Source organism: Pelobates fuscus, chromosome 7, assembly GCF_036172605.1.
Source record: "Pelobates fuscus isolate aPelFus1 chromosome 7, aPelFus1.pri, whole genome shotgun sequence".
In the NCBI taxonomy this organism is placed as follows: Eukaryota; Metazoa; Chordata; class Amphibia; order Anura; family Pelobatidae; genus Pelobates; species Pelobates fuscus.
The window spans coordinates 192,547,603-192,610,405 of NC_086323.1; the positions used below are offsets into that span (position 1 = coordinate 192,547,603).

A 62,803-nucleotide genomic window follows, 5' to 3' on the forward strand; every position below is an offset into this window, starting at 1 on the left:
TGCTCTTGTAATTATAAATGCTATATAAATAAAGCTCCATAAATGGTATCATAGTTCTTTTTCCTTTTCAATTAATACAGTCTCATTCACAGGGTATACTGATCCTATATTAGTATGAAAGTCGATATTATTATTTATGCATTTGACTGACATAAATAGATCCTCAATATAGAAAAAATAGACGACTAAAAACATTAATGGAGCCCCTAAAAATCTTATCTTCATGTGTGTCTATGACATTATCAGTCCTGCTTATTTAAAATTATTTAAGCCTAAGTGCAATAAAGAGAGTTATATACAAATACTCGCCTCATGATGACAATATAGCGTGTCCAGAAAAAGTATTCATATACATCATAGGAATAGGAGTATCCGCATTTAAATAAAACAGATGAACATTGGGTAGGAGGCATATATATCAACTAAGGCACGAATGGCAGATAGGTAGATATAGAAAGTGGACTACGTTATGAGTAGATTCACAAAGGAAAACAAGATAAACAGTAAAAATAAACAATTAATAAAAATCAAAAAGATGTGTAGAACTACTTATATGTTATAAATATAGTAGAAGTATGGAATCCAGAAAAGATTTTAGTTCATTGTTCTGAGATAAATGGCGTGAACAAGAAACCCTCATTCAGACCCATTGGGGAAAGGGTTTTTAACCTATAAATCCAGAGGCTTTCCCTCTGTAACAATTTTTTTCATCCAGGTCACCTCCCCTTGGGCCAAGTGTGACTCTTTCAATTCCGCAGAAACATATGTTTTCTGCGGAGCCGCCATGATGGAGTTTAAGATGTATCGAAATAGGAGTATCGACCAATCTCCTTGGGTTGACTGATGTAACATGCTCACGGATTCTATATTTAAAGATACGGATGGTCTTGCCCACGTACATTTTTTTGCACGAGCAGGTCAATAAATAAATTAATCCTATAGTTTGACAATTGAAAAACATTTTAATGTCAAATTCGTGTGTATTTGTTGAGTCCGAGATCTTCTTAGATGGGCGAAGTATGAATTTGCATGCCTTGCATCTGCCGCATTGGTACGTTCCAGAAAGTGGAGACTTCAACCATGTCGGCTTGGTGGGTATAGATCGTAAGTGACTTAGGACTAGCATATCTTTGATGTTTCTTCCCCGTCTTGCTGTCACTGATGCAGACGGTGTAATCACTTTCTGTAAATGATGGTCTTGTAACAGAAGTGGCCAAAATCTATTTAGAATTCTAAGTGTAGGATGCCAACCGGCATCGAAATTCCCAATACATCTTACTAATTGGGTATTATCATTTTTTGGTGTATCTATCAGATGAGGAATATATCGGGATGAGGAATATATCGTTTGGAGACTGAGGATTTCCATCTGCCCAATCTTTTAATAATATGCACTGGAGTCTCAGTGTTGAAGGAGACCGAAGCTGCCCCTATTCGCGTGGCTGGATCACTCCTGCCTCCACACAAGCCGCATGCGGCTTGATCTCCTCTTCTGACTTAGCCACGTGCACTGACCACAGTGATCGGTCACGTGGCCCGCCTGGCACTAGGAGCACGGCTCGAGTCACGAGCTCGCTTTTAAAGGGGCAGTGGGAGCCAAAAGTTGATTCAGGCTCCCACTGGCCCACGTCATTCCAGCACCCCCACACACGAACGTTTTGGGGGCGTAGGCATGACGTGGGCCAATCAAATGTTAAAGGATATTTAAACTTCCCTAGCCCTATCCACTTTGTCCTATCGTGGTTTCTGTGTCAGTACCCTTTAGTGCGTTCCTTGATCTATTTTGTTTATTTTGGTATTGACCATGGCTTTGTTCTTGACTCTGAATTTATCTTTAACCCTTTCCTGTCTTGTTTGCCCGTGTGACTGATTACCATCTACCTGACTCTGGCTTGTTCTCGTTTTCATAGTCTCTCTGTTACCATGACCCGTCTCGTTTCTGATTACGCTTTATCTCTGTCTGATGTTTAGTCTGGCCATTCTAAGTCCAGGTAATAAGTTATATCCTAGTCTTGTCCCTTGCTATCCTAAACTCTGCGTGCTGGGGTATTACATCATGACATTATGATAGGACCATGGGCCCTGCAGGTTTAGGACAGCTAATGGCCTCTTATGAGGCAAGATTTTAAGAACAGGATCACAGATTAAAAATAAGAAAAGGGCATTTAAAGCATTTAAATCAGACAAATCAGATGCATCTTATAAAAGATATAAGAAAGCAAATAATGCGTGCAAAAAGGCAATTAAACTTGCTAAACTTCAAAATGAAAAAATGATAGCTAAAGAGAGCAAAACCAACCCCAAAGCATTTTTTAAGTACATAAATTCCAAAAAACCCAAAAATGAAAGTATAGGTACACTTAAAACTGAAACGGGGGTGTTAGTTAATGAAGACCAAGAAAAGGCAGGAATTCTAAATAACTATTTCTCCTCCGTATATATTAAAGAAGAACCCATGGCAATAGATGTGCAAATGATTGCTACTAAAAACTTGCAGAATAATTGTAATTGGTTAACTCAAGACAATGTGCTGCAGCAACTAAAGAAAGTTTATATATATATATATATATATATATACAAAGCTCCAGGGCCTGACGGTATCCATCCACGTGTACTTAAGGAACTAAGTGTAGAAATAAGTGAACCTCTGTTTTTAATCTTTCAAGATTCTTTTCTTTCAGGAAGTGTTCCGGAGGATTGGAGGAAGGCAGATGTGGTTCCTATATTCAAAAAGGGTTCAAAATCCTTGCCTGGAAATTATAGACCTGTGAGCTTAACTTCTGTGGCTGGTAAAATATTTGAAAGGTTATTAAGGGATAATATTCAAGAATTCCTTGAGAAGAATATGGTTATCAGCAAAAATCAGCACGGTTTTATGAAGCACAGGTCATGTCAAACTAACTTGATTGCGTTCTACGAAGAAGTAAGTAGAAGTATAGATCAGGGTGTTGCAGTGGATGTGATCTATTTGGATTTTGCCAAGGCATTTGATACAGTTCCACACAAAAGATTAGTGTTCAAACTCAAGGAAATCGGTCTCGATGAAAATGCTTGTTCTTGGGTAGAACATTGGCTTAAAAACAGAATACAAAGAGTTGTCGTTAATGGTAAATTTTCAAGCTGGACAGAGGTGGCAAGTGGTGTCCCTCAGGGGTCTGTTCTGGGACCCCTTCTATTTAACATTTTTATAAATGATCTTGAAGACAGCATTGAAAGTCATGTTTCAGTGTTTGCAGATGACACAAAACTTTGTAAAATAATACAATGTGAGCAAGATATTACTTTGCTGCAGAAGGATTTAGATAGACTGGAGGACTGGGCACTCAAATGGCAGATGAAATTTAATGTTGAAAATGCAAAGTTATGCACTTCGGCGTAAAGAATACACAAGCAACGTATACCCTTAATGGAAGCGAATTAGGGATAACAACACACGAAAAGGACTTGGGAATTGTTATAGACAACAAACTATGCAACAATGTGCAATGTCAATCAGCAGTGGCCAAGGCCAGTAACGTATTGTCATGCATGAAAAAGGGCATTCATTCTCGGGACGAGAATATCATTTTGCCTCTCTATAAATCACTGGTAAGACCACATATTGAATATGCTGTGCAATTTTGGGCACCTGTTCTAAAGAAGGATATCATGGCACTAGAAAAAGTGCAGAGGCGGGCTACAAAATTAATAAAAGGAATGGAACATATCAACTATGAAGAAAGGTTAACAAATTTAAACCTATTTAGTTTAGAAAAACGCCGCCTGAGAGGGGATATGATAACATTATACAAATATATTCGGGGCCAATACAAACCATTGTGTGTAAATCTATTCACAAACTGGACTTTACATAGGACACGAGGCCATGCGTTTAGACTGGAAGAAAGAAGATTTCGTCTAAGGCAAAGGAAAGGTTTTTTTACTGTAAGAACAATCAGGATGTGGAATTCTCTGCCTGAAGAAGTGGTTTTATCAGAGTCCATACAGATGTTCAAACAGCTACTAGATGCATACTTGCAAAGACAGAATATTCAAGGATATAATCTTTCAATGTAGGGTAATAACTGCTTGATTCAAGGATAAATCTGACTGCCATTCTGGGGTCAATAAGGAATTTTTTGTCCTAGCTTGTTGCAAAATTGTGCTTCAAACTGGGTTTTTTTTTTTTCTCTTTTGGATCAACAGCAAAAAACAGGTGTGAGGAAGGCTGAACTTGATGGACGCAAGTCTCTTTTAAGCTATCTAACTATGTAACTATGTAACTATGTAACCGTATGGACCAGATTGCCCAGGCCCATCAGACACTTTTGTCCAGAAATGCTTATTTGGCCCCTGAGACACTGGTATGCGTACCATCTCAACCCGTACCTCCCATTCCAGAGGCATCTATCCTGACTAGAGATGTCCCGAATAGTTCGCTGGCGAATAGTTCCTGGCGAACATAGCTTGTTCGCGTTCGCCACGGACGGCAAACATATGCGATGTTCGGTTCGCCCCCTATTCGTCATCATTGAGTAAACTTTGACCCTGTACCTCACAGTCAGCAGACACATTCCAGCCAATCAGCAGCAGACCCTCCCTCTCAGACTCTCCCACCTCCTGGACAGCATCCATTTTAGATTCATTCGGAAGCTGCATTCTTTTTTTTTTGTATTATTTTTTTTAGACAGAAGTGTGTTATATTTGAGCATGCTAGGCTGAACGTGCGTATATCATGGCTAGTTGCACTGAGGGTATGAGTATATAGCAGTACATTGTTGTGAAAGATGGCTGTCATGTTTAGGGTGTAGCTTGCACGTTATCAACTGTGTATTTATATCAGCAGCTCCACCACTAGTTATAAATCAAGTGTGAGTCACCCCATGAGATGAGACTAGTGAATAACATAATACATGAACGGTTAAGGTAAAGGCATGTAAGGAACTACGACAATAAACTCTTTAGGAGGTGAAATAATTACATGTTTAAACGCTTGCTACTTTACGATTAGTTAATGTGCAGAGAGCAGTTCATGTGATCAAAGGCATGGTGTGGAGGATCGGCTATAGTGGGACATGCTTGGCAGGCTGCTGTTTACTGCTTGTGCTCATCCGATCCCTTCTGGGCGCCAGGTGCAGACCCTGGGAGTCCCTGATACCTGGAACAACAAAGGCAAGTCTCTGGCTGAGTGCCGGGTTCGCGGCTTGAGGTGGTGGAAGCTTGTTTTGTTGGGTGGTCGGACCTGTCCCGGTGGTGCTTCACGTCCGGTGCGGAATTGTGGTGGCTTAAGGTGGAGGCGAGTGCTTGACGTGGGGCAGGCTCTGCATTTCTGTTTGTGCCTCCGGTCCCGTCTTCGACGCCTTTTGCGGGTGGATTTTAATGGGGACTGCTTCGCTTAGCTGTGGTGGAGCTTGCTGGGCCTGTGGTGGAGCTTGTTGGGGCTTCCTGCTTGTTATTTGCTTCCAAAATTGATTAAAGAGTCTGTCCAGCTTAGACTCAATATCCTGCCATGCTTTGCTGGTACCAGGAGGACACGCGGCTGCCGCCATATTGAGAGAGTCGCAGATGAGTATGTCAGCCTGGGCAGCTGTGCTCTGTGCGTCCATTAGCTCCAGACAGCCTCTCAGGGGTGGACCGGGATAACCCCCACCGGTCCGAGGGGTGGGTAACGGAGCTCCTGCCGGGAAGTAGCTGCTCATGGGCATCCCAGGATCGGGAGATCGGCTGCCTCTCCCGCCCGGTGAGCACCAGGCCACACTTGCCACGCGGAGGTAAGTAAGACTCTGTCGAGTTGCTGACCGCTATTAAGCATGTTGGGTCAGTCAGGTAGGAGCAACATTGCTGGGTCATCCCCTTCTGGGGTGAAATTCGCTTGTTGATAGCTGCTTAAAGTGAGATATTGAGGGAGCTCACACGAAGTGCGTCTTTCCTCCATGACAGCTAGGCCCTGCCCCCCGGAAGCTGCATTCTTAGTGAGAGGAGGGACAGTGTAGCTGCTGCTGATTTAATAGGGAAATCGATAGCTAGGCTAGTGTATTCAGTGTCCACAACAGTCCTGAAGGACTCATCTGATCTCTGCTGTAAGGACAGCACCCCAAAAAGTCTGCTTTTTTCTGTGTAATCTAATTGCAGTTGCCTGCCTGCCAGCGTGTGTGTCAGGCTCACAGCGTATACTGTGCCCACTTGCCCAGTGCCACCACTCATATCTGGTGTCACAATAGCTTGCATTTAAAAAAAAAATTAAAAAAATTTGACTGTAATATAATAGCAGTCAGTTTCCTTCACACGTGTGCATTTCAGGGCCTGCCAGGGCACAGTGTCACACCAGTGCAACTCATATCTGGTGTAACAGTAGTGTACATTTAAAAAAAAAATACAGGGGGCTTGTTGTCACCTTTCGGGGACCCTTGGTGTTGTACGTGGCTGGGTGGAGGAATAGACCTTCAATGACATCAGTGAGGACAAAGAACGGGACATGGCTAGCTTGGTATCCAACCTTGTGCAAATGGGGAGTTTGCGGTTGTGCAAATGGACAGTTTGCGGTTGTTTGCGGTGCGTTAAACGGGGAGTTTGGTCTGTCACTGTGAAGCGGGCGTAACCCTTACACTACCTGATCGATACAACATCATACCTGATGTTTTAAAGCACGTTATTCCAAACAATTTAGGAATGTCAGGTGATTTATGCCCTTTATGGATTAAAACCAGACTCTGCATCAACTATGTAATTTTCCATGGGAGTTTTGCCATGGATCCCCCTCCGGCATGCCACAGTCCAGGTGTTAGTCCCCTTGAAACAACTTTTCCATCACTATTGTGGCCAGAAAGAGTCCCTGTGGGTTTTAAAATTTGCCTGCCTATTGAAGTCTATGGCGGTTCACCCAGTTGCGAACATTTGCAGAAGTTTACGTTCGCCATTCGCGAACGGAAAATTTTATGTTCGCGACATCACTACTTCCTGAATAGACCTGCATCCACCTCTTTGTACTTAGCTTGTGTTACCCTGTAACATATCTGGTGCATTGGTTCGGAAAAGCCAAGGGCAGAGACCGCAAGACGGTGACATTTTACCCAGTCCTCCACGGCAGCACCCCTGGACTTCTACTGTGTGGACCTCCCTTCATCTCGGCGGCACTGGCTTTTTCTCCAGGAGATCATCGGCTTCTGCGCAGTGAGTACCGGGGTGTCCCGTCGATAAAGTGTGAACCCAGGTCCAGGAACTTAAAGGTAAACCCACTAGGGGTAACATGTGGTATGCGGTAACTGACTGACCTCTCCGATCGGGGAGACGAGACGAAGGGCCACCGTCTGAAGTTAAACGGTCTGTAGCTAGCCTGTTTAACATAGGGACTGGATGTCAGGCTGAATTCTGGTGTATATATGTTCAGCCGGACACCGTTATCTTGACTAAGTGAATCCTGGAGTAAATTCCGCTCACTAGATCATAGGTATTGGGGAGCTAGCTGAAATTTAGTGTATATTCCTGTGGCAAATCCAGCCACTGTACATTGTATTTTATGTATATATAATGTTATGCATACGTGTATACACCTTTAAGAACCAAGCGTATGTATTCTGTGTAACATGGTTCAAGGAAATCCTAGCGTTCATATGCTGCCGGCATACGAAAACCGCCAGCATTCATGTAATCGTTTCACAAACGGTGAATTTCAACACCATTCGTGAAACAACCAAACTACCGAATGGAGACCACACACAGGAGGTTGTGTGGCACCCATTAAGGATTGCAACATTGTTGCAATCAGGCAATTAAGAGGATTCAGGGTGGCCGTCGTTCGGCTACCGACCACGCGGCAGTCGGCCATCTTGGATCCTTTGTTAAGCCCAGCGGTATTTGGTCGTCGAGCGCCTGGAACTAAAATCGGCTACTCGACTGCACGAATACCGCTGGACTCCCAAGCCGTTCGGGAGCCCCGGTCCTTCGGTAATGTGGTTCTATAGAGTAATTCGGTAGTTTGGAAGTAACTTAGAAATAATGTGTATTTCGTACGGCGTTCGGTTATTTAAGCTGTTATCTGAGCAGCACTTTCACGAAGCGTGCGCTCAGACCCCAGTTATCTACCGAACGTCCATTCGTTTTAATCAGACGAATATTGTTTGAGTTATGGATTTTTGTGTGAAATATTGGTTCTGCTGCACGAGGGGATAATCCACTTAACTGTATATTCTGGTGGGAGTGTCCCTCTTGTGCAGCAGTGTATTATGGGAGAAATGTCCAGGTTGTTAAGTTCCCCACTGTACAACCCCTGCAATGTCAGTAGGGAAACCCCTTGCATGGGGAATTGCATAAATACTGTGACCTGTGAATAAAGCACTCAGTTGACTCCCAGCCTATGTTTCATCTAGTTCTTGGGAGGGAAGGATTCTTATTACACTACCTGGAATATTGTATGCTGTACCTGCCTATGCTGATTATTACCTGTGTTCCTGTCTACCAGCGGAGATCTGTGGATTATACTGCCTCTCCGCTACAATTCCTTTCGCTAGCTCTCAAAAGCTTGGACTAGTTGGAATCTGGTGTATATTTCTTCTGCTAGCTCTTAAAGCTCGGACTAAGCTGGACTCTGGTGTATATTCCATCCGCTAGATCCTATAGTATTGACTAAGCTGGACTCTGGTGTATATTTTGTCCGCTAGATCTTGTAGTATCGACAAACTGCCAAACCCATAGTGCGCATGCGCCGTACTGCGCACGCGCAACATGCAAAATAACAAATAGGTGAGAGCACACACAATAAGGGAATACTACCCGCTCTGTAGTCAATTGATCTGGAAAAAAACAAATAAACAAGACATAGAGTAGTATAGCCTGATACAATATATAAACAGTAGGTGCCAATCACACTCACATAGACAGAGCCACTTAAATAGCTGGCTCAGACTTGATGCCTTGAATATGTAGAACAGGACTTTCACTGGGAACTTCTTTCTCCTTGGGATGTAAAACCTCCAGGACGCAGAATTTTCAGGAGTAAAAAACCTGAGGTGGGAGTCTGTAGCTCAGATATGTTTGCTCACCCTTGCAGTCCAAGGTGACCAGGTAAGACGCCACCTGGACTGTGAATCTGGTATTCCAAAGCAGTACCAACAAGGTCACAAACAGCAGGATAGTCGAAGGATAGCCGAAGTCAAAGGATGGCAGAGGTCAGGATAACTGAAGTGTAGCCAAAGTCAAGGGATGCCAGAGGTCAGGATAAACGAAGTGTAGCCGAAGTCAGAAGCCAGGGTCAATATAGAATACAAGTTCAGGAGACTAGAAAACAGGAACTGAACACATACACCAGGAGGTCAGTTCAGACCTGCCAGAGGTCAGTTCTTTGATCCTGGTGTATGTGTTCAGTTCCTGTTGTTTATATATTGTATCAGGCTATACTACTCTGTCTTGTTTATTTGTTTTTTTCCAGATCAATTGACTACAGAGCGGGTAGTATTCCCTTATTGTGTGTGCTCTCACCTATTTGTTATTTTGTATTATTCACTTTGTTGTGGTTAGTGTGGCCCACAAAGGTGATAGTAGCACCTATTTATTTAGGGATCTATTCACCACATTTGTTATTGTTTATTTGCACGCGCAACATGGCATATGTCCAAAATTGGAACAAACCGAACAAGTAGATAATGCGCATGCACGATAAATCGCGAGCGAAAGACAAACTTAATATTAATATAGCATTTTTTAAAAAGTCTCATAAAGAGACACAAAAGTGCTTTTCAAAATACAATTACAATATTAAATTCTGAAAAAGACATGGGGCTGATTTGAATCCTGTTAAAATGTGACAAACCCAATCTTGTATTGAATAATGATAAATCTATAACTTAACATTTAGTACTTGCCTATCCCTTATCTAACCATAACTGACATAATTGACATATTTAAACATTCTCCATATTTTTCATTATCTTATTTCATAATAAAGTGAAAATAAAGTTAAAGTAATTGCAAATTTCAAGTAAATAATAAACAGTGCAATATATACAAACGAGTGATAACATAAAACTTTTTTTAATAAAAAATGTATTAAAGTTTTTATCTGCTATGAAGTATTTAATCGTGTCTGTTACGGTCGCCTCCAGGCTGGCTGGAAGTTGGACCGTAGAAAAGGATGCTCCTAGCGCTCACCAAAGGACCCTCAGCACCGTAGCCACCATAAGCACTGCGGACTCCACGAATCACCGCTGCTGGGCTGGTATCTCGCCGTCTGCTCTGCGCCCTGGACCTACGACCAGGCTCCAGGTTCCAATAGGCGAACCTCTTCCTTCTGTAGAGCGAAGCATGATCAGGAACAAGAGCTCTTACAAGAGCTCAGTAGCTAAGGGAGTATGAAGAGCATAGCAATCCCTGTAGTGATTATAGCTGTCCCCTACAAACATGAGTCAAGGCTGCAAGTTAGAGGGTCAGCAGAGGTCTGAGGTGCTGGAACACCCAGCCTGGTTTTTATTGAGGTTACATGCAAACAGGACACTCCCAGGGGGAGGCATAAAATCACCAATCACACATCTGGTGCAACCCACACACCCCCTCCCCTCAGATAAGCAGTTAAACCAATTATTACATACAGTAAAAATACAGTTTTCACACACACATACTGTAACTTTAAAACCATACATTCAATTTCCATAAAAGTTACATATTCAGACTCGGCATACATCAAACATAAACACTTCCAAAAATCAGGCAAATCCCCCCAGTGGATCAAAAGTTAGCTGGAGGTCCCTTTATGACCGACCGCAAGCACAATTTCCTGCCCAAAACAGTTCCATAGATTTGGGCTGTGCGGTCGGTCAATTTCATGCCGAAAAACGACTAAGTCCCATTTCGAACGGGACTTAGTCTCTGGAGCTGCAAGTTCAGTATGGGAGAAGGTAAGGGTCAGCGGTGTTCGGTAGAATGTGTAGCCGATTTTAGTTCCACAGAATCTTTAGCATACACCGCTGACCGCATTCGAATGAACCAAGATGGCCGCCGCCACGTGCAATTAACCGGCAGTAACCTTACAGCCTGGGAGGTAAATTGCCTGCACACTTTAACTTCTGGGTGGTCCGCCTGTGTGGTTCTTGGTTCAGTAAGCCCTATTTACTGAACCAAGTGGGAGAAAGTCAGGAACAAGTTATTTTACAGGTCTGGGGACATAGTCTTAAAGGGACAATGTTCAGCAAAGTCACAATATGTCCCCCAGACGGTTCTTAAAGGGCCATACACACCCAATAAAAGTTAATACATTTTCAGTGGCACAATCTTCCAGGGGCCATAGTCATGAGGCAGGAGGCTGGCAAACATGCTTCTCCACAATCCAGGGAAGCAGGGCAATTTCTCATTTAAAGGGCCAGTTACAAATAGCAGTTTGTAACAGTGTCCAATACAGAATATCATATTTATAGTGTATATTATGTGTGGACCAGATGGCTAGTATATATGTGTGAAAAAAACGAATACAGTATAGTGTAATGTGCAAATAAATGCATGCAGTTGGCTCATTAGTCACAAACTGATGAAAAATTAAAAAACAAATCCATAAAAGATTCAATCCCCAATCTGCCATCAAAAAATGTCATATCATAGTTATTAAAGCGGCACTGTCATGCCGAACTTACCTTTCCTCAATCTCTTCCTCTTGTCCCCCTCTCCCAGGATCTGTTCTCCGTTTCTTACTGTCTTCTTTAGTTTTCTTTAAAATCATAAGACAAAGTAGGGACTCTTTGCCTTATGGAGGATTCCTCTGCATGACCAGCTCTGACCAGCGTAGGAGCAAAGTGTGCTTCATTTCCGTTGGTCAGAGCAATTTTCCCATAATTCTTACCTTTCCTCCCTGTTCCCACGATGCTTCCTGTCATTTTAGACTAAACTACCGAATTGCGTTCTAACTGAATGAGAACAGGACTCCGATCCTATTCATTGCCTCTGCTGGGAATTTGAATTTTCCCACACTTTGTAAAATGACAAAGAGCACTCTGATTGGCTTAAACCAACCAATCAGAGTGTTCTAAGCCTAATTGCAGGGCGGGGCAAGGCTTTATAAGCCTTGACCCGCCCTGCGGAGCTCAGTATGCGGCGTGCCCTCGAAGGCGGATTATGGTTTTTTAGCGTCGGATTTTTTATTTTTCGTCAGGATTTTTTTTTTGCACTTGTTTTTTTACTTTATTTTAAGTTCGATGGGTATGATGGCTTTTTATTTGGCCTTTTTTGGGGCTGAAAAATTAAGATTTTAGAAAAAAGAAGACGTCAAATGGTAAGTTTAATTTTTCTTTACAGGTTAGTTATTTTATTCCCCCCTCACTATTTTTAGGGTGAGGGGGGGAGGTAGGGGATAGTTTTATTAGGGTGGGGGGGTGACGAGGGGCTTGGGACCCCTAGTCACCTTGATTGGGGGGGGATTTTCATATAGGGCCCCCACCCGCCGCTCAGGGGTGGGGGCGGGGGGGGGGGGGGCAGTAGGTCCCACTTATTGTTTTTTTAGGGCCCACACCCACCGCTCAGGGGTGGGGGCCGGGGGAGGATGGTAGGTCCCCCTCCACCATTCTTATTTAGGGCCCCCACCCACCGCTCAGGGGTGGGGGCCGGGGGAGGACAGTAGGTCCCCCCCTATCTTTATTTAGGGCCCCCACCCACCGCTCAGGGGTGGGGGCAGGACAATAGGTCCCCTCCCCCATCTTTATTTAGGGCCCCCACCCACCGCTCAGGGGTGGGGGCCGGGGGGGAGGACAGTGGGTCCCCTCCCCCATCTTTATTTAGGGCCCCCACCCACCGCTCAGGGGTGGGGGCCGGGGGGGAGGACATTAGGTCCCCCCCTATCTTTATTTAGGGCCCCCACCCACCGCTCAGGGGTGGGGGCCGGGGGGGAGGACATTAGGTCCCCCCCATATCTTTATTTAGGGCCCCCACCCGCCTCCCAGGGGTGGGGGCCTGGGGGGAGGACAGTAGGTCCCCCCCCTCATTATGTTCACGACCCCCACCCGCCGCTCAGGGGTCCGCCCCCCCTATTGTAATTTATGTCATTTTTTTCTACAGTGAGCAGCCACACTGTTTAGTAGACATGCCCCTACTCGCGGTATAGCGAGTAAGGGCATTCGGGAGATTTTAATCTCCATTGTGCTATTATGGGGGTCATATTGACTCCCATAGAGTGAGAGAGGGACCTGGGGGGGCTTATGAAGTGGCGGGGAGCACTGCTCCCTGACGCTTCTATCTTTACATATTACAAGGAGGGAGCTGCGTGCCGGTAGCTCCCTCCTTGTAACAAACTGAAGAACAACAGTTTGTTCATCTGATTTTTCTATTCATTCATTCGTCTGTCTGATGAATGAATGAATGAATAGATGAAATTCCCGTTCGCATGTCCAAGTGTTTCACTGGGCATGTGCGGGAATCTCACAGTCTGTCTGGTGTGGGCAGATGACGTGTCCCACAGGGACTTCACCTACCCACACAAAGATGGCGGCGCCCTGAATAAAGATCGGGGCAGAAAATAAAGATTAATAAATAGGTAATCGGGGGGGCTTAGGGGCATTTGGGGGGTGACTAAGGGGTCAATTGGATGTAGTGGAGGCGGGAGGGGGGTTAAAAAAACGGGATTCGGCATGACAGTGCCGCTTTAATACAATCCGACAATGAATACCATTAGAGTCACTAAATTCTCCTATTTAAGACTATCAACTAAAGGGGAACAAATCAAGCATGGGTACATTTATTTTCACTTTTTATTTAGATTTTCAATTATTGAAATTACATTAATTAATTATTGTTACGGTTACCTCCAAGCTAGCTGAAGGCTGGACCGCTTGGATGTCCTTGTTCCCGAGTGTGGAGAGAGAGAGGAGCCGTTCTGATCAGCATACCACGAGAATCCTGTGAATATAAAGCAATCCCACTAGCTATGGTACAGGTAGGACACCCTTTTCCCCACAAAACGAGTCGAAGCTGCGATTTGAGAGTCAAAATTAACTGAGTTTAATGGCACACAGGCATGGCAATTTATGCAAGACCCCAGGTCCAGGGACAGCCCCCTCTGGACCTGATGGGATACAGGGACAATACAACCAGTTGACCAATGGCATTACAATGTATCATTTGAAATTGTTACCGCCCAGCTTGGAGATAATTAATCCAACGGTTATGACAATTTAATTATCTCCAAGCGCCCCAAATCCCACGTTTTATTTTAACAGGTAAAACAGTATAAAAATATATAACTTTAATATTTTAATAGCCACATCTTCCATTCAACCGTTCGTTAGGTAGCCCAGATCTGAGCGCAACAGATAGGCAAAGAGCGCTCAGATCTCACGAACAGTATAGCCAGTTTCTTCATTACAAGGTCCGTTTGTGCCTTTTGTCCCGAACACGAGATGGCAGCCATGTTTTTAGGTAGGCAGATAGAGAGTGGGACCTGGACCTAAAACCCATGGAGCGAGTAGCGGCTGAGCAGCTGCGCGAACCCCGCTCAGAGGATGGTTGTCTCAGCCCTTCGTGAGCCGAACGTGGATCGCCATGAAGGGGGGTACTTAACTTGCTGTTAACTGCAGACCCAATGTTCTAATTGGGGCCACATGCCAGGATGCGGGTGGTCCTCGTTCAGGAGTCTTCCGTGTGTTCCAGTAGGGTGAATTGTCACACGAACGAGGCCTCCCTAAGACAGTCAATTAGGCTGCGGTTAAACAGCGAGACTGACAGACAGTGAGTGTGACTGACAGACAGTGTGATTGACAGACAGTGAGTGTGATTGACAGACAGTGAGTGTGATTGACAGACAGTGAGTGTGATTGACAGCCAGTGAGTGTGATTGACAGCCAGTGAGTGTGATTGAAAGACAGTGAGTGTGATTGACAGACAGTGAGTGTGATTGACAGACAGTGAGTGTGATTGACAGACAGTGAGTGTGATTGACAGACAGACAGTGAGTCAAACAGTGAGTGTGATTGACAGGCAGTGAGTGTGACTGACAGGCAGTGAGTGTGACTGACAGACAGACAGTGAGTGTGACTGACAGACAGAAATTGAGTATGATTGACAGACAGTGAGTGTAACTGACAGACAGTGAGTGTGACTGACAGACAGTGAGTGTGACTGACAGACAGTGAGTGTGACTGACAGACAGTGAGTGTGACTGACAGGCAGTGAGTGTTATTGACAGACAGGCAGTGAGTGTTATTGACAGACAGGCAGTGAGTGTTATTGACAGACAGGCAGTGAGTGTTATTGACAGACAGGCAGTGAGTGTTACTGACAGACAGGCAGTGAGTGTTATTGACAGACAGAGTGTGTGATTGGCAGACAGACAATGAGTGTGATTGACAGGCAGACAGAGAGTGTGATTGACAGGCAGACAGAGAGTGTGATTGACAGGCAGACAGAGAGTGTGATTGACAGGCAGACAGAGAGTGTGATTGACAGGCAGACAGAGAGTGTGATTGACAGGCAGACAGAGAGTGTGATTGACAGGCAGACAGTGAGTGTTATTGACAGGCAGACAGTGAGTGTGATTGACAGGCAGACAGTGAGTGTGATTGACAGGCAGACAGTGTGATTGACAGACTTTAAGTGTGCTTGACAGGCAGACAGAGAGTGTGATTGACAGGCAGACAGTGAGTGTGATTGACAGGCAGACATACAGTGTGATTGACAGGCAGACAGAGAGTGTGACTGACAGGAATACAGTGAGTGTGATTGACAGACAGGCAATGAGTGTTATTGACAGACAGTGAGTGTGATTGACAGGCAGACAGAGTGTGACTGACAGGCAGACAGTGAGTATGATTGACAGACAGACAGAGAGTGTGATTGACAGACAGTGTGATTGACGGACAGGAAGTTAGTGTGATTGACAGACAGGCAGTGAGTGTGATTGACAGACAGGCAGACAGTGTGATTGACAGACAAACAGAGAGTGTGATTGACAGACAGTGTGATTGACAGACAGTGTGATTGACAGGCAGGCAGTGAGTGTGATTGACAGACAGTGTGATTGACAGACAGACAGTGTGACTGACAGACAGAGAGTGTTATTGACAGACAGTGTGAATGACAGTGTGATTGACAGACAGACAGGCAGTGAGTGTGATTGAACGACAGACAGTGAGTGTGATTGACAGAAAGACAGTAAGTGTGATTGACAGACAGGCAGTGAGTGTGATTGACAGTGTGATTGACAGAAAGTGTGATTGACAGACAGACAGTGAGTGTGATTGACAGTCAGGCAGTGAGTGTGATTGACAGGGTGATTGACAGACAGTGAGTGTGATTGATAGTGTGATTGATTGACAGACAGACAGGCAGTGAGTGTGATTGACAGACAGACAGGCAGTGAGTGTGATTGACAGACAGTGTGATTAACAGACAGACAGGTTGTGAGTGTGATTGACAGACAGACAGGTAGAGAGTGTGATTGACAGACAGACAGTAAGTGTGATTGACAGGCAGAAAGTGTGATTGACAGACAGTGAGTGTGATTGACAGACAGACAGACAGTAAGTGTGATTGACAGACAGACAGTAAGTGTGATTGACAGACAGACAGTAAGTGTGATTGACAGACAGACAGTGAGTGTGATTGACAGACAGTGAGTGTGATTGACAGACAGACAGTAAGTGTGATTGACAGACAGACAGTAAGTGTGATTGACAGACAGACAGTAAGTGTGATTGACAGACAGACAGTAAGTGTGATTGACAAACAGACAGTAAGTGTGATTGACAGACAGACAGTGTGATTGACATACAGAGTGTGTGATTGACAGGCAGACAGAGAGTGTAATTGACAGAGAGTGTGATTGACATACAGAGAGACAGTGAGTGTGATTGACAGTGTGATTGACAGAGAGTGTGATTGACAGACAGACAGTGAGTGTGATTGACAGACAGTGTGATTGACAGACAGTGTGATTGACAGGCAGTGTGATTGACAGGCAGACAGAGAGTGTGATTGACAGAGAGTGTGATTGACAGACAGACAGACAGAGAGTGTGATTGACAGACAGACAGTGAGTGTGATTGACAGACAGAGAGTGTGATTGACAGAGAGTGTGATTGACAGACAGACAGACAGAGAGTGTGATTGACAGACAGACAGTAAGTGTGATTGACAGACAGACAGTGAGTGTGATTGACAGACAGTGAGTGTGATTGACAGACAGACAGTAAGTGTGATTGACAGACAGACAGTAAGTGTGATTGACAGACAGACAGTAAGTGTGATTGACAGACAGACAGTGTGATTGACATACAGAGTGTGTGATTGACAGGCAGACAGAGAGTGTAATTGACAGAGAGTGTGATTGACATACAGAGAGACAGTGAGTGTGATTGACAGTGTGATTGACAGAGAGTGTGATTGACAGACAGACAGTGAGTGTGATTGACAGACAGTGTGATTGACAGACAGTGTGATTGACAGACAGTGTGATTGACAGGCAGTGTGATTGACAGGCAGACAGAGAGTGTGATTGACAGAGAGTGTGATTGACAGACAGACAGACAGAGAGTGTGATTGACAGACAGACAGTGAGTGTGATTGACAGACAGAGAGTGTGATTGACAGACAGTGTAATTGACAGACAGGCAGTGAGTGTGATTGACAGACAGAGAGTGTGAATGACAGACAGGGAGTGTGATTGACAGTGTGATTGACAGACAGTAAGTGTTGTAACGGACCGTTTCACTTACAAGAGGATAAAACCCAGTTTAGGCGATAATCCCCTTTCCAGATGCACAGGCAGCTACTGCAAACACCATTCTCCCGACTGGAACCACACGAACACTGGAACAGCTGAACAAGAAAAGCAGACATCGGCTTACACTCTTGGCAGTCAGCATACAATCCCATTCCCCCAAAGACCGAGACGACACATCGCTTTGAGGGTTAAGCAAGAACTCTGGACTGGCTCATCCAGCCTGGCTTTTATTTCCAACTCACACATACAGGACACTCCCAGGGGGAGGCATAAAAGAACCAATGACATAGATGTTACCTCCCACACATCCCCTCCCCTTAGTGTGACACATAATCCCATTATGCATACAGAGTAAAATATACTTTTACACAACTTTCATAACTTTAAAACCATACATCACATTCACATAAAAATACATATCCACAATCAATCCATTCAGGGGAACAACATATTAAAAAATGGCATGAATCCGACCAGGGGTTCAAAAGTTACTAAAAGTATCTTTTGGGCCCTGGCTTGCAGCATGGCACAATCTGGCTCAAACAGAAGTAAAACATCCCCCACAATGCATCCCGGCTTCCTCCCTTCTGCCCTGGAGATAATTGGAGAAGTAATCCAATTATCTAGGACTAGAGTCAGACTCCATTAACCACATGGTTGCAAAAAGACAGTAAAAGACATAAAATTACATACTGATACATTTAACACATAAAACACACATTTCTACATATCCCCAGTTTAACTGAACACATAAATACCTACATAATATTTAAGACAGTATTACTGTGATATGTTACAAAGTCTTAAAGGGACATTAGTCCCAAAAGTCCCAATATGTCCATCGCTGATTTTAAAGGGCCAGTAGCAGCAATATAAATTATTACATGCCCAATTATAGTTTTTAAAGGGCAATATGTCCAGGGGCCATAGTCAGCGGGCAGGAGGCTAGCAACCAGGCCTCTCCAGTTCACAGTGGCGAAGCTGGTTTCGCCACATTTCTCCCCTTTGTCAATTAGACTAACAGGGTACCTGACTTTCTGCCGGTCAGTGCCCTGGTTAGTCCAGCAACCCACCCACAAAACAGAAATAACAGAGCAGCCCACCCACACTAACCGGTTACTACATCTGGGTGAGGAAGGATTTTGTCCAAGTTCTGGTGTTTCACCACTGCTGGGTGGGAGACGGGTAGGCTGCCTTGGTGGGTTGCTGAGGGGGCAGAGACCAGCGGTACTCTGTCCTGTTGCCAGCACTACCACGGGAGTAGTCTGGTGGGCGCCTGGTTGCTGGAGACTGGCTGTCTCCCCTTTAGGTGCACAGCTCGACTGCCGGAGGGGGAGACCGACTGTCTCCCCTTTGGATCCATCACACTGAGGCTGGGGAACAGGACCGACCGTCCCTATCCCTTGTGCTGTAAGTGCAGAGACTACGGTCCCATCTGCACAGTTGTGGGGCTTAACATCTCCCCTTGGTGGGTTAGGTTGCCGTGGGAGAGAGGGTGTAACAAGTTCCTCTCTCTGGATGGCAAACTGCCGCTGGGGAGAAAGGATGGCACCTTCTGCTCCCTGGGGTACACACTGCCGCTGGGGAGGAAGGACGACACCATCAGCTCCCTGGGGTACACACTGCCGCTGGGGAGGAAGGATTGCACCTTCTGCTCCCTGAGGTACACACTGCCGCTGGGGAGGGAGGACGCTGCTCTCCTCTCCCTTCACCTCACACTGCCTTCCTGGCACATCACTTTGTTGCTGGGGGGCAGGAACAACAACCTCTGCCCCCTGTAACTCAGCCTGCCGCTGGGGAGGATGGACGACACCATCAGCTCCCGGAGACACACACTGCCGCTGGGGAGGAAGGACTGCACCTTCTGCTCCCTGGGGCACACACTGCCGCTGGGGAGGGAGGACGCTGCTCTCCTCTCCCTTCACTTCACACTGCCTTCTTGGCATATCACTTTGCTGCTGGGGGGCAGGAACAACAACCTCTGCCCCCTGTAACACAGCCTGCCGCTGGGGAGGGAGGACGCTGCTCTCCTCTCCCTTCACTTCACACTGCCTTCTTGGCATATCACTTTGCTGCTGGGGGGCAGGAACAACAACCTCTGCCCCCTGTAACTCAGCCTGCCGCTGGGGAGGAAGGACTGCACCTTCGGCTCCCTGGGACACACACGGCTGCTGGGGAGGATGGACGACACCATCAGCTCCCTGGGGCACACATTGCCGCTGGGGAGGGAGGACGCTGCTCTCCTCTCCCTTCACTTCACACTGCCTTCTTGGCATATCACTTTGCTGCTGGGGGGCAGGAACAACAACCTCTGCCCCCTGTAACTCAGCCTGCCGCTGGGGAGGAAGGACTGCACCTTCGGCTCCCTGGGACACACACGGCTGCTGGGGAGGATGGACGACACCATCAGCTCCCTGGGCCACACATTGTCGCTGGGGAGGGAGGTCTGCAAACCCCCTGGCCCGCTCGGATTCCCACGGCAAGTACTCTCGCACTGCTTTCTTCACACGCTGTACTAAATCCTCTGAGAGGTTGGGTCCGCATATAGCCAGCACCGCGGTGACCTCTCTGTCATACGCCTCTTGAGTGTAGCTGGGTGCCATGCTTGCTCTGCTGAAGTTGGTTCCTTGTAGATAGGGGCGCTGTACGGGTACTGGCGTTGCCCTCACTTTGTAATCCAGGAATGGTGTTGTCTGTAGCTGTCCCTCTGGTTGTAGGAACGATCCCACCGCTGCCACCAATTGTAACGGACCGTTTCACTTACAAGAGGATAAAACCCAGTTTAGGCGATAATCCCCTTTCCAGATGCACAGGCAGCTACTGCAAACACCATTCTCCCGACTGGAACCACACGAACACTGGAACAGCTGAACAAGAAAAGCAGACATCGGCTTACACTCTTGGCAGTCAGCATACAATCCCATTCCCCCAAAGACCGAGACGACACATCGCTTTGAGGGTTAAGCAAGAACTCTGGACTGGCTCATCCAGCCTGGCTTTTATTTCCAACTCACACATACAGGACACTCCCAGGGGGAGGCATAAAAGAACCAATGACATAGATGTTACCTCCCACACATCCCCTCCCCTTAGTGTGACACATAATCCCATTATGCATACAGAGTAAAATATACTTTTACACAACTTTCATAACTTTAAAACCATACATCACATTCACATAAAAATACATATCCACAATCAATCCATTCAGGGGAACAACATATTAAAAAATGGCATGAATCCGACCAGGGGTTCAAAAGTTACTAAAAGTATCTTTTGGGCCCTGGCTTGCAGCATGGCACAATCTGGCTCAAACAGAAGTAAAACATCCCCCACAATGCATCCCGGCTTCCTCCCTTCTGCCCTGGAGATAATTGGAGAAGTAATCCAATTATCTAGGACTAGAGTCAGACTCCATTAACCACATGGTTGCAAAAAGACAGTAAAAGACATAAAATTACATACTGATACATTTAACACATAAAACACACATTTCTACATATCCCCAGTTTAACTGAACACATAAATACCTACATAATATTTAAGACAGTATTACTGTGATATGTTACAAAGTCTTAAAGGGACATTAGTCCCAAAAGTCCCAATATGTCCATCGCTGATTTTAAAGGGCCAGTAGCAGCAATATAAATTATTACATGCCCAATTATAGTTTTTAAAGGGGAATATGTCCAGGGGCCATAGTCAGCGGGCAGGAGGCTAGCAACCAGGCGTCTCCAGTTCACAGTGGCGAAGCTGGTTTCGCCACAAGTGTGATTGACAGACAGACAGTGAGTGTGATTGACAGTGTGATTGACAGACAGTGTGATTGACAGACAGACAGACAGTGAGTGTGATTGACAGACAGTGTGATTGACAGACAGACAGGCAGAGAGTGTGATTGACAGATATTAAGTGTGTTTGACAGACAGACAGTGAGTGTGATTGACAGACAGTGTGATTGACAGGCAGACAGTGTGATTGACAGAGAGTGTGATTGACAGTGTGATTGACAGACAGACAGACAGTGAGTGTGATTGACAAACAGTGTGATTGACAGACAGTGTGATTGACAGACAGACAGTGAGTGTGATTGACAGACAGAGTGGGATTGACAGGCAGACAGAGAGTGTGATTGACAGACAGAGAGTGTGATTGACAGACAGAGAGTGTGATTGACAGGCAGAGAGTGTGATTGACAGACAGAGAGTGTGATTGACAGACAGAGAGTGTGATTGACAGGCAGACAGAGAGTGTGATTGACAGAGAGTGTGATTGACAGACAGACAGAGAGACAGTGAGTGTGATTGACAGTGTGATTGACAGACAGTGTGATAGACAGACAGCCAGTGAGTGTGATTGACAGACAGTGTGATTGACAGATAGACAGTGAGTGTGATTGACAGACAGACAGGCAGAGTGTGATTGACAGACAGACAGACAGTGTGATTGACAGACAGAGAGTGTGATTGACAGCCAGACAGTGTGATTGACAGACAGAGAGTGTGATTGACAGGCAGAGAGTGTGATTGACAGGCAGACAGAGAGTGTGATTGACAGTGTGATTGACAGACAGTGTGATAGACAGACAGACAGACAGTGAGAGTGATTGACAGACAGGCAGTGAGTGTGATTGACAGACAGTGTGATTGACAGAAAGACAGGCAGAGAGTGTGATTGACAGATAGTAAGTGTGATTGACAGACAGTAAGTGTGATTGACAGACAGTGAGTGTGATTGACAGACAGACAGTGAGTGTGATTGACAGACAGAGAGTGTGATTGACAGGCAGACAGAGAGTGTGATTGACAGAGAGTGTGATTGACAGACAGGCAGTGAGTGTGATTGACAGACAGGCAGTGAGTGTGATTGACAGACAGTGTAATTGACAGACAGACAGTGAGTGTGATTGACAGACAGACGGTGTGATTGACAGACAGACGGTGTGATTGACAGGCAGAGTGTGATTGACAGGCAGAGAGTGTGATTGACAGGCAGAGAGTGTGATTGACAGGCAGACAGAGAGTGTGATTGACAGTGTAATTGACAGAGAGTGTGATTGACAGACAGTGTGATTGACAGGCAGACAGAGAGTGTGATTGACAGTGTAATTGACAGAGAGTGTGATTGACAGACAGTGTGATAGACAGACAGCCAGTGAGTGTGATTGACAGACAGACAGGCAGAGAGTGTGATTGACAGGCAGACAGGCAGAGAGTGTGATTGACAGTGTAATTGACAGAGAGTGTGATTGACAGCCAGTGTGATAGACAGACAGCCAGTGAGTGTGATTGACAGACAGACAGGCAGAGAGTGTGATTGACAGACAGACAGGCAGAGAGTGTGATTGACAGACAGACAGTGAGAGTGATTGACAGACAGGCAGAGAGTGTGATTGACAGACAGACAGTAAGTGTGATTGACAGACAGACAGTGAGTGTGATTGACAGACAGACATACAGAGAGTGTGATTGACAGTGTGATTGACAGACAGACAGAGAGTGTGATTGACAGGCAGACAGAGAGTGTGATTGACAGGCAGACAGAGAGTGTGATTGACAGAGAGTGTGATTGACAGTGTGATTGACAGACAGTGTGATTGACAGACAGGCAGTGAGTGTGATTGACAGACAGGCAGTGAGTGTGATTGACAGACAGTGTAATTGACAGACAGACGGTGTGATTGACAGACAGAGAGTGTGATTGACAGGCAGACAGAGAGTGTGATTGACAGACAGAGAGTATGATTGACAGGCAGAGAGTGTGATTGACAGGCAGAGAGTGTGATTGACAGGCAGAGAGTGTGATTGACAGGCAGACAGAGAGTGTGATTGACAGTGTAATTGACAGAGAGTGTGATTGACGGAGAGTGTGATTGACAGACAGTGTGATAGACAGACAGCCAGTGAGTGTGATTGACAGACAGCCAGTGAGTGTGATTGACAGACAGCCAGTGAGTGTGATTGACAGACAGACAGTGAGTGTGATTGACAGACAGACAGTGAGTGTGATTGACAGACAGTGTGATTGACAGACAGACAGTGAGTGTGATTGACAGACAGACAGGCAGAGAATGTGATTGACAGACAGGCAGAGAGTGTGATTGACAGACAGGCAGAGAGTGTGATTGACAGACAGGCAGAGAGTGTGATTGACAGACAGACAGTAATTATGATTGACAGACAGACAGTGTGATTGACAGACAGAGAGTGTTATTGACAGACAGAGAGTGTGATTGACAGGCAGACAGAGAGTGTGATTGACAGGCAGACAGAGAGTGTGATTGACAGGCAGACAGAGAGTGTGATTGACAGGCAGACAGAGAGTGTGATTGACAGACAGACAGTGTGATTGACAGACAGACAGGCAGTGAGTGTGATTGACAGTGTGATTGACAGACAGTGTGATTGACAGAGAGTGTGATTGACAGACAGTGTGACTGACAGACAGACAGTGTGATTGACAGACAGTGTGACTGACAGACAGAGAGTGTGATTGACAGAGAGTGTGATTGACAGACAGTGTGACTGACAGACAGACAGAGAGTGTGATTGACAGACAGTGTGATTGACAGACAGGCAGTGAGTGTGATTGACATACAGTGTAATTGACAGACAGTGTGATTGACAGACAGAGAGTGTGATTGACAGACGGTGTGAATGACAGTGTGATTGACAGACAGGGAGTTTGATTGACAGACGGTGTGAATGACAGTGTGATTGACAGACAGGGAGTGTGATTGACAGACAGTGTGATTGACAGACAGTGTAATTGACAGACAGACAGTGTGACTGACAGACAGAGAGTGTTATTGACAGACAGTGTGAATGACAGTGTGATTGACAGACAGACAGGCAGTGAGTGTGATTGAACGACAGACAGTGAGTGTGATTGACAGACAGACATACAGAGAGTGTGATTGACAGTGTGATTGACAGACAGACAGTGAGTGTGATTGACAGACAGGCAGTGAGTGTGATTGACAGACAGACAGTGAGTGTGATTGACAGTGTGATTGACAGACAGTGTGATTGACAGACAGACAGTGAGTGTGATTGACAGACAGTGTGATTGACAGACAGATAGGCAGTGAGTGTGATTGACAGACAGACAGTGTGATTGACAGAGAGTGTGATTGACAGACAGTGTGATTGACAGGCAGACAGAGAGTGTGATTGACAGATAGTGTGATTGACAGAGAGAGGGATTGACAGAGAGTGGGATTGACAGACAGTGTGATTGACAGACAGGCAGTGAGTGTGATTGACAGACAGTGTGATTGACAGACAGACAGGCAGAGAGTGTGATTGACAGATAGTAAGTGTGATTGACAGACAGACAGTGAGTGTCATTGACAGACAGAGAGTGAGTGCGATTGACAGACAGACAGTAAGTGTGATTGACAGACAGACAGACAGTGTGATTGACAGACAGAGAGTGTGATTGACAGACAGAGAGTGTGATTGACAGGCAGACAGTGTGATTGACAGAGAGTGTGATTGACAGTGTGATTGACAGACCGTGTGATTGACAGACAGACAGACAGTGAGTGTGATTGACAGACAGGCAGTGAGTGTGATTGACAGACAGGCAGTGAGTGTGATTGACAGACAGTGTGATTGACAGACAGTGTGATTGACAGACAGACAGTGAGTGTGATTGACAGACAGACAGACAGTGTGATTGACAGAGAGTGTGATTGACAGGCAGACAGAGAGTGTGATTGACAGACAGAGAGTGTGATTGACAGACAGAGAGTGTGATTGACAGAGAGTGTGATTGACAGAGAGTGTGATTGACAGTGTGATTGACAGACAGTGTGATAGACAGACAGTGAGTGTGATTGACAGACAGACAGTGAGTGTGATTGACAGACAGACAGTGAGTGTGATTGACAGACAGGCAGTGAGTGTGATTGACAGACAGGCAGTGAGTGTGATTGACAGACAGGCAGTGAGTGTGATTGACAGACAGTGTGATTGACAGACAGACAGGCAGTGAGTGTGATTGACAGACAGACAGTGTGATTGACAGAGAGTGTAATTGACAGGCAGACAGTGTGATTGACAGACAGTGTGATTGACAGAGAGTGTGATTGACAGACAGGCAGTGAGAGTGATTGACAGACAGGCAGTGAGTGTGATTGACAGACAGAGAGTGAGTGCGATTGACAGACAGACAGACAAGACAGTGTGATTGACAGGCAGACAGAGAGTGTGATTGACAGGCAGACAGAGAGTGTGATTTACAGATAGTGTGATTGACAGAGAGTGGGATTGACAGACAGTGTGATTGACAGACAGTGTGATTGACAGACAGACAGTGAGTGTGATTGACAGACAGTGAGAGTGATTGACAGACAGGCAGTGAGTGTGATTGACAGACAGTGTGATTGACAGACAGACAGGCAGAGAGTGTGATTGACAGATAGTAAGTGTGATAGACAGACAGTGAGTGTGATTGACAGACAGAGAGTGAGAGCGATTGACTGACAGACAGACAGACAAGACAGTGTGAGTGACAGGCAGACAGAGAGTGTGATTGACAGGCAGACAGTGTGATTGACAGGCAGACAGTGAGTGTGATTGACAGACAGACAGAGAGTGTGATTGACAGACAGTGTGACTGACAGACAGTGTGTGTGATTGACAGACAGAACACGTTGTAAATCACAGCAGCTTCTACTGATTTAAATGTCCCGCCTCCTGCTTCTCTCACGTGACATCGGAAGTCAGCTGGTTCCAGTGACGTCACAGCCCTCTCAATGTCCTGTCGGGCAGGAGTGAGCACCAGGCGGTGTGTAAAACCCGCCCCCCCCCCGTCCGGGTTTATTGGTATCTCCCAGGTAACATCCGGTGTCTTGCTGGAAAAGTTATCAGCGCACGCACAGATAGTGTCATACTGTCCACGCATGCGCAGATAGTATAGGCGCAGTTGGTGTCTCTGTGATGCACGCATGCGCAGTTAGTGTATTTGTTATGCACGCATGCGTAGTTAGTGTTTCTATGATGCACGCATGCGCAGTTAGTGTCTCTGTGATGCACGCATGCGCAGTTAGTGTCTCTGATGCACGCATGCGCAGTTAGTGTCTCTGATGCACGCATGCACAGTGTCTCTGTGTTACACGCATGCGCAGTTAGTGTCTCTGATGCACGCATGCGCAGTTAGTGTCTCTGTGATGTACGCATGCGCAGTTAGGGTCTCTGTGGTGCACGCATGCGCAGTTAGTGTCTCTGCTGTGTACGCATGCGCAGTTAGGGTCTCTGTGATGCACGCATGCGCAGTTAGTGTGCACGCAGGTCGCACAGTGTGTCCGTGTTGAGTCCGGCGGCCCGTAGGACAGAGAGCTACATACCGGCTATTGGTAAGTACCTGCTCCACCGGCTACTAATATAGTTATTATAACAACTGTGAGCACTCACCTACCTGTCTAATCATTAATAATATAATATAACATAAATCATTATTAATATAATATAAATCATTAATAATATAATATAAATCATTATTAATGTAACATAAATCATTATTAATATAATATAACAAATAATTAATATAATATAACATCATTGTTAATATAATGTAACAAATCATTAATAATATAATATAAATCATTCTTAATACAACATAAATCATTATTAATATAACATAAATCATTATTAATATAACATAAATCATTATTAATATAATATAACATAAATCATTAATAATATAACATAAATCATTATTAATATAATATAACAAATCATTAATAATATAATATAAATCATTCTTAATATAACATAAATCATTCTTAATATAACATAACATAATTATTAATATAATATAACAAATCATTATTAATATAATATAACATAAATCATTACTAATATAACATCATTATTAATATAATATAACATAACATAAATCATTATTAATATAATATAACAAATCATTATTAATGTAATATAACATCATTATTAATATAATATAACATAAATCATTAATAATATAATATAACATAAATCATTATTAATATAACATAAATCATTATTAATACAATATAACATCATTATTAATATAATATAACATAAATCATTATTAATATAATATAAATCATTAATAATATAATATAACATAAATCATTATTAATATAACATAAATAATTAATAATATAATATAACAAATCATTATTAATCTAATATAATAAATCTTTAAAGGACCACTCTAGGCACCCAGACCACTTCAGCTTAATGAAGTGGTCTGGGTGCCAGGTCCAGCTAGGGTTAACTAATTGTTTTATAAACATAGCAGTTTCAGAGAAACTGCTATGTTTATCAATTAGTTAAGCCTTCCCCTATTTCCTCTAGTGGCTGTCTCACTGACAGCCGCTAGAGGCGCTTGCGTGATTCTCACTGTGAAAATCACAGTGAGAGCACGCAAGCGTCCATAGGAAAGCATTATGAATGCTTTCCTATGTGACCGGCTGAATGCGCGCGCAGCTCTTGCCGCGCGTGCGCATTCAGCCGACGGGGAGGAACGGAGGCGGAGAGGAGGAGGAGGAGAGCTCCCCGCCCAGCGCTGGAAAAAGGTAAGTTTTTACCCCTTTCCCCTTTCAAGAGCCGGGCGGGAGGGGGTCCCTGAGGGTGGTGGCACCCTCAGGGCACTCTAGTGCCAGGAAAACGAGTATGCTTTCCTGGCACTAGAGTGGTCCTTTAATAATATAATATAACATAAATCATTATTAATATAATATAACAAATCATTATTAATATAATATAAATCATTAATAATATAATATAAATCATTATTAATATAATATAACAAATCATTATTAATATAATATAACAAATCATTATTAATATAATATAACAAATCATTATTAATATAATATAACAAATCATTATTAATATAATATAACAAATCATTATTAATATAATATAACATAAATCATTATTAATATAATATAAATCATTAATATAATATAACAAATCATTATTAATATAAATCATTAATAATATAATATAACATAAATCATTAATAATATAATGTAACAAATCATTATTAATATAATATAAATCTTTAATAATATAATATAACATAAATCATTATTAATATAATATAACAAATCATTATTAATATAATATAACATAATTATTAATATAATATAACATAATTATTAATATAATATAACATAAATCATTAATAATATAATATAACATAAATCATTAATAATATAATATAACATAAATCATTATTAATATAACATAACAAATCATTATTAATTTAATATAACATAAATCATTATTAATATAACATAAATCATTAATAATATAATATAACAAATCATTATTAATATAATATAACATAAATCATTATTAATATGATATAAATCATTAATAATATAATATAATATAAATCATTAATAATATAATATAACATAAATCATTATTAATATAATATAACAAATCATTATTAATATAATATAAATCATTAATAATATAATATAATATAAATCATTATTAATATAATATAACAAATCATTATTAATATAATATAAATCATTATTAATATAATATAACAAATTATTAATATAAATAAATAATTAATAATATAATATAACATAAATCATTATTAATATAATATAACATAAATCATTATTAATATAACATAAATCATTATTAATATAACATAAATCATTATTAATATAACATAAATCATCATTATTAATATAATATACCAAATCATTATTAATATAATATACCAAATCATTATTAATATAATATAACAAATCATTATTAATATAACATAAATCATTACTAATATAATATAACATCATTATTAGTATAATATAACATCATTATTAATATAATATAACATCATTATTAATATAATATAACATCAATCATTACTAATATAATATAACATAAATCATTACTAATATAATATAACATAAATCATTATTAATATAATATAACATCATTATTAATATAATATAACAAATCATTATTAATATAATATAACATAAATCATTACTAATATAATATAACAAATCATTATTAATGTAATATACGGTAACATAAATTGTTACTAATATACTATAACAAATCATTATTAATACAATATAACAAATCATTATTAATATATAAATCACTATTACTAAAATAATATAACATAAATCATTATTAATAATATAATATAAATCATTACTATTAATATGACATAAATCATTATTATTTTTTTTATTTATATAGCGCCATCAGATTCCGTAGCTCTGTACAATGGGTGGACTAACAGAAATGTAATTGTAACCAGACAACTGGATGTACAGGAACAGAGAGGGTGGAGGGCCCTGCTCAATGAGCTTACATTATAATCTAGAAGGAGTGGGGTATAGTGACACAAATGGTATAAGTAGGGGTACGAATTAGGTGTTGGAAAAGTATTCACTGAGGGCTTGGTAGGTCCTTTTTGACAGTTGCAGGAGAGGAGTCATGGGGGGTGGGGAATAAAACCTGCTAACAGTTTAATTGATATGCTTTCTTGAAGAAGTGAGTTTTCAGTGATTTTTTTTTTTTAATGTGTGGAGATGGGGAGAAAGGGCGTTCCACAAAAGAGGAGGATAGGTAGGTTGGAGCAGCATTATGTAGGGACTTGTAAGCAAGCACCAGAATTTTAAATTGAGCCCTATATCTAACTGGAGGCCAATTCAGGGACTGACAGAGCGGGCAGGCATGGGAGGTGCGAGCGGACAGGAAAATGAGCCTCACCGCCACATTCATTGTAGATTGCAGCGGTGCCATCTGGGAACACGGAAGACCACTGAGAAGGGGATTGCAGTAGTCAAGGCGAGAGAGACGCACCTGGCGTTAAATAGGGGCGGATGCACGCTATGTTTTTTTGATGGAAGCGACAGGATTTGGCGATTGATTGGACATGAGGGGTGAAGGAGAGGTTGGAGTCAAAAAGAACACCTAGACAGCGAGCTTGCGAGGTAGAGGTGATGGTAGCGCCGTTGACTTGGACACGGACAGACATGGGAGTGGTAACACTTGAGGGAGGAAAGACCAGAAGTTCTGTTTTGGACAGTTTGAGTTTAAGGAAGTGAGCATCTGCTTTATTATTACCAGTTGTTCAATGGGTGTCCAGGGTTTATATTCTTCCCAGTATTGGATACCTGTGCTCGGCTGTCTCTTCTCATGGTATACACTCTCAACTTTGGGTATCATGGGGGTAGTAAATTGTGGAGCTAATGGCCCCACTGGGGTGTCTATGGGAGCAACAAGGGGTTTCCTTAAGTCTGGTGGACTACCCTCCTCCTCTGATGAACCCATAGGTCTTACTGGGGCTGCCTGGCAACCATATGAAGTCCCACTGTGTAATATTACTGGAAAGAGAGGGTTTGATCTCTGCAAAAGGGAAATTGCCTGGTCTTTAGGGACTAAAGCAGTCCCTGCATTATCCTGGCGGAGGGGTGGGTTTACAAGATTTTCCCAGGATCTTGCCCACTCTTAGACCCTATGATGTAGATTAATTTAGAAATAAACAAATATGTTTAAATGTCTATCTGTTCCTGTCCAAATCTGAGATGATTAAATTGCGTATACGCAGAAGTAAGTTCACACTGACACATGGAGTTCAGGTTAAAAGCACTTCAGAAAATTTAATGCCATCTGGTTGGAAAACAGTTATGCAGACCTTTTTAAAGGCAAAATGACATCATCATTGAATATCAGATAATAACAAATAAACATCATTAATTGGATTAAATGTTATGTGACTATATCAGTGTCCACCCATCAATATTATTAATTGGCTCAGGGATTTGAGTGACTAGCTAGGTGTCCTCCCACCGGGAGGTGGTAGGTTTACTCGGTGGAAAGGGGGGCTTGAGCGTCATTTTACACAGTCAGTGATGTCAGTCTCATGATCAGGTGCAAGGTTCTTTTATGAATAGAACATTTCATTAGTACAGTGTTCTCATGGCCTTGGCTCTGGCCTTGGTTATACTTTGTTGCATGTTACAGGAGATTCAATAATTCCGGAGTCAGCTATGTCTTTATAGAAAATACAGTCTCTGTTCATTGTATTAAATGTTGCTGGGAAATTCTGTCATGTAATGTAGTTTAAGATGGAGAATCTGTCAGGTAATGAGGACAAAATGGAGGGTTTGTTACAGTGTGAGGTTAAAATGGAGTTAGTACAATAATTCAGTACAAGTTCAATAAAGATTTTTAATAATTCTACATCAGTCCCCCCTATGAAATGTTAATATTCTAAAAGATAAACTTTATTGGTTAGTTTCAGAAGACAGGTTAGCCCAAAGGCACAAAACCCTATGAAGTAACGGTTCTTAAAGTCTTCTTAGTTCTTCAGAGGGACATCATAAATAGACAAGCTTACATTACCATATGGACCTGTGTTATCTGGAATATAGGCACAACAAGTCATGGTGACAGGTAAACGTTGTTGGTTGCAATAGATATAATAAATGCAAATCAAAATATTATTATTAGCAGTGACGGTTGGGAAAATGGACTCAAACTTTTCCTTTTAGAGCGGTGCTCCTCTTTGTGTTCTGAAGCATGAATGTGGTGTGTCAAGAGTACCTTGTCATGTATTATGTGTATGGACATAATAACCTTGGCTAGGGCACATTTGCTTATGCATTGTAGTATTAAACTTGTCCCACGCTACATCAGCGTGGGTGGACTCGGATCATTTAGTCAATATTAATATCACCACAAACTCAGGATGGGCAAATAATCCTGAGGGAGCTTGGCGTTTGGATCTCTTTAGCTTCACGAGGTCTCCTTTTGGGGTCCTCGGCTTTCCATCGATGGCAGGTGGTCAGGCATTATTATGGCCATCAAACACCTACTTGTTGGTATCTTTTTTTATTATTTTTTGTTTAACAAGTCATTTTTTCTTTAGAGTCAAAAGTGTGTCAAAATCAACAAATGTTACTTCTCATGTTGCAGAGAGAGAGAGAGTCTTGAATCTGGAACAATGAATCCACTGAGTGATCTCTGCAACTTTCACAATGCACTATTGGGTATATGGTCTTGGTTGTCACATTGATGACCGGCTAGGCTTCTGGCCATCCTGACAAAATGTCTATTATAACTAGTGCATATTTGACCCAGCAGCTCTTTGTCACCTGGATTCTTGAAAGGGATATTGAGAGTTAGCTAGGTGCTAAGGATTCTCCTCCTCTTCTGCCTGAGCTGTCCTTGGCACAAATAATACAGGATCGGCAGTAACTGATGATTAGAGGAGTAATTCTAGGTGCTTTAGAGTATTTAGAGATCAAAGAGTTCATGAGAGTCTTGGATAGGTATAAAGTTCCATGGGCTCACTGCCCAGTACATGTTTTTGGGTAAACAGAGCTTGAGAGTGTTGGAGTACAGCCCGTCTTCAAGGGTTGCCCCTTTCTGTTTTTCCAGCTTTGTATTTCTTCAGGGTCAGCAGCTGCTTGTCATTCTTTCAGAAGCTTGAGATCTGTAGGTAGGATCTACATGGTGAGTATAGAAGTTTCTTTAGCGGACACCATTCTGTCCACTTCCCTTGGTGCACTTGTGGCTTGGTTGGCAGCTTTTAGTCAGCTGAGTGGTGCTTCTTATCTTCCAGATTGATCCAAAATAATGTGCTGCACCCAGGGCATATCTTGAGTCAGTGTAGGTATTGGCATGTCTTCCTTCAGGCATTTTGTATGCCACTGAGAAGGCTGTCAATTCAGCGTCTTGAGCAGATGTGGGTGAGGAAAGTGAAGATGCTTGACGTACCTGATCTTCTGTAGCAACAGCAAATCCAGTATGGTACCTTTCCTTGAGAGTGCCCAAAACAGTTCTTTCATGTCTGAATAATTTTTCGTTAGTGTGGTATTCCCCCCTGGGAAGTGGCGGAAGAGTGGCCAGAGCAACTTTTCTTCAAAATATAATGTTGTCAGGTAGAGGCAGAGTTGTCTATGAGCGGAGGAAATTGGTAAGGAATAAGAAGGGAGGAAGCATATAAAGGATATAGATATGGTGGTGGGGAGATGGAAGAATGAGTAGTGGATAGAGTGAGAGGGGAAGAAGGTGGAGTAGGAGGAGAAGGTGGAGTAGAGGGAGGAGTAGGAGGAGGAGAAGGAGGAATAGAGGAGAAGGTGGAGTAGAAGCAGAAAGTGGAGTAGAGGGAGGAGTAGGAGGAGGAGAAGGAGAAATAGAGGGAGGAGTAGGAAGAGGAGGGAGGAGTAAGAGCAGGAGGAAGGAGGAGTAGAGGAGAAGTAGGAGGAAAGAGGAGAAGGTGGAGTAGAGGGAGGAGTAGGAGGAGAGAGGAGAAGGTGGAGTAGAGGGAGGAGTAGGAGGAAAAAAGTGGAGTAGAGGGAGGAGTAGGAAGAGGAGGGAGGAGTAAGAGCAGGAAGAAGGAGTAGGAGGAGGAAAAGGTGGAGTAGAGGGAGGAGTAGTAGGAAGAAAGTGGGGGACTGTAGATGAAGGGGAGGGATCGGTGGGAGGAGTAAGCAGGGGTGGGCAGGTAAGGGAGCAGACAGGTGATGTAGCAATGGAGGGTACATCAGAAATCAAGACTAGGTAGAAATGCAATGGAGGCTGCAAATAGCCCATGTACAACAACTATTAACTGGCCCTATGCTTTCCCTAGAGAAAAATAATAAAAGGCTAACATGCTCATCTTGTCTCCACAAGCCTCGAACGTTTCACTCCGTGGGTGTCCCGCAGCGGCTAGCCCACCACATCTCCCACACCAGACTTGTGCCCGTGGAGACAGACGCTATCCCTGACTCTCGTTCTTTATTTTATTAATTTATATCTAACATCTCAAAATGTAATTCCTACTTATATCACAAATATACATTATCACAATTTTATGTCTCGCAAATGGGATAAACTTTATTCTACTCTTCACTGATAATGTATATTTAAAACATACAAAATAGACAAATAACATTGCCTTCTGCAAAATAAATGGAAAAGATAATGGAGATTTTGTTAAGCTTATAAATGGCTATACATTAATTCACATTTCTTGTTCTCCAGTTTCTGGCTGTTAATGACAATGTACAATGTAATAGAGCAGCAGGGAATGCTAGCAGAATGCTTGGTTGCATAGGGAGAGGTATTAGCAGTAGGAAGAGGGAAATGCTCATGCCATTGTACAGAACACTGGTGGGACCTCACTTAGAGTACTGGATACAGTACTGGAGACCATATCTTCAGAAGGATATGGATACCTTAGAGAGAGTTCAGAGAAGGGCTACTAAACTGGTTCATGCATTGCAGGGTAAAATTCACCAGGAAAGGTTAAAGGATCTTGACAGGTATAGCTTGGTGAAAAGACGAGACAGGGGAAATATGATAAAAGCATTTGAAATACATAAAGGGAACCAACACAGTAAAAGTGGAGACTATATTTAAAAGAAGGAAAACTACCATAACAAGAGGACATAGTCTCAAAAATAGAGGGACCAAGGTTTAAAAATAATATCAGGAAGCATTACATTACTGAGAGGGTAGTGGATGCATGGAATGGTCTTCCAACTGTAGTGGTAGAGGTTAACTCAGTAGAAGAGTTTAAGCATGCGTGGGATAGGCATAAGGCTAAGCACTTGCTGCTAGTAACAGATCTAGAATTAATATACTATAATGCCCAAAGTCTCAATTCCTATGCATATGCAATAATAAAATATCTGGGCTTACAACAAAAATTATGTTAGTCAGTCTTTAAACTTGGCTTATTCATTTGTTAATAGTTATGCTTATAATGTTAACAGGTCAAGAAATCTTTGTTTATTAGAAACTTTTTATAGTAAATGTTCTTTAAGATAACCCCTCTTCCAGCATGTTATCAATTTTTTGTATACAAAGTTAAAACACACTTGTTATTAGAACTTTCTTTTAGTAAATGTTCTTTATTCCTGCATCAGATTCACTTTCCTAACCTTCGTAATCAACACTGAGCTACATCGCCGACTCCCTATCTTATACACCAGTCTTGGAGAAAATACTTTGCACCGCGAAAGGAAATACAGCCTCAGAAAGGTGGAATGTAATCTTGTGAGCTAGTCTCCCACACGATCCTATCAACTTCAATTGAAATAACAAAATACACAATTAGAATATTTTCTAGCAAAAATTCCATTGCTAAGTTCTGGATAACTCTACGGAACACAAATCTGAATCGCACTGAGTCGCAATCACGCCCCCCCCTCCTCCCTCCCTTGTCTCACAGAAGGCAAAAAGGGAGGGGTAGGAGGAGAGAGGGAGCCAGGAAACAAGAGGGACTGCAAGCATGACATTTTAACCATGTCAGTGCTGGAAAGACAGTTACGTTACAATTATTGCAAAGCAAAGAGACTCAGTGAAACTCAATACAAAACCCCCACCCTCTACCAGGGTAATGGCTAACACAAAATACAAAAACAATTATTATAATATACATATATTCCTAACCCTTTGTGATTTAGTTCTTCCTCAACCCAACCTTCTTGCTGAATAGCCTTCGCTACTCTGTACCATGCTTCAGCTGTCTTTAATAAATCATTATTTGCAAGCTTGCCTTTCTTTTCCATCAATAGACTCCTCAGATGGCCACTGGAGGTGCTTCCTGGCTCAGTTCTGCATAGTAGGCAGCAATGCAGTTCAGCGTCTCCACGCTCTGCATGGAGGCGCTCAACTTTTCCTCAAAGAGGTGCATTGATTCAATGCATCTCTATGAGGAGGTGCTGATTGGCCAAAACGGTGTTTGGCCCCACCCATTGCCGATTTTAGCCAATCCAATGCTTTCACCATGGGAATACACGTTTGTGTTCCTGACCCTATAGTGTTCCTTTAAATTATTATAGGGAACGTAGCACTTAATCACAGACCGGCAAGATCTAGCGACCTCTAAAATAATTATCACAGACCGGCGGGATCCAATGACCTCTAAAATCATTATTATAGGGAATGTAGCACTCTATCACAAACCGGCTGGATCCAGCGACCTCTAAAATCATTATTATAGGGAATAATATAGCACTCTATCACAGACCGGTGAGATCCAGCAACCTCGAAAATAATCACAGACCGGCGGGATCCAGCGACCTCTAAAATAATTATCACAGACCTGCGGGATCCAACGACCTCTAAAAAAATTATTATAGGGAATGTAGCTTTCTATCACAGACCGGTAGGATCCAGCAACCTCTAAAATAATCACGGACGGGCGAGATCCAGCGACCTCTGAAATCATTATTATAGGGAACGTAGCACTCTATCATAGACCGGCGGGATCCAGCAACCTCTAAAATAATTATAGGGGACATAGCACTCTATTATAGACTGGATATAACCATGGCAACACAGACAGGTATAGCTCCTTCTACTCCTAAATTGGACAGGAACCCCTCCTAAATAAACAATAAAAGAGACTCCATCCCCTACATCCTTAGTCCTTTTTCCTGTCCAATTCACTTGGACGCAGGATGTTTCGCACTTCATTTTTTTGTGTGACTTATTTGAGTTTGTAGCCCCTAGCCCATGGGGAGAGCTGCCTCTCTCCCCACGGAATCCTCAGGACATGGCACCCCAAAAAGGGCGGCCAACTAGAGCATTCTCCCCTTTCAACCAGGGAGTTATTTTGCAGTGATCCTACAGGTAGCTGCTGGCTATGCTAGACCTCTTGTGGTGCTAATTCCTTTGTATTGGTACACATACCCTATTATAGCTTCTTTTGATTGTCTTAGTGAATATTGATTACAAGGATACAGCCTTGGAGAGCTGAGAGAGGATAGCTCTTACTGCCTGCAATAATGCTGTATTTCTCCTGAAGATAGATTGCTGGGAACGTTCTTTGATGGATAATTCTTTTATTTTTGCTTTACTGTTTGTATTAATGCTTTCTCTTGCCCTTTTCACACTTTTTTTTCCTTTGTCTGGTTGCGTTCTGGCAGTGCATGAGCTCTGCTTTCACTTGAAGAAAATGCCTCCACGTATTTACGGTTAGTGGGGAGTGTACAAACTTATTTTTTTAACAATAATCTTAGGCGGTGGTTCCGCTTACTATATTTTACTGGTGTAAAATGATTTTCTTATTTATTGATTTAATAAAAATTACGTTTTAAACTTATTAGGATCTAAAACCTCCGTTGGTTTATTTCCACTCATTTGGGACTATTTGGCATTTGTCCCCTCTCCCTCTCCATTCTCTTGTAAAACAGATTGTCTTTCTTATAATTCTATTCATAAGGGGTCACCCCCCACCAGGAGATATACTTATAACCTAAACGTATCAATCGTTCACACTTATATTGCCTCTGGTTCTTAGCTTTATCCATCTGTGGCCTTGACGTCAGTCTCTAGAGTCCTGAAACAATGGTTGAATGACTTTGAGGAAATTACATATCACATTTGGTCGGTTGATCTAGACTTTTGGACTCGTTGAATAAATTCATGATGGCGATAGATTTTTCATCAGATGCTTTAATTCCTCTGGATCGTTCCCCTTCACAAAGCATGGTTCTCTCAGTAGCATCAAGACGTGTTCTTTGGCTGAGAAATAGGGTGGCAGATTCTTCTTCAAAGAATAGTCTATGTGCCCTTCTATTTCAAGGGGAGATGCTTTTTAGGAAACATCTAGACAAATGTATAAAAAAGGCAGTGAATGGATGGAAGTCTTTCTTCCCCAAGATAGCCGTTCTAGGCAATCCTTTCCTCAAAAATTACTGTCCTTTCGGTACACGGATTACAGACGTTATACACCTGGTAAAGAATATTCCAGATCACAGACATGTAAGAGAGGTTTCTCTTCCTCGAGAGGTAATCGTGTACAAGGCGGTAGCTCCAGACAGTCTAAGCAATTCTGATGGGACGCCAGAGTAGTCCTTGGGAGTGGGAGCAAGACTTATGAACTTTTCTGAGGTTTGGGCTCAATTCATCTCCATCAAATGGGTTTTAAAAACTCTAACCAAAGGATATTTTAAGGAATTCTCCACCATCTCTCATCCTGTTTCTAACAACCCAGTTTCCTCAAGGCACAAAGAAGGCAAAAGCTCTTCATCTCTTCACAACCTCCCTCTTGTCAGAAGGAGTAATTTGCCCTGTTTCTCCTGGAGAAAGAGGCTTGGGTTATTGCTCAATAATTTTTTGGACTTCAAATGCATCAGGAGAATGGACACCAGTGTCAGATCTCTATTTATTGCTTCGCAAAGTTGGGCTTTTTCTATTGCATTGTTCTTAATGTTAGTTAATGTTCAAGGCTCTAGCGCTCGGATTTCTGCAAGGATATTCTCCTTAAAATGCTTAATTGTACACGGTTTGTTCACATACATCCGATCCTTCAAATATCCCCACAGGAAGTAATCGGAAGCTGAAAAGTCGGGCAAACATGGCGGCCAATTAGTATGGGAATTTCTTGAAGTTATCCGCTTGATGAACAGTTATTTCAGTTTTGAAAATAAAATGCCATTATTTTTTACTTGTTGTTCCTTCATGAAAGCACCCATGATGAATCTCCCAAGACTCAGTTATAATATGTACCAGCAACAAAACAAATTTGAACTACTAACAAATAAGTTATTTACCTGTCAAATCCTTCTCTGGATTTTGGCCCGCCATATATTTGCTTATTCTTATTCTTGGTTACATGATAGCACTGTGATTAGGTAATCTTCATTTTGCGGTATGAAAAAAAGAAAGGGGGTGAGGGGAATCAAATACTTAAAAAAACAAAAAACTTTTTTTTGCATTCTAGGTGGAAGAGTTTGCTCACACATTGAGACGCTAGTGGTAATTAAAGGTGTGAATAAGGGACCGTGTTACAACCAAACAAGTACTCTCTGCTGTAATTAGTGCCTCAGGTACCCTGAGGAAGAATGATAAGATCTTGTAGAATGTGACTTCAGTGCCTCTGTATCCTGGAATGTGGAAAGAAGGCATGCAGAAGCCAGAAATCACTTTAGCCCAGGGCCTCGGGAACTAGATGAAATAACTCTCCATTCAATTGAAAGATGGGAAAATAATGTTTGTAGTTCAAATGTGCCAGCTTGGACACAACACCAACCAGGAGATGTGACCTCAATGTTTTTAAACATCTTCAAAGGCCTTCAGATCAAATCTTCAAATCTTTCAAACATGTATTCCTGACACTCAAGTGCCTGTATGGCAGTTTAGGTTCCCTACCCCTCTGTCTGTGCTATAAGAAATGTTTAAGCTCACCTTCTTTTCCATGCCACATTGGTCTCACTGCGGTTGGCTCCGCCTCAATGGCTAATAACACCCCAGTGATGCTGCTGCAGGTGGAGTTACACCTCTGGGAGCAAAGGGTTCAGCTCCGTATATATCATTTTTCAAAGCAAAATGCTGCACATACAGACTCCAGTCACCATGACTATGTCAGGTCATGGTAGTGATAATTTTCTTGGAGTAACCCTTTAATAACTGGTGATGTTGGCCATCAGATCCACTTTTTAGAAGCCCCCATCTGGCAGAATGCTGAAAGATCCAAAGCATGCTTCTAAAACCATCCAGTGATAGGTTCCATCAACCAAACGTACTTGACTTTGAGTTCTGCCATATCTGTTTTACTTAAAGAGGTTGAAGGCTTGTTGATGCATAGCAAGGATCCATCAGTGGCAAACTAAATGCTGAAGGTGACTGATTGGATTGCTGGAAGACAGGAAACCTATAAGGCTCTCAAATGTCTTTACAGGAATCTTCTTCTTTGAAAGGCTGTCTTTCACGATAATTGGGCAGAAATTCCTCAGATGGTGTGATGCCAAAGTTTGTCCAGTGTTCAAGGAAGCCTCCAAAGTCTGAAACTTGTAGAAATCCATACCTTAAGGCCTACACAACCATACTCAGGTTTACAGCCAGGTAATCTCTAATGCCAGCTGCCAGGTAGGTTTTGTAACAGTGCGCCTGTACCCAGAGTGGTACCTCCACTGTAGATTCTCCCAGGTCCCATATTGAAGCAGTGATTATAACTCTTGCAAACCCAAACATAAGTTGCGACTTGATGAAGGGTACAAGAACTGTTTTGTTTTTTTTTTCATCCAAAAGCACACATGTTTATATAGCATGTGGTCTCTAATCATGAACACTTAAGCCCGCCCATGGGTCTTTGTGTCTGGGAGATAATGGATTTGATAACCGATAAACTAATTATCTCCCAGACACAGAGTTCCTAGCACATAAATTCCCCGAAAACATTCACCAAATATTAATGTCCGCCCACATATTATACATAATTTCAAAGGGGAGATCAGAGCGCCTACTCTGGGAATATAGCGCTCGAATCCATGCATAATAGGTTGAACGCCACACAGAGTTATACCCTTGGTGATTTGTCGGGCGACATATCTTAGTGGAAAACTGGAGCTCCCTGATGATTTCAGGGAGCGATTGTTCACTTCCCTGGACATAAGCTTCCCTCCAAGAATTCGTCTGAGTCGTTGGGAAAGTAAGGAGCTCTTTAGCTCCGTGGCGTTTGGACTGTTGGTGGGATCTGAGCGCTGTTCGGCTATATTGAGCGCTCAGATCCAAGCTATCTATGTCGAACGTGGAGATTCCGTTCGGCAAAATATAAGTTATTGATTTTAATGTATTTTTGTTACAATGTAAAATGAAAATATTTTTCTCTAGCTGGAGATAATTGCGTTTACTCCAGCCACTTAACCCAATTATCTCCAGGATAGAGAGGAGGGATTAGACTGTTTGTGTGGGTGTGTTTACTACTGTAATGTAAAATGATTGGTTACTGTATTTTGTGTTCCAGTCCTCCACAAGGTCCCTGTTCCTTCCTTCCTGGCTGTTAATGGACTTTTGGTACGGTAACGGATGCTGGACGCCCTCACGCTCTGCATTAGGACATGTATCGTCGGCTATTTCCCCATAGTAAAACATTGATTTAGTGCTTTCCTATGGGATGGGCCTAATGTGCATGCGGCATAGCGTCACCACGTTGGAGGAGGTGAAGCCACAAGACAGCCCCGAGGGACATCAGCACCGGGATCAGGTAAGTAGATAAAGAGTGTTTAACCCTTTCTTTACAATCGCGGCGGAACAGAGGGAACTATAGTGCCAGGAATACAGCACTGTAAGTTAAATGTAATGCGCTAGTCCTGAGTGAAATTAAAGCTGTATGTGCTAGTTTCTTTTGGAACTGTGTGTCTTGCTGGATTTGTTCAGGGATCCCAATAGCATTCTTCGGACCTCTTGGCCAGCTGCATGGTCTCTGTAGCACGGGACATTTCAAAAAAAGGTAAGTAGGCCTGAGAGCTAGTCACGCTAGTGCAGGCAGAAGTGTGGATACCTGCCTGGAAGGAGGGAGCTGCAGAAGGGTATGGTACATGTGGCAAACTTAGCCACTACGGACTGTTAAGGACTTTCCTGAAAGAGACTGTGTTCAGGACTTTAAATGGCTGTATCCCCTATTACTAGTCTATGGGCATACAGCACCCGTTTCCCGAACAGTAATCTGCAACACTGTTCGGGAAACTAACTAAATACCGAATGAGAGACCACCCCGGAGAGGTCGTGTGTCTCTCATTAACCCAGTTGCAAGCTGTTAAGTTGTTTCGTGTGTGTGTGGCCGCCGTTCGTGTACCAAACACGTGGCGGCCATCTTTGTTCGCTAAGAGTTCAGCGGTGTTTGGTCGTCGAGTGCCTGGAACTAAAATCGGCTACTTGATTTCCAAACACCGCTGGACTTCCATAGCATCCGGAAAACTCGCTCTTTCGGGGAATTAAAGCATTTTGTGAGTTCTCCCTTTCCAGACCAGGTTCACTAAAAACGGTTTTCTGTGTGGCGTTCGACTATTTCTGCAGGGATCTGAGCAGTAATTTGTGAGATTGTACATTCAGATCCATGCAATCTAATGAGGGGTCATTCGTGGAAATCTGTTGGAAATTACTAAAGTTATAGATTTTAATGTAAAATACCACATTTATCTGTGCCTGATGATATCATCTTTGTCCTTGTACAGCAGGGGATGCTGGGAAATTACCTTGCATGGTCAGTTTCCCACACAGTGCACCTGATTAAAACCCCTGCTGTATCAGTCTGGAAACCCCTTGCAAGGGACACCGTATAAATTTGGTGACTTTTCAATAAAGCCCTCAGTTGACTCCTAGACTATGTGTCGTCTAGTCATTGGGAAAGGGATTATACTGCATTACCTGTATCCTGTATGCTGAATCCTGACTACCAGCGGAGATATCGTGCATTAACCCTTGCTACTCCGCTACAGTACAAGAGTTCCAGAAAGCCCCCAGTCAATTTCTTCGACTGGGGCTGAAGCGTTCCAGGGTCCCTGAAAGCAGCTAGGAAGTGGACCGGGCAGAGGTAATCCGTCACAAAAGGATTACTCCAACCACCATGACTACTTTAGTGATTTGAAGTGGTCGTGTTGGTAGGAGCAAGGATGTGCAGTCTTTCACCTTGAAGCACTGCACACCCAAGGTAATTTTTGATTGTGTGCCGGGTGATATGAGATGGAGTGCCATACATATTATGCCAGAAAATGTTTATATTGTTCTTCATACACTGCAGGTCACCATTAAGAAAAATGGTATCAAAGACATGTTTGTAGCTATTTAAAACCAAGTAGTGGAAATGTTTTCTGACATTGAGAAAAGTTGAGAAAGCAAGTTGTTGTGAAATACCTTATTAGATAATGATCTAATTCAATTTGCAACTTTAACCACTTTACCTAAAACTATGAATAAATAGATTTTGTTTATTCTGACAAGCTGTATAATCTAGTATGAGCTCATTTAAACAATAGAGAGACCTCCATCTCAGGGCGAAGACTTAAAGGACCGCTATAGTGCCAGGAAAACAAACTAGTTTTCCTGGCACTATATAATCCTTAGCCCCCCTCCACCCCCCCACCGTCAGGGGCCCCCTCCTGCTGGGCTGAAGGGGATAAAACCCCTTCAGCCACTTACCTTAATCTGGTGCTGGTGACCTCTCCTCCCCCTCCGACGTCAGCTCCCGAGTGGAGCCGAATGCACATGCGCGGCCAGAGCCGCGCTCGTATTAAAAACGCCCATTTTAAAGCATTTCTTAATGCTTTCCTATGGACGTTCTGCGTGCTTAATGCGATTTTCGCATTAAGCATCGGGGAAGCGCCTCTAGTGGCTGTCAGGAACACAGCCACTAGAGGCTGGATTAACCATGCAATGTAAACATAGCAGTTTCTCTGAAACTGCTACGTTTACATCTGAAGGGTTAATAACTGGGGGAACTGGCACCCAGACCAATTCATTGAGCTGAAGTGGTCTGAGTGACTATAGTGTCCCTTTAAAGCCCAGATCACAAGATCTCTTGTCCTAAACTTAAGAATGGGGTGAATATTGAATGGTCTGACTAAAATTAAATTAGGATATTCATATTAAAGTATATCCTAAATGCAATTATGTTGAAGAATCTAAAATGTTAAGGCAGTGTGTCATGTTGAGTTATTGCATTTGTTGATGATAAATTCTTTGAGCCAGTAACTACATTGCTCATTATCCAGATTTTCCGAAAATTGCCTTCCTAGCTGTAATGAAGATAACACTCAGCGGTCCTGCGCCAGTATTTTATGACTGCTGCAACATGTCGGTAGACGCCGGCCGCTGCGGATCCACGCTATATTGTAGCCCCACGTCCACCCACGATCTTGTTGCCATGCGTGTGACGTCACACAAAAGACCCACACGTTTTGGGGTCAAAGGCCAGTTACGACCAATCAAAACTGCAAGAGGGTGGGGGCGTGGCCTGACTGTGGAGCTGAACAGTCACACACGCTATGAGCTCCTGGGCCCTGGTCTGAATACCGGCTGAAATCGGGGGCAACCTGCCCAATCTTGAACCCCAACTCACCTCAATCTGCTCCGCAGCAACTGGCGAACCGAGGGATACCTCAGACGCCCAGCATACCCGCCTGAATGACCGAGCTGGGGCCTATGCCAAGCAGGGCAGGGGAGAGACGGCCGCTCTCCCAGCTCACAAACACATGCAACGCCCGCAGCACACGGCTGCCTCCCCCCCCCCCAGGACCGGTGGGGGGTTGTCCCGGTCCAGACATTCTCGATCAGCACACCTCTGTGGCCCTTAAATGTAGACAACAGCACTAACCACGCAACATGTATGCAGGCAGCCCGCCACGCTAATATGGCGGACGCGTAATCATGCATAGGAGAAGGGCCGCTGAAACACACCAAAACAAGCGAATCACTCATCACCCGCCTGAACGAGCTGTTCAAAACCTTCTGGGCATGAAATAAGGCCCGACATGCGGCGGAGCTGCAACAGAAGCAGGAGAACTGGAGTAAGGGGGATCAACGTGGTGGTGTCGACCGGAGTGGGCCTGGGCTACCTTTGGGCAAAGCCTTGATAAAGCAGCCTACACCTCACCACGCTAGCCCATCTGGGCCGCAGGCCACCAGGGGAACAACCCTGGCGCATCAACCACACAGGCGGAGACCGGGCCGCCGAAGGCAGCGCCACACTAACATAAAGGCCTCCAGGTTGGAGCTGGAGGGTGCAACCGGTTAACTCCTGGCTGACCGCCTACCAACGTGAACCCCCAATGCCGCAGACACGGTTCCCACCTGAAGGAATGGGGTGACTATCCAGAAAGCGGGCGGCTCCCCCCCCCCCCCCACGCTCACTAATGAACGCTACCCAGACACTCACGAACACTGACTCTGCATACCAGGATTTCTAACACAATTATGTTTGTGGCTATGTCTATGCTATCTCCCTCTCTCACACAATACCACAGAAACACATTTATCACTTATCGCTTGTCGCAGATATCCATGTTTCACACTTACCTACTCAAACTTACACACACGCATGTTTATCTACTCCTGAAACTTAATCTCTTCTCTCTGTGACACAATGGACGTTTAAGCCTGCTTTTGAAATACTATTATGCAAAGCTTCCATGTCACTGTATTACAAGTATGTCATTATACATGACTATAGTTAACCCTGCTTATAACATAAAATTGTGCATACCATTCATCTGTCCCGCATGTTAAGCGAGGAAAACTTGAGGACTGCCTTTGGGGCACCCCAGGGCCTGCTTGTATCAATTTTATGCACTGCAAAAATAAAAAAACTGCAAGAGGGTTATTAAATTTATTTCTCCTTTTGCTCATTGCCTTGTCGTGGTTTCCTTCTGCTGGTATCCGAGAGAGTGTTCCTGATCGTGGTATTTCTGGTATTTGACTTTGGCTTCATTTGACTTCCCTGGTGTCCTTGACTTTTGGCTTTCCCTCATCGTTGTCTCATTCTGTATCCCTGACCTCGGCATGTACTATTCTTGGATACTTTAAGTCTGGCCATTCAAAGGTCCAGTTATACGTTATCGTTAGTCCTAGGTGTGATATTATTCTGCGTGCTGGATCACTTAGCAATCCTGACAGTAGAGAGGCTTGATGAACTTAAATTTGTTAGTGTGTGTGTCTGTCAGTCTGCGTCAAATCAGTGAGTTCATGTCTGTGTGAGTGTCTGGTTAGGTGACCAGCCCACCCACAATCGCATAGGAAAGGTGTTTTTACTCCCCTTTTATGCCACGCCATGCTGGCCTTGCTTCTATGGCTGAGATAATCTTGATCTCAGCCAATCCAGTGCTTTTCCCATCTCATAGAGATGCATTGAATCAGTGGATCTCTATGGGGAACATTCAACTGCTCCATGCAGAGCGTGGAGACGCTAAATGTAGGTGCTGAATACTGTGCAGCACTGGACTAGAAAGCACCTCTAGTGGTCATCTGAGTGACTGTCACTAAAGGTGTTACTAGGAAGCAATGTAAACACTGCCTTTTTCTTGAAAAGGCAGTTTTTACATTGAAAAGCTTGCAGGGACAGGCTATAGACACTGGAACTACATTAACTGTAGTGGTTATGGTGACTATAGTATCCCTTTAAGAATTTTATTTTTGTCGTTGAATACAAATCTTTGTTAGTTTAAAAGCTGGCTCCTATATTCAAAGCAAATTTGCCAAGCCCTGTTGTATTGACTTATAGAATTAAATAGAACTGCAAGAATTTAGGATCAGAGTTAAAGTAGTAGGTATCTCTTTAAAGCAAAATTGTGGGTGTGGTCAAATAATATCGCTATATTAATACAATTATTAATGTTCCATTATTTTCACAAAATATTATTATTTTGTCCCACAATTATCCCTACAGGAGGAAGAAAATCAGCTTTGCGAGCTTTGCTTGGCTCTAGGTTCAAAGTAAGTAGAAACTTTATTTTGTTTTCATGGGTGGGTGGGCCCGGGTGGGCCCATAAATGAGATATCATGGTTTCATGATCAATAGTCATCCAGGTTCAAAGTCTACATTCGGAGCTCTCTGTAGAAGGCAAACAAAATAATGTGTTTATTTGAATTGAAAATGGTAAAAAGCCAAAACACGTTCTATTCCTCCCACCCCCATTATCCTGGTAATTACTGTGTTGCATCCAAGCAGGATAATGGTGGAGGTCTGGACACTCTGTTTCCTCTGCAAAGTTCCACCACTGGATGTCCTAGCTCAGACATAGGCAACCTTCGGCACTCTAGATGTTTTGGACTACACCTCCCATGATGCTTTGCCAGCATTATGGGTGTGGCAAACCTAGCCACTTAAGACTATTCTTTAATGTATAATGGTTGTCCTGGAGAGACGGTGTGATATATGGCTTATTTTAAGTTGTTCGTGATATGTGATAGAGGGCATTCGTAATCTAGTGGCGCGAAAGCTGATAGCATTCCTATGGTAGTTTCACGAACAGTGACTTTCAACACTGTTCGTGAAACAAACAAAGTACCGAATGGGAGACAACACACAGGGAGTCGTGTGGCTCCCATTAACGGATTGCAACAGTGTATCTAGCCTCTGTTAATTGATTCGCAGGGTGGTCGCCGTTCGGATACCGACCAGGCGGCGGCCATCTTAGATCCCCTTTTAGCCCAGCGGTGTTTGGTCGTCGTGTGCCTGGAACTAAAATCGGCAACTCGGCGGCACGAACACCACTGGACTTCCAGACCGTTCGGGACCACCGGTCCTTCGGTAGTTTCATACAAACTGTTCATTCGTGTGTTTTCTTGTGTGTTCCTATAAAACAATGTTTTGTGTGGCATTTGGCTAATTGTGCTGAGATCTGAGCGGTAGTTTCCCGAAGTATGCGCTCAGATCCCAGCTATCTATACAGATGCCATTCGGTTAAATGGCACGAATAACGTGCAAGTTATGTATTTTTAAGTGAAAAGACCGGTTCTGCTGTACAGAGGGAATAAAACCTCAGTTGACTCCCAGCCTATGTGTCGTCTAGTTCTTGGGAAGGAAAGATTCTTATAACGCTACCGGGATTATTGTATACTGTACCTGCCTACCTGGATTATTATATGCTGTTCCTGTCTACCAGCGGAGATACTGTGGATTATACTACCTCTCCGCTACAATAGGTGTAAGAGTATTATGGGGCATGTAGTCCACAACATCTGGAGTGCCGAAGGTTGCCTATCCCTGTCCTAGCTCATCGAGAGAGATGGGATAGTGACAAAAATGCCATACTGGGTGCATGAGTTCTAGTCCCAATACTTGATGGCTCTGATGAAGGCCAAGATACAAGGTTCTATGCTACCTATTATTTGGTCTTTGCTTTTTTGTAGAAGTTTACTAGACATTGTTGGTCTCCAGGCAGCCTTCAGCCTTATTTGCAGTATGTTTGTTAGTCACTTATTGTGTTTCATTTTATATACTAGATGTACGGTTCTGCTGTTTTGTCGGGAAACCTGAAAAGCGTAGGTCATCTTTTTCCTTAATTCTTCTTTCCCAGCATTACAAACTGTTCTATAGATTATTCTTGACAGTTTATACACTAACCTCTGAATTGTGTTGAAACGAAAAGCAAATTGCAAACATTTTGCATAAAGTGTCTGCAACAGTCGCAGCGCGACTATTTTTGCAATTCGACTTTCAATAAACTACAAACAGAATGATAGTACTGGTGGAGACTCTTGGAATGTTTTTATGATGTGTGACGTACCAGATGTCTAGTATAAAAATATACCCAAACATAATGTACTGTGATGTAGAGACGGGAAAGGAGAAATGCAGAAGGTCAGATTTAGTGAGCATTAATGGGGAACCATCCTATCTCTGTAAATTATACGTTTTATTAAAACATTTAAAGTCACCTTAACTTAAAAAGAAACTCTAAGCACCATAACCACTACAGCTTAATGTAGTGGTTTTGGTGCAAAGAAGCTGTCCCTGCAGTTTCTCAGGTGTAATTACATTTGTCCCTAAGGCTACCTCAAGCGGCTGTTAATGAGTCCGTCACTCAGATAGGTGCTAGAGCCACTTCCTAGAACGGTCCTGTAATATTTGTTTCATTATCACTTTTCATGAAGACGCCGAACGCTCAATCTGTCTAGTGCACCTCTGTGTGGCGATGCCAATTGGCGCAGCACGGCAATTTCCACACATGCCCATTAGCACCCAGTGCTTCCCTACGGAGAAGAATTGGATCGGCTGAAATCAATTGTAATGGTGATCTTGGCCAGGATGAGCAGAGGGCACAGAGAAGGGAAGTTGGTTATAAAGTTGCTAGTTCAGTCTGGGCACAGCCAAGGCACAAATTGCAATGTGGGAGGAGACATCGAAACAATGTGTCTGATTCTCCTCCTCCCTCTGTGCTGATTGCCAGGTGTAAAGGGTGGAGTTTATATTAATGACGAACACGGGGGCGCTCAGTCCCAGGGTAGAGGTTAATCCAGTAATCACAAATAATCCAGTAATAATGATTTTAACATTTAATTTTATTTACACACCTCACAAGCACATATTTGTTAAAAAATAGGGGTAGGTAAACAGAAAAACAGATCACATAAAAAAATCATGTGAAGTGGCCATTTCCCTTTTAATGTGTACATAGATATGTGTCTAGTTTTGTATATCACAGGTACCTTTACCAGTTGTGTGCTTGCTCCTGCAGATGGCTCAACGAATACTCCTGAATCGTTCTCTTGCTCAGTCTGTGAAAGGTTGTATTGTTCGTGAACAACCCTTTTCCAACCTCATTGTAAAAGGCACAAAACCACTTCATCATGGACCTCTCCATACGTCTGACCTTAGTTCTCCTTTCTTCTGTGCTGCACGTCACTTTTCCAGATCTGCCCAATGCCGAGTCACGTTCAACGTCCAAGATGCAGATGACTTTCAAGAACGTGTGGTTTGCAGTGAGACTCCGATTTTAGTGGATTTTCATGCGCAGTAAGTACCTACGTAGCTTTTTAATGAAATTTAAAGGGTTATTTGAAGTGGTCATGGTGCCTGGGATCTGTATGTGCAGTATTTTGCTATGAAACAACGCACATAGAGAGATCTAGCTCTTTGCTGCCGGAGGTGTAAGACACAGTGTAATTTACTAATGTCAGTTCTGTGCATATTGGACGCCTATAATTGGCAGGCACAGCATGCAAGTAACAGATGACCAAAGGCGGTTCGGCTCTCCTCAGCCCTACTTCCAGGAATGCTCCAGCAAAGGGATCTGATGCCACCACAGCAGGATTGAGCTGTAGGGAGATCTTGACTTTGGTAAAATATTACCTTCATAGACTTTAGTGTTATACCAGCAGAGTTCCAAAATGTCTTCCTGACACTACAATTGGCAAATAGCAGTGAGCCCCCTTAGTCAGCCTCGGCAGCTGTCAGGTGTGAGCTAAATTCATACTGACAAACCCAGAATAATAGGTATCCAGTAGCTGCATAGTTCATAATTGGAATGCAGCTCTGGGTGAGCCTTTTCTCCTGCACCTGTTTAGGGTTTCAAAAATAGCTAATCTGAAAAAGTTCTCTTACGAGACTGTGGTCGGAGCTTGGTCATGTTTGCTTACGTCTTGCCATTTGGATTTCAGTTCCCTATTCTAGTGACTTTAGTGAAGTCTCCCCCAACATGTCCATCGGCAATACTCCCTGGGACACAATGAATAACAGGGTATATTCATTGCAGTGACATAAGGGGACCAGTAAATTATATCGGGTCCTCTCCACTTTGTCATTATATTGCCCTACTCGGTCTACTTACCATATGGACCCATTAGTTTACATTTTAGCTTATTAAACCTCTCTTTTCCGACTAAGTAATCCTTTCTGTTTTTCTCAGCCTAATTGACCCTCGTTTTACAGAAACATTCCATGTTTCCTTAGGCCCTACCTTGTGCTTCTTTTTTAGATATTTATATATTTTAAACCATCACAATATGGTTTATTCAGTAAACTCTGAATTGAAGTGAATTGCAAACAACATTTGAAATTTTATGTAAAAAGTGCTACTTTAGAAAAACAGACTATTCTAAAATTAGAATATGTGTAAAGGAGTCATTATCAGACTCGAGGAGTTTAAATGAAGTCCAAGAAAAATGGGATTATTTAAAAGTTGCAATGCTTAAAGCAACAGAAAATTGCATTAGGCTTGTCAGTAAAAGCAAAAAATTCAAGAAACCACTGTGGTACTCTGCAGATGTGGCCAGAATAATAAAAAACAGAAAGTTAGCATTAAGTAATTGTAAAAAAAAAAAAAAAAATACAGAGTGAGGAGGATAGACAGATCTATAAGATTAGACAGAAAGAGGCTAAGCAAGTTACAAGAGCCTCCAAATCACACACAGAAGAGAAAATAGCACAGTCAGTAAAAAAAAGGGGACAAAACATTTTTTAGATACATAAATGAGAAAAGGAAAGTAAAACAAGGATTAGTTAGATTAAAAACAAAAGAAGGGAGGTATGTAGAAGAGGATAAAGGTCTAGCTGACTGCCTCAATGAATATTTTTGTTCAGTATTTACAGATAAAAATGAAGGAAATGGACCTCAGTTAGGAAAAAGGACAAATTAGTCATTTGTTACATGTGAGTTAACAGAGGAAGATGTTCTATTTCAACTGTCAAAAGTGAAGACAAATAAGAAATTGGGGCCTGATGGAATACACCCAAAGGTATTGAAAGAGCTTAGTGGTGTACTAGCAAAACCATTAACAGATTTATTTAACCAATCATTGTTAATAGGACTAGTCCCAGAAGATTGGAAGTTAGCGAATGTTGTGCCCATTCACAAGAAAGGTAATAGGGAGGAGTCGGGCAACTATAGGCCAGTAAGCCTTACTTCAGTAGTGGGGAAAGTAATGGAAACCATGTTAAAGGATAGGATTGTTGAACATCTAAAATCACATGGGTTTACTTAAGGGAGATCATGTCAAACTTATCTTCTTGATTTTTTTGATTGGGTAACTAAAATAATACATCACTGTGGTGCAGTAGATTTCAGTAAGGTTTGGGTTGGGTTTTTACGTCCAAGATGCATTATCTTGCACTTATCCACATTAAATGTCAGTTGCCACAACTCTGACCATTTTTCTAGTTTACCTAAATCATTAGCCATTTGGCTTATCCCTCCTGGAACATCAACCCTGTTACATATTTTAGTATTATCAGCAAAAAGACATACCTTACCATCAAGACCTTCTGCAATATCACTAATAAAAATATTAAAGAGAATGGGTCCAAGAACAGATCCCTGAGGTACCCCACTGGTGACAAGCCCAAGCTTCGAATATACTCCATTGACTACAACCATCTGTTGCCTGTCACTCAGCCACTGCCTTACCCATTCAACAATATTGGAATCCAAACTTAAATATTGCAGTTTATTGATAAGCCTTCTATGTGCAACAGTGTCAAAAGCCTTACTGAAATCTAGGTAAGTAATGTCTACTGCACCCTGATCTATAATTTTAGTTACCCAATCAAACAAATCTATAAGATTAGTTTGGCATGATCTCCCTGAAGTAAACCCATCTTGTCTCTGATCTTGAAATCGATGTGTTTTTAGATGCTCAACAATCCTATCCTTTAACATGGTTTTCATTACTTCCCCACTACTGAAGTAAGGCTTACTGGCCCGAATCCTCCCTACTACCTTTCCTGTGAATGGGCACAACATTCGCTAACTTCCAATCTTCTGGGACTACTCCTGTTAACAATGATTGGTAAATAAATCTGTTAATGGTTTTGCTAGTACACAGTGAAGGATTTTAAGCATGCGTGGGATAGGCATAAGACTATCATAGCTATAAGATAAGGCCAGGGACTGGTTTCAGGCTACTGGGGCCTTTAAGTCCAGCTCTCTGGAGTTAGTAGTAGAGGCTGGGAATAGAACCTGGCATGTTGCATGTAAGAAGTCAAACCAATCGCCAGGTTTTGGAGGCTCATGAAGGACCTCCTGAAACAGGTGTTTTCTAGAGCCCCAGACCTTGACCCCTGGGTAAACCTTCTGAACAGATCGATTGACGGATGGACAAGAAGGGAGCAAAAACTGATCCACAAACTTACTCTAGCTGCAAGGAGAGCAATAGTATACACCTGGTATACAACCAGACGCGCCACATATAGCGAGTGTCATAATGAGAATTAGGGAAGTGCGCTTGATGGACGTTTTGACTGCTAGGGTTCGGGGGTCCACTGGAGCATTTCAGAAACTGTGGGAGTCGTGGGATGATAGCCCGCTGAGTTCTTAGAGAACGGTGATTGTCTCTGCGTGGGTGGCTCCGTTCCCCTTCCCCGCCTCTCCCCGTCGCCCTGGGTTCCCCTCTGCGCGCCTCGCCGACCCGCCCTTTTCTTCTGTTTTCTACCTCTTCCTTCCATCTTTCTATCCTCTGATCTGTCTCTTTTCCATACACCACGGCCATGTTTTTTACAGGGCAAGTGCTAAAAGGCTTACAGGCACGGTTAGCTTTGCACCATTACTAAGAGTAAGAGCTGGTTATGGTAACCACGTGATACTGCCTATAACAACACTATAGCTATAGTTGCCAAGTACCTGGTTCTGTGTTTGAACAAAACGGAAAAAATTTAAAATGTGCATCTTTCCCAAGCCAATCCCGAGAATTCTATTGTACAATGTTATTTGCTACATAACATGTGTATTGACTCCGTCAGTTTGTATTTTTTGCACTGCACAACAGAAATAAATAATAAAAAAAAAAAAAGGGGGGGGGGCGGAGCCTGCAAGCCTAACGAGCGGACGCCATCTCTAAGAGCTCCCACACTCTTGACTCCATCCACCTAAATATCTTTGCAACTAAAGCCCATCCGACCCTCATACCACTTCAGCTGGGTCCCCAGAACCGAACCGCATCGATAGATGCCTTTTTTTCACAACCCGAGGCACTCCAAACCGCGGCGAAAAACCGCGGCCTACTGCACTCCCCTAAGCCTGGGACTGGAGGCCCTCCTCTGCGGCAACACCATACTCCCCCCGCTGGGATCGGAGCCACTAACCTCTCTCCCACAACCGGAACATCGGAAGGCAATGGGGAGGCGCTCCCAAAAACCCACTGCAGTGGCTGAAGGCAGAGACATAGGGGACATGTGGAGACAGCCTGCACAGCCTAAGCAGACTCCTGCCGGGGACCAGAACGAGGAGAACCAGGCACAGGACGTACAGAGGGCTACAACACCCATTCAGGCAAGTCCACTCCATCCAACTGACATCCCAGATGGGACTGCTCCCACAACAAAACAGGACTTAAAACTCCTGCTGCACGACATTCAGCAAGTATGGACAGCTGACCTCAGAGCACTGAGAACTGACATACAGGCCATAAATGAAAGAGTATACACCTCTGAAAAGGACATACTAGCTGCCAAAACAGACATCTCAACCCTTAAAGAGACAGTACAACACATGCAAAACACCCAAGTCACACTGACATACCAAATCTCAGCCCTGGAGGACAAACAACGCAGGAACAATATAAAAATCCGTGGCATCCCTGCTGCAGTGACTGCAGAAGAACTCCCTCATTACACACGCAGATTACTTGCATTCATACTACCACACACAGCCTCCAAAAAGATGGCTGTGGATGGAGTGTTTCGTGTTACAGGCACTCCTCAAACTCCAACTGGAGCGTCACGAGACGTCATTCTTCGCTGCCTAACCTCACAAGATAGAAACCAGGTCATGATGGCGCTGAAGAACAAAACTCCCCTGACCTTCGAAGACTCCACACTAACATTCTTTCAAGACCTTTCCAAAAATACTCTAATCTGGCGGAAATCACTGAGCGCAGTTACCTCTCAACTAAGAACTGCAGCCATACCCTACCGTTGGGGGGCCCCAGGAACTCTTGTAGTAACCCGCAACGGAACTAACCACACACTCATGTCAGTAGAGAAAGAGCACCGGCCTTCCTCCAGGCATTGGGCCTAACAAGCAGCCATCAGGACCCACAGTCGACCACCCCAAGGGGGACATGGGACCCTGCTCAAGTCACCTCCTTCGTCCCGAGAGCTGGAAGCTCACAGGCAAATGATACATGAGGACGAATGAGGACTGGGTCAATACTTATGGCCGCGGCACCTGAACAACCGCGACTGGGCTGAAACTCAATATGAGTCGTTATACTTGTTTTAATTTACACTTGTCTTAATTTAAAGTTGCAACTGTATATTTGTTTTGTTTTTTTTGTGTTCTTTCTTTCCTGACTTCTCTTCATGCTAGCTCTCTCTTACACGCCTCAGACCACCACTTTATTAGAGAGCTAGAACCCGCAGAGTCTGGAATCTTGGGGCACAATGACACACTACCCCTCCCCCCCCCCCCGCCACCCCCTACGGTTAGGGGTACACATAAAAAGGAGGACATACATCTCCACCCAGACGCCCTGGCAGAGCACCATACGATACCCAGCCACACGCTCCAACATCTCAGCCACTAGGCAACTGCCACCCCATACACCGGGGACTCCTATAAAACACCACAGGCATACACAAGAGATGCCACTGCAACCCTCCATGCAGAACCTCAGTTGACTCTCCCTCACATCACAAGAACACACCTGTGAGCCTAGCCCCTCGAGACACTCCACACACACAAAACTCCTCTCAGAAACGCACACATGGAAGATATTTTTTGTTATTATGCATGCAAAAGAACATGTGATAAATCCTGTTTTAAATTGTTTGATATTATTTTTGTTAAAAAAAAAAAAAAGTGCAGCACATCATGACTATGCTAAGCGAAACACTGTCGACCTCTCGTTAAAACCATGTAAAAATGCTGAAACGTATACTTAACTCTGCACTCAAAAATAAAGAATTGAAAAAAAAAAAAAATAATAAAAAAAAAAAACAGTCAAACCATTCTACAATGTGTAATGTCTGCATAAATGACTCCATCAAAACTTGAGTACTGTGAGTCATAAAGAAGCATTTTTTTATGAAACCAAGCTCAGCTCCTAAATATTGGTTCTGGCTTCGAGTTTGAAAGCTAGCTATTCACTCTGATCCGTGTGTCTGCATATCCTACCCTCTAACTGCAGTGGTCCACAACCCAGGACCTCCCAGCTCCTTCCTGTTAGAATGTAGAAATGTCCTAATTCTGCTTCAGTAAATATTTTGACCATTTGCGGGTGTGTGATGAACTGGTGTGAGTCCACTGGCTACATGGATTCTCGATTTTCAACCCATTCCCAACCAGTCGTTCTCTTTGCAGGTGGTGCGGACCTTGTAAAATCCTAGCTCCGAGATTGGAGAAAATGGTTGCGAAGCATCAAGGAAAAGTGCAGATGGCAAAAGTGGATATTGATGACAATACGGACCTTGCCATTAAATATGAGGTAGGTACTGTACTTTGTCATTGGAATGAAACCCGTTATACAGGTTTTGCCATTTTTTTGTAACTGGTCATATTTTTCTTTACCAGCTGGTAATTTCTGTAAAATACAAATAGCTTGTTTAAAAATGTTAGCTCTTATGTAACATGGAGATCATGGGACACGTGGTCCCAATGATTTTTCAGAAAACGTATTCATTACAGCTAGGGTTGCCACCTGGCCGGTATTTTACCTGCACAGCCGGTAATTAGTGCTGCCTTGCCGGTGCCGGTATTGCAGAGATACCGGCAATACAAATGCCGTTTCTATTTAAATTTTATTGAGATTACAATGTAATGTATGTGGAGAGAGGCAGGATTAGGAAGATACATTTTATCTCGGCCTCTCTCTGCTGAATGGATCCGCGGAGGAGCACAGAGTGAGTATAGCCAGCAGCTCAGGTAAATGAGGGATGGGGGACACAAATGGCAGGACAGACTCCAATCCAGTAACATATGGACTTTACATTCCCTATATAGGACTTGGAGAGGCTGGGAATCATAACCTTCAGTATTATAGAGGATCATTTATGTTTTCTCAGTTAAGTGAATTATCCTTATCTTACAGGGAATGATGGAAGAAGGGACCACATTTGTAGTAGGCACTCAAAGGCAAACATTCTGATTTTAAACATGCAGTGTTATGAAAGGTCAAAAACCTGCTATCTTGCTCTTAGACTGCAGATGTGACCAAGGAATGAGGGAGGGCTGCTTTCAGTGTGTGTGTGTGTGTGTGTTCAGCAGTCTGTGTGTGTGTGTGTTCAGCAGTCTGTGTGTGTGTGTATTCAGTAGTTTGCGTGTGTGTGTAATCAGCAGTGTGTGTGTTCAGCAGTCTGTATGTGTATTCAGTAGTTTGCGTGTGTGTGTAATCAGCAGTGTGTGTATTTAGCAGTCTGTGTGTGTATTTAGCAGTCTGTGTGTGTATTTAGCAGTCTGTGTGTGTATTTAGCAGTCTGTGTGTGAATTTAGCAGTCCGTGTGTGAATTTAGCAGTCCGTGTGTGTATTCAGCAGTCCATGTGTGTGTATTCAGCAGTCCATGTGTGTGTATTCAGCAGTCCGTGTGTGTGTATTCAGCAGTCCGTGTGTGTGTATTCAGCAGTCCGTGTGTGTGTATTCAGCAGTCCGTGTGTGTGTATTCAGCAGTCCGTGTGTGTGTATTCAGCAGTCTGTGTGTGTAATCAGCAGTGTGTGTATTTAGCAGTCTGTGTGTGTGTGTGTATTCAGTTGTCTGTGTGTGTATTTAGCAGTCTCTATGTGTGTTCAGCAATATGTGTGTATGTCTTCTGCAGTCTGTGTGAATTCAGCAGCGTGTGTATGTATTCGGCGGTCTGATAGGAGAATGGTGATAGAAATAGAACCAGTATCAGTACCAATATCCACCTCTGTTATAAATAGCTTGTACATGCATTGTTATATACTATATACACACAATAACATACACAGACATAAACACACGCTCACAGTACACAGACTCTGACACGAACTCAGATAACCGTATTCACACACTGTTATACACATTTAGACAAGGACACACTGCTATACTGCCCCCCATTACATACACTCACTGCCTCACATACACAATGCTATAAACAAAGCAAAGTACTCTTATGTATGTCGTGTCCTGTGATGTCACACTTACACAATTAATTATGCAAATTATCATGGCCGGTATTTTTTTCCAAAAAATGTGGCAACCCTAATTACAGCGTATTTTATTAGATGGGAGCTTTCCTGTGTGAGCTTCTGCTAACTGGTTGTCTTTACCTATAAATGTTAGAAAGAAACCTTGTGTCACATGCCTTATTTCTGCACAATGGACCTCCATCTTCATTGATTGTGTTTCTCTCTACATACAGTATAGTTAGCAACTAGAAAAGCTAAAATTTCTGGGGAAATTGTGTGAAGTGTTCTTGCCTCCACCAGTAGTCTACAACTAGGGATTGACCGATTTATCGGTTTTACCGATATTATTGGCCGATATTCGGTATTTTCGGCAATATCTGTATCGGCCACTAAAGATACCACTATTGCCGATAATACATACCAGGACCGCTGGGCCCGTTACAAGCCTGGCGATCCTGGGAGGGCCCAGCAAGCTGTTACTTCCCTTCCCAGCAGCTCCCTTCCGCTCCCTGTGTAAATCTCGCGAGACCCGCAGCCGTCAGAGCGTTGCCACGGGTTACCATGACAACGCTCCGCGCGGCACGCAGACCGTGAGATTTACACAGGGAGCTGCTGGAAAGATAAGTAAGCGCTTGCTGCGGGCTGTACTTTCCATGCCACTGGACCACCCCTCTCTCTGGCCAAGTAAGAAGCAGGGAGGGGGGGACTAAAAAGAACTATTAAATATATATTTTTTTTATTAAAGGAACACTATAGTGACATAAATTACTTTAGCTAAATAAAGCAGTTTTAGTGTATAGATCATTCCCCTGCAATTTCACTGCTAAAGTCACTGTCATTTAGGAGTTAAATCACGTTGTTTCTGTTTATGCAGCCCTGGCTATGATTGACAGAGCCTGCATGAAAAAACAACTGGTTTCACTTTCAAACAGATATTTATTTACCTTAAATAACTTTGAACTTTAATCACATACAGGAGGCTCTTGCAGGGTCTTGCAAGCTATTAACAAAGCAAGAAAATCTTAATTAAACAGAACTTGCAATAAAGAAAGCCTAAATAGCGCTCTCTTTACAGGAAGTGTTTATGGAAGGCTGGGCAAGTCACATGCAGGGAGGTGTGACTAGGGTTCATAAACTAATGGATTTAACTCATAAATGGCAGAGGATTGAGCAGTGAGGCTGCAGGGGCATGTTCTATACACCAAAACTGCTTCATTAAGCTAAAGTTGTTCAGGTGACTATAGTGTCCCCTTAAAGATTATCCACCTCAGAAACACTACTAGGACCTAAATATTTGCTAAATACATCCCAAGAGTCTAATAAAACTTAACTTGTATTGGTGTAGATAAAAGCGAGATAAATTATACAAAAAAAAACCAAAAAACAATTCTGTACATACAGAACCAATAACGTAATGTAAAAAATCTCCTTGATGTTGCTGCAGGGTGATATGCACTGCCTGTATAATGGTATAAACAAAGTAATAATGAAAAGAAACAGAGCAGTGATACGGTGATGGGAAGTTTCACATAATTAATTAGCAAGAATAGCAACAGGGTATATATACGGTACAGACTGGAGCAAACCAATGATCTAGGTAAACTAAACTCATTTGGTGCTATACCTGTATGAGGAAAGGGGGAAAATACTTACACTGGCCGCTTGTGCTTTCGAGGGCACCCCCAGTCTACACTTCTCCCCTCCTGAAAGGACAAAGTGGGCAGTAGTTTTAGAAGGTACCTGGCAGCTGTGAAGAGAAACTACCTGAATCGGGAGTAAGATGAAAAATCTAAAGTGCAATACCAAAAAAAATAACTTCCCAATCGATCAGATTAAAGACCAGACTGGATAGCTGGTCTGATAACCATTGAAGCTACACCAGCTTTGGGAAGGTCGTTAGAGCTGCGAGAAGGACATTTGGGAGGTATCAAGTGTCTTTCCAGTCAACGTTAGTCAGCCACAGCAGCAATTGTCCATCATTAAACCCGATATCCATAACATAGTTAGATTAAGATAATCAGAGACTCGTCCGGTGTAAAATGTCCTGAATAAAGTACATTACAACCAGATGGGTTTGTTATATATAACCGGAACTCTTATCAAATTCTCATTGCTGGAATCAACTTGAAACTCCATAATTCACAGTATGATGTCAGGCATGAATTATCTTCGCAACTTGTCATACTAAGTTCAGTGAGAATTATTACTTAATTGCCAATTTGAATAATTTCTCGTCTTCCACATTCAGGTATCTGCCGTGCCAACAGTCCTTGCAATGAGAAACGGTGGGGTGGTAGATAAATTTGTGGGACTGAAAGATGAAGACCAGCTGGAAGTTTTTCTCAAGAAACTAATCGGCCCTTAAAATGAGACTGAAAAACCTTGGCTCCCACATGTCACCAGCCACTACTGGCATAGAATCCATCTGTTGCATAACCTATGTTAGCCCGTTGCCTGAAGAGTTCCCTTAATTCTTTCCTTTGCCCATGAAACAAATGTGACTAGGTGGAAATCTGCAGTGGGGGCAATGCGAATGAGAAGTTAGATCATTATTTAGTCTGTCAATCAATATATTCTTTATCTTACAAAGAATTCTTCAATCTCCGATACCCCTACGTATCAAGTCCAACTGTTTAAAAGATTTTTAGAAACAAATGATCTAGAAAATGTAAGTGTGCAAGAAAACTTTAACTTCAATGGTATATTTTTGTGCTGTTAGACTATGCAACCGTGAAATGAGAAGACCTGTCCAATAAACACTTTAAATACTGTGAATACGGTCGTTACATTGTCACAACTGATTGTTAAACACCTAAATGAAACCAATTACCCTGGGCAAACATAACCTCAGCCTGGAGGAAAAGGGCAGCCCATAGCATTCAGGGTGTTTTAATAAAGCGATAATTCAAAGTCAATTTTACATTTACCTTACCAAACTAAAAGCATTGCTGGCTTGTTTCCAGTTTTGATCTTATAAATATCAGTTTTGATATTTTGATCTTAAATCTGAAATGAAATAATCCTGATTAAAGTGGCACTGTCACGCTGTACTTACCTATTCCTGCACTGTCACCTTGTACTTACCTATTCCCGCACTGTCACTCTGTACTTACCTATTCCCGCACTGTCTCTCTGTACTTACCTATTCCCGCATTGTCACGCTGTACTTACCTATTCCCGCACTGTCACGCTGTACTTACCTATTCCCGCACTGTCACGCTGTACTTACCTATTCCCGCACTGTCACGCTGTACTTACCTATTCCCGCACTGTCACGCTGTACTTACCTATTCCCGCACTGTCACTCTGTAAATACCTATTCCCGCACCGTCACTCTGTACTTACGTATTCCTGCACTGTCACCCTGTACTTACCTATTCCCGCACTGTCACTCTGTACTTACCTATTCCCGCACTGTCACGCTGTACCTACCCTTTCCCGCACTGTCACTCTGTACTTACCCTTTCCCGCACTGTCACTCTGTACTCACCTATTCCTGGACTGTCACACTGTAGTTACCTATTCCCGCACTGTCACTCTGTACTTACCTATTCCCGCACTGTCACTCTGTACTTACCTATTCCCGCACTGTCACGCTGTACTTACCTATTCCCGCACTGTCACGCTGTACTTACCTATTCCCGCACTGTCACGCTGTACTTACCTATTCCCGCACTGTCACGCTGTACTTACCTATTCCCGCACTGTCACGCTGTACTTACCTATTCCCGCACTGTCACGCTGTACTTACCTATTCCCGCACTGTCACGCTGTACTTACCTATTCCCGCACTTCTTCCTCTTAACTGCTTTGTCTTATGTATTTCTTACGCTTGACTTTCTTAGACTCTGGGTGGAGCTTAAATAACCTCTACTTCCTGTGTTTAGGAAAGTTTCCCCAGGATATTCACTTCTTCCTCCCCGTTTGTTCCCGTTGCCTCATTTCACTCTTTCTGAACGTCCTGTGACGTGGCCATACGCGGGAATTTGACCGCGCAAGCTTAATGTGGGCAGATGAAGACAATGCAGTAAACCTCATTTCCTGAAACACTAAGATGGTGGCGCTCAGGAAATAGTTCTAGAGAAGAAACAAGGCAGTAGAAAAAGGTGAAATGGGGGACCAAGAGCGATTTGGGGATTATTGAGGGGGCAAAAAAGTGTAGGGTTTAAAAGTGTAGGGAGAGGGTTTAAAAAAAACTCATGTGTCCATGACAGTGCCGCTTTAAGGTCTCGATTTTCTATTGTTGGTTAAGCTTTCCGAACAATTTAATATTTTTGAATAAACTTTTAAAATGATTTAATAGTATGAAAAATATTGACATTTTGTGATCTTTTGATATACATATATATATATATATATATATATATATATATATATATATATATTATCCTATGTTATATTTATGTATTTAAGTTATATTTATATATTTTTTGATATTTTAATAGGTTAAAAGAATCATTTGAAAAGATTATCCAAAAATATCAATTCAGTTGGAAAGCTATCCCAACAATATTAAATGGAAGACTAATTAGTGAGAATCTTCTTGGGATTTTTAACTAAACTTTGAATAGTAAAAATGTAAACAGTGGAAGATTTTTTTTCAGACCTTCTTTTAGCCCAAGTCTCGCAATTCCGATTTTAAGTTGAGATTATTCCGAGTTTAGTGACGAACTCTTAAGTCAATCGGATTCTTTCACAATTAGTCCCAAGGTTTATTTGTTTTTATTCTTAAAGCGGCACTGTCATGCCGAATTCCGTTTGTTTTTTTTTAACCCCCCTCCCGCCTCAACTACATCCAATCGACCCCCTAGTTACCCCCAAATGCCCCTATGCCCCCCACATTACCTATTTTTTATTCTTT

At 42.9% G+C, this 62,803-nt stretch overlaps 1 protein-coding gene across 1 annotated transcript; it reads left to right on the forward strand.

The window, feature by feature from the left end:
• Nucleotides 1-26,922: 26,922 nt before the first annotated feature.
• TXN2 (thioredoxin 2) lies at nt 26,923-60,717 on the forward strand. Its single transcript, XM_063427036.1, has 5 exons — nt 26,923-27,026; nt 46,808-46,854; nt 49,602-49,879; nt 56,160-56,283; nt 60,191-60,717. The coding sequence occupies exons 3-5, from the start codon at nt 49,602-49,604 to the stop codon at nt 60,305-60,307; spliced, it is 519 nt and encodes a 172-aa protein (XP_063283106.1). The 5' UTR covers nt 26,923-27,026; nt 46,808-46,854; the 3' UTR covers nt 60,308-60,717.
• Nucleotides 60,718-62,803: the final 2,086 nt, after the last annotated feature.

Coding starts and splice junctions, on each gene's coding strand:
- TXN2 (XM_063427036.1), top strand. CDS start 49,602: ATGGCTCAACGAATACTCCTGAATCGTTCTCTTGCTCAGTCTGTGAAA. Junction 49,880..56,159: donor TTAGTGGATTTTCATGCGCA/GTAAGTACCTAC, acceptor TTCTCTTTGCAG/GTGGTGCGGACCTTGTAAAA. Junction 56,284..60,190: donor ACCTTGCCATTAAATATGAG/GTAGGTACTGTA, acceptor TTCCACATTCAG/GTATCTGCCGTGCCAACAGT.